Here is a 72,089-nt window from a genome sequence, read left to right on the forward strand (position 1 = left end):
TAAAATATGAACTTTAATTCATAAATGAGAAATTGTGTGTGGAAAGGGCTGAGTGCATAATTTTCTCCTATCAGTAGTGTGTCAGGTAAATCAGAGATGTTCAAAATGTGCCCACAACAGACAGTGAGGCTTGACTGAAGCAGTGCCTGAATGGAAGATACTTCCTCCTGAAACAGCTACTGGCATTAAAGCTGCCCTTTGCATTTATGTCAGACAACAGGCTGAATAGAACTGGTAATGGGCTACAAAATATATGTGTTTTTCTTTCATGATTCCATTTCTATGCATACTGTGCTGTTTTCTGGTTGGTTGGATTTTTTTTTGTTTGCTTGTTTGTTTTCTTTCAGGATATTTTCAAGCAAGTGCTCAGTTTTTTTCTGTTGACATGTGATACATCCACCAGTATGGGAAAACTCATTGACACTTGCCAAAAATTTAATTTTAAGCACTCATTTGTTTAACAGAGTGACATAGTTTTATTTTAAAACGTATCTGTTTTTGTTTAGGTAAGCATAGCAAACTTGGTGGTAGGGAAGTAATGCTCATTACTGCTATTATTATTGTTAGTTAAGCCAAAACTTTTGAGTATGAGTTGATGAAAATAAGAAAAAGACACGTAGCATGTCTTCATCACATGACTGAGATTTTTTTAAAAGTCATACTTGGAAATTGTGTGTTTCCTTGTGTTGACTACATTGGTGCATTTTAAAATGATGGGGTTTTTACCTTTGTTATTGACTTAATCTCAGAAGTCAGTTCCATGAGTGTGAGTAAAACGTGTGTGTGTGTGAACTCTAAATACAGCTTCTTGGGGTGAGGAGACTTTTCTAATGTCTGTAGACATTTCTCCATCTTGTTGTGGGGATTTGTGAGCCCCCTGCCTTGGAGAGTGGTAAATCCCCTTGGAGGGATGCCACTATAATTTATGGTCCATCCCTGTTGATGGTGCCTATACTACAGTTCTACCCTTCCCATCTACCATTGACCCCACACTGCAGCATCTTCCAACTACCCAAATCTGTCTACCTGAGAGTAGAGGGCCTGGTGTGGGAGGTGCTGAGGGGAAGGATCCTACAAATCTGTCTGCTGACGTGGTGGGGGCCCTGATCCTGCCCACATGAGGAGCAGGGGTCCTGCAGGAGCAAAGCACTGGGACTGAGAGAGCCCCTTGCTCTGCTTGCCTTGTTTTCCTGCGGGATATAGAACTTGGTACCTGTGGAATGCAGAGATGCAGGCACACAGTTTCCCCACCGTGCTGAGGAGAGAAAGAGGATGCCTGTGGGTTAGGATCAGCAGGGGTTTTATAACTGCAATTTTTGACTCTGTGGATTTATAAATTGTAGCATGTTTTTTGGAAGTTTTATATGTTCTAAAGCTTTTGTCCAAAGCAATTATATGATTTATTAAAAATTTTTGAAATGAAGGGAATCTCATATAGCAAGGATAAAACAGGAGAGGTTCATTGTCAGAAGTCATTAATAAGATCCAGGAGGAAGAGACTGTCAGGAAAAGGAAATTCTCTGGCACAGCAGAATGGCAGGTAATTAATAATTGCTGCAATTATACTACATAATAACTAGAGTACATTCTGACTGTTCATCATTGGCTTGCCAGGCTTCATTACTCACAGGTTCTTTCTGGTAAAAAAGCCAAACCAGCAAGCAAATCTCATCATGTTTTGGTGTGACTTCAGCTCTTCATGAAATTTAGAAGGTGATGTTTGATATTGAGTCAGAACTGGTCTGCATTTAATTTAGGGGAAAAAGTCCTTCCAAAGGCTTTGACATAGCTGGACAGGGCTGTCACCAGAACCTGGCAAGATATCCTATGTAAAAGAATTGTGGTAAAAAAGTCTGTAGAGATTTAAAAATTAGAACTCTGTGTTGTGTTAAATATGGGAAGCTGAAGTTGTGAGCAAAATTAGTGCTATTTAGGTAGCAATCTCTGATAGCCATTAAAACTGTCTGTTGACAATGACCTATTAATTTTCACCCATAAAAAACAGACAAATGCTTTTCGAATGCAGTGATCCAATGGTATGGGTGAGAGCTGGTCAATCAGCTGGCTTTGGCAGAGCCCAGTGAAAAAATGCCTGAAGACTTCCTACCTAGGTTGGAAGATGTCTTGAAGAAATGACAGTGCTTCTTGACCAGGGAAAGATCAACTGTATTATGGCAGCCTCAGCGACATGGACTAGGAATCTGCTCTTAGGAGAGTAGATGCTTATAAGAGGAATGTGCAGCTCTAGCAAATTAAATATTTTGGAATAATTTATTTGACTGACTGAGAATATCCACTGAGTCCTGAATTGTGTGCCTTTTATTCTGCTGTGTGTAGCTACTGGAGCATTGACAAAGAGGCCATTTTCAGTGGCAGTCACATTTGAGCCAAGGCTGTGCAAGTGTGTGATGCTGTTGTGATGTGTGCTGTGTTCAGGCAACTGAGCCCTGGTGACACAGGGTAGGAAATATTTCCTCAACTATTGTTTAACGGATTATCTTTGTAAAAAAGCCTTGATGATAAAAGATGGCTAGAGAAATGTAGCATGTCTAGTGGACATGCTCAAAAAGTATTTTAGACTGTGAGACTAGTATAAAATTTTAGTTCATGGCACACAAAGCAATGATGCAAATATTGTTCACCAACACGTGTTGGAAAGGAAGAAGAGACGCAGAAACCACAGGTGAAGGATGAACTTCAGAGGAGGATGCAAAGCCTTGAGCAGAACTGGTAGTCTTTCTCAGAACTGGTTCTGGAGGTGTGCAGATGTGAGGAAAGCCAGTGGTACTCCAGGCTCTTAGGCGGGGGTTTCAGGAGTGATGCTATTTTGTAAATGATTATAAACCTGTCGATAAACCCAGAGCTTTTGGTTGTGAGGAGCTCTCTTGCCATGAGCTTGGCAAGGCGAAACGTACAGGGCCATTGGAAAGTAACTGGTCATTGCTGAAGGGGATTCCAAAATTAGACCAATGTGGTGTCATAAACATGACAAAGCAGATGAAGACTCCAAGACTTTCACCAAAACAGAGCTGACTCAGTGAGGGTATCAAATACTCCCCCTGACTCTCTCACTGAGCAGCAGAAGGCAGAGGAATTGAGCATCTCCTCATTCCAAAACAGCATGTAGCCAGCACCACTGAATAGGCTTCTGGCATCCTCAAATTCATCGTGGTGCTTCTGGAAGTGCTATTAACTTATGAACATGTGGAAGGAGACAGTTTTCTTCAGAGAGCAAGGATTTCTGCCAGCTCCTCTGTGCTTTAAGAGGAAGGAGAATCACAACTACCCTGTTGGTGTAGCAACAAGAAGAGGTGCAATGATGGCATTTGGTGCATGGAAAACTTACATATACTATTTAAGAAGGCATGGAATTTGTGTGGCATTTGTCTCAGACAGCCAGACATCCTGCTTTCCTAAATTATCCATTTGACCCAAGAAAGTAGTACTAGGGTTTCTGTTGTGGTGGTTTGAAATGGGGAGATTAAATGTAGCACGTTCTTGGTTGTTTACCAAGAGAGAGGGATGAGACATCTGAGAGATTGTGTGGATGCTGAGCCCATTCCAGGAGTGGAGAAACTAAACAGGACAGTGCAAGCTGAACAGCATGGGAATTGGGTAAAAAAAAGGAGGTATGCCTTTAAGATGATGAGAAACAAAGGTCATCTTTGGATGGTCTCCCAGATGCCTAGCTTGTGACAACACTAATAAGCAAGACAGAAAATATTAAAACACCTGTCTCCTTCCCTCTACATGCAGCACGTTGTGATCAGCTTGTGAACTGTGAGGTGGAAACTTCCAGCAAAGAGCAGAAGCAAAGTGATGTAGAGGCAGACAGATGAAGAGAGCAATCATGTCTTGCTGCTGTTTAGCAGAGACCCTGTGAACCGAGAGCTGAGAACTCCATTTCTATTTCCCTCCATTCTTAACAGGAGCTTTAACTGCACTAGAAATTTGTCATGTTTGCCATTAATTTTTTTGACATTAAGAAGGAATTTTCATTATTTTTTCTGGTAAAAAATTCCACAATAATTCCCTCCCCCATCACCTTTTTAGCATTGCAGGCAGACCTGTGTTTTGATGATGATTACATCCAGAACATTTATGCTGCTTTAATAAATGGTTTAAAATCCTGCTTAAAATGTTTTCCTCTGCTTAATCTGTAATTTTTCAAAATAGTTTAAAAGGCCTTAGGGATTTCATTGCCCATCTTGTCTTTTTAGGCTTAAGGCCCAGGTATTTTTTGATAGATTGCCTGTCTAACTGCAGATGTACTTTGAAACAGTTTTGTTTGGAGAGGTGCTGCATACCTACACCCTGTAATCTCCCAATGTGCACCTGCAGCTGACCCCACCTACTGCTTCTTATAGTTTTGCTAGTTTGAGGAAAATATAGACTGTCTATAGTTGTAAAGTTGTGTTTTTACCTGACCCTGAATTATTATTTCTGTTTGTTGCAGAGGGCTTAAGCCCTTTTAAGCCCAAACCCCCATTGAGGCTGCAATAAATCTTGAAGAGATGCTTCAGTGTATTCATGTGTTGTAGCTGTGCTGTCATGTGCTGATATGAGAATGGAAGTCCTGCTTACACCACAAAACTGACATAAAGATAAAGAATATTTTAATGGTAGAAAATAGCATTTCACAGCAGCTTGACAATAAGAAATATCTGTAAGTAGAAAAGTTAGAGTCCCTAAAAACTACACTTGTTTAGTGTACCCTCTTAAACAGTCATGCCACAAAAAGGAAGAAACAATAGCTGTTAAATGAGAAAATATATGCATGGATTTGAAAAACTTCCAATCAGAGTGTTGAGCTTGGATGTACCTGGGATCATTTCCAAGCCATACCCATCTACCCCTGGATGCTGTTTTCTGCAGAGACCTTTGGTTCAAACCATACACTGAGCAGTCCCAGCATGGGCTGCCTCTGTGCCCATTTTTTGTTAGCTTGTTAGCTAATGAACCACTGTCCTCTCCTTGTCCAGCTCAGATCCTCGCTGCTGCTGCTCTCCTGCAGCCAGGCTGGCTCTTTTGGTCCGGGGTGTGCCTGGACAGCTGCTGATCTCACAACAGTGCTGGATGTGGGGCTTGTCTTTTTCTGGATATTGTCTGGAGAAGATCAGCACCAGGAAGCTCTGCTTTCTGCCTCCACTCCTACTTTACTAAAGGAAGAGGCTTTGTGGCAGAGACTGTAAAGGCAGGATTTAGGATGTGCACAGCCTGTACCTTTTACATTGCATTTCATGGCTTAGCACAAGGTAAGGAGGTGTGCAATCTGCTCAGATGTTTATAGATGTCAGACCAGGCATACTCTGCTCTTCCATAGTAAACTGAACTTGTGTCTTTTATTCTCAGAACTACCCCAAACTCAGCTGTAAGTTAAGATATAGTTGTGGACCCCCTGAACAGGTACCACTAGGACTGAGCCTGATTCCTGATGGAAGTGGCTACCTTGGGTGTCAGAAGAGCTGTAATCTTTGAGTTATTGATCTGTTAGGAAAAAGTTGAAAAATGGTTTGAGAAGAAAACTTTGAAAAAAACATGGCTGGCAGCTGAATTCCTGGTACAATGGCACATAGCTTTACTTTCCATATGTGAGTTCTCCTAGCAGTAGCAGTAATGGCAATAATAATAGCAATAATAATAGCAATAATAATAGCAACAATAATAATAATAATAATAATAATCATAATAATAATAACCACCATCACAAAAAACATGTTTTTTTTATAAACTTAAATGTTTGAGGAAGTATTAAACATCTAAACCTGACCTCTTCCAAGTTGCTCTCCAGTTCTTTGACAAGCAGCACCAGCAAGAACCTGTTATGCTCCAGCCCAGTGGTGTTTCCAGATGGTGTAACACAGTCAAGAAGTGGTCCACTGCAAGGAGCTTGTACCCAACAGGTTGGATTAATTACTTTCAGTCAGCACCACAGTTGAAGCTTATTCTTCAAAATGTATATCCACAAAAATTAATTAAAAAAATATTTGAGAATTTTGTACTATCTTTAACACATACCATATGCTGATGTTCCTGTCTGAAAGTTTTATTATAAATCAGCTGGGACAGGAATTTTCACAGCTCTTTTCATTAACTTGAATACTGAAATGAGCAGTGAATGAATAATACTCAAAATTTCAAGCTGATGGTTTTGATTACAAAAACTCATCCCATAACTATATTTCTGAATATCTCTCAAAATCTTCTGCTGGTTGCTTCTGAATATGCATGGAATGGAGATTGTAATTGTGCTGCAACGTTGTAAAACTGTTCAATTTGTGTGCCTTTGAAATCTTGTACATCTCTATCTTCTGCAACAAAAAAGGAAATCAGAACATAAAATTAGCTTTTTTCCATCAAAATAGCTAGTACTCTTTTAAACAAGAGATGGAATATGATGGCAAATGATAGAGCTATCTGAAATTGCCTGTATTTGCTCTTCTATTATGTGCTTGTGGTAATTGAAATTAGGTAGAGGTTGAATACCAGCAGGTGTCTTAATTTCAATTCATTTTTTTTTTAAATAAGAAATGAATACTAAAAAATATGTACACATATGCTGCTAGGAAGACATTTGATACACTTGATACAACTGTTACCTTTTGGAAGTTGTGAAACATTTTTGGCTGCTAATTGTCCCCATTTCATGTATGTGAATAACAGCAGAGATTTAAGAAGTGGAAGTGTTTTGCTACAACAAAATGTGCTTTATATGTTAATGTGAATTCCAGAAGGTTTTTGCAGTTTGAATATAGTGCTTGCTGGGCAACTGCTGTTACTGAAATGAGCTGCAATAACAAGAGCTTAATAGTTAGCTTTGGTACAGGGAGACTCACAGGAGCCAGAAACTTCCATAGAGCACAAGTCAAAGGGGCAACTTTTCAGATTTTTTCCTAAATATAGCTCTTTCTGGCAATCCCAGAAGTTAAACAAGCATTGGATGTTGTCATTAGAGTCTCTGGAGTGAGATTGGAGGTATGTGAGAGACTCCACCTTGAGCTCCCATGGAGGTCAGGGCCAGAGAGCAGAGGTGAGGGGTAGGTGAGGTGGGGGTTGCACCCACATGGAATTGAGTAACGCAGAATTTGGATAACTCTGTGACAGTCTAAGTTTATACAATCCTAAGGCATGGGGTCAGAGAGGTAAAAGAAAGTAAGAATTATGTCAATATAGGATTTATCTAGATTCCTTTCAGACTCTTGATTTTGGCTGTGCACGGCAAGGATGTGCAGCCCCTCCTGTCTCATGCTGTGATTTAGAGCTGTATTTTTGCCTCTTGGTGGCGGTGAGGATTTTGACATGGGCAAGTTTTCCAGATAATTAATTTTTAAATTTTCCCTCTTTGTCTCTGTTTGAAAAAATAAATCTCTCTTGCTTAAAACCCATTTGGATATTAAAACAGCTGGATTTTTATTTTCCCTCATCAAATAGCCTGTGCCCTACAAATGCAACTTTAGCTTATCATGGGCTGCCTGTGTATTGAGATAAGCTTGACAAGAGTATGGATGAAAAGAACAGGGAAGAATGTCTCATAATTTTATGAATGGTTTGCTTTGATGTTTCAGAAAGAAACCAGGTTTGCTACATAGAACACTTAAAAAAAGAAGCCAAAAGCTTAGGTGGTAACTGGTGAAGTCAACCTCTTTTCCTCCTTCTCCCATCAAACATCCTCTACTGACCTGGCTGGGATTCTTCCTGAGATGGTGGTTTGCAAGCCTTCTCTGAATTGGACCTGTTTCCCCTCTCTGAGCTTGTTCTTCCTACTGGGAATAGGAAATTGGGTGGAATGTTTCCAGAAGCTTTGGGGTAACAGCATGTTGTCTAGTGCCATGAAGAATACAGTAACTCAATAAAGGTTAATATTTGCCATCAATTAAAAAGAAAAAATATTTTCTTCCATTTTTCTCTTCTCATTGTACCTCAGCTCTCACCCATCATGAGAGACACTATGGGTAGCTTCTGAGAACAGCCTGGGAAGAACAGTATTGCTTTAATGCTCCCATTGCCCTTCTGTTCCCTGCTGCAAGGTTTAGCAGCTGAAGATATTTGCCAGTAGCAATAATATTAGGTGCAAAAACTGCTCTACTGTGTTTAATGGTGATGAACAGGAATTAACTCTGCCCTAATGTATTTGTCCAAAGAAGAAAAATTAAGAGAAGAGTCATAAGGGACCTTGTATTTCCATCATCAGCTCTGAGACACTGTGTACCCACCACAGTGCTATGAATACTCCCACAAGCTTAGCATGGGTTTCCCTGCTGGAATGTGACAGGTGATAGTCCTCTCTTCCACTGGCAGCACTGCCAATGTAGCTGCACTCTGGTGCAGTGGCTGTTCCCTCTTACACAGAAACATGCTTGTCCCTTTCCACTGGCACAGGGTCTGTGCATGCTTTCCATGGAGAAGCTATTTATTCTCCTTTCCCAGAGCTGTTGTTGGTGGTGCCTTGGTGTCATTTCCATGGTGATTTAATTTTGGTGATGGCTCCTCCTCAGGTGCCTTGCCAAGGCTTTGCTTAGAGCTGGCTTTAGGCCACCTTTGATGGCACCCATCCCTTGCAGAGTTAAGTTGCCTGCATTGAGAAGGGAGAGCTACTGGGAAAGGTTTAGCACATTGGTGGTTTCATAAGGGGTACCTTAGAAAGGCACAGATCCTCCTTGCATGGGCATCTGTGAGAAGTGCAGAGGGGGAAGCAAGAATGTCTGTTGTGGTAGAGTCCTGGCTCCTTGAGAGAGCTGTTGACTCACCTGCCTGACTTACCTTCCCTTGGTGTCAGCAGCTACACTGGCTGTCCTGAGAGAGACCGAGGACAAAGGCCCTGGTCCATTCTGATCTCCTCAAGAAGTCTGCTGCCTGTTCTTGCCTACACCAGAAACCAGCCCTGCTGGATGCACTTTGTTGGTGTTCTGGCATTTGGTGCAGCCCCTTCCTGGCAGCCATTCCTAATAATTTCCCTGGATCCAGCTCCTCATTCATGAAGTGTGATACCCATCACAGACCAACAGCTGTGGCCAGGTAGGAAGCCCCTCCTGGGAGAAGGCATGGACAGTTCTGGGTTTTTGCCTACCATGAAAGAGCTTCTTCATAATGAAGAATTATGTAAGTGGGTGAGATTTTGCTCTCTTGGAGGCCAAGTCAGAACTTCATGCATCTGTCAGCCTCAGAACACTAAAGAACTTTTGCAGCCCCCCTCTCTCCTGCATCTTCTGCAGGCTTGATCTTTACCCTTTGATCTCCGGATCTACAGCCCTGGAAAAACAACAGTTTCATTGGGCTGGGGCAGAGCCCTCACATCTTCCAGGCTGTAAATCTGACTATTGTGTTTGAGCATTGCCTGTGATGCTTCTTATCGAGATTATTGTTCCACCCTTTCCTGTTTGGTTTCTTTCACAATTCCTTTTGAATGGGCTCCCTGGTAAAAATCCCATCATAAACAAACACATAGAGCTTTGCACAATGCAAAATAACATTGATTTCCCAGTTTTCCTCCCCAGCGGTATAAAAAATGCACCCCAAATATAAAATGAAAGAATCCCAAAGGGATGGAAATCATCCAAGAAAGTCATACCCTCGAGTGGCAAACCACCACTGATGCAGCTGAGACCCACCCCCATCCAGTTTCCAGCTTTCCCAGAGTTTTCATAAGTGGGAGAAGGCAGTGGTGTGTGCCCACAGAGCCCCCCCATCCCCTTCCTAGCAGCAGCCCCCACTCCAACCCTCAGCAAGGTCTCATGTTGATTCAGTGTCCTCTAGTGGCAAACCTGCGACACACACACACACACACGAGAGAGGTGGGACGTGGGGACCCTCTGCCCGGCTTCAGCAGAATCAGAAGGATGCGGCCTTGACGTAAATATCTTGGGGAAGAGGGGTTTAATGCACGCGTCATGGAAGCCAGGGATGCGATGTGTGGCAAAGTGCTAGCCAAGAAAGTCCTAGTGTTACTGCCATCTGCTCCTGTCCTTGGAGTTAGACACTCCAAAAAAGGCTTCTGGAGAGTGCTGTCAGTAAAACACTTCAAGATATTCTTACAGGTGAACTAACTACCCAAAAACTTTCGGGTTCTTCACTATGAATGATTGAGATAGTTTCTTAAGGTAGAGTTTGCAGCTTCACATAGAGTGGCTAAGCTGTAACAGTGAGCCCCCAGCTTCCCTGCAGCTGGCCAGTTTTGTGGTGCAGCAGTAGCAGCAGTGCTCAGGGGGCTATCTGAATGAACCCAAAATCTCTTCTCTGTATTTCTGCACACTCTGTCTCCATATTTTTAGCATGCTGGCATAAATTCTTCTCGTCACTTCTCGCCTTTAATTACTTAAAGTATCATAACAAAACTGCATTTAAAGTGCTTTCATTGATCTCCAAAATTTTATTGCAATTTCCTGCTCTTTGTTTTTCCCCAACATCTATTCCCATCCTACCAAATTCTTCTGATCTCTGTTGTTGGAAGCTATTTCCTGATCTATGATTTAGTGATTTCAAATCCCTCCAGACTCTGGGTATGTTTTCTGTCTGGAGATGGACTCTGGCTAAGCTCATTTCTAGTGGTGACATGAAGGCATGACTTGTTATTTTGGCATGCAGCACAAGTCGATAGAGAAATCAGATCAAATGGATCTCTGCATTAGACAAGCTTCCTGGAAAAGATGATGCACTTTTAGTTGTTATCACCACAAGCTCACAATTAAAAATATGTCATGACACTACCACTGAGGAATAATGAATCAGCTTCTCAGATAATGGAGTGTTTATCCATACCAGAACACAACATTTTTAGTGGCTGTAAAATGCCCCAGAATATCTTTGTGTGCTGTAAAACCATGTATCAATCCTTTGGCCATAATCATTCTCCCACAAATGAGAAATGGAGCACTGTAGTGTTTTCCTTAAACAGATGTAGAAAAGATTTTTTTTCTTCCCCATCTCCTTTCTTTTTTTCTGTCCCTGAAGGGCAAAGAAAACTCTATAAAATGTCTGAGGCTTTTCAGATGGCACTGGCTGGCTGGTTTTGTTCACTGTGTTGGGACAAATCAAGACTGCAAAATGACCTTATTTCTACTTCTGTTTGCACAATGCTTTGCATCAGACAAGCTGGCTTGAACATGTCCAACATACTTTTTCTTTAATAATCCACATTGTTTGGATAAAATGCAGAGACAGTTTTTGGAGGTTGTACAGGAGCCCAGACCTTCTTCTAGCCTTACTAAGTGTTGAGCACCTACTGAGTCACCCAGGACATCCTCACTCTCTGCTCTCAGTGAGATTCCCTTGCAAGGTAAGGGAAACAGACTTAAGGACTTCAAAATTGAAGGCTGCTCTTGGGATCAGTCTAGAAGGGAATCAGCAGCTGCTGTCCACTGTGAGAAGCCCAGAACCTGACTCTTTACCTTGGTGAGGTAGAGCTCATGCTAGAAGGTGTCAGTGATGTTGTTTTAGGGCCCCACTGGAGGTATTTTGCCTCAGATGCTCCTAGCTGCTGCTGTACACAGAAGCCCAGGAGAGCTGGGAGCAGCTGCCTCTGTGCTAACTGAACTGGGCTGCTCCTCTGTGTCTGTGGAAATAATGATCCCTGTAACTCTTGTCAATCTTTTTTGCTTTTTCCCAAACATGTTCTTTAGACCTCTCTATAGCTTCCTGCTCTTTAACCTAACTAATGTCTGGGCAAGAGGCAAGACTTTTCGTGTCTGGCTGGAGACATGGCCAAATAGCCAAATAGGCCAGAGGAAGAAGGCTTGATTTGAAACCTTTCCACTGGTGAAGATTTGAACTCTTCTCTCTCTAGATGCTGATTTTTCATGCAACTCTTAAAAACATTTATTTTTTGAGGACTGTGAGGTCGTGCCAGATTGCATTAAAACAAGCCAAAAATTGGTCCAGAAAACTGCAGGGAGAGCTGCTGGAGAGAGAAAGAGAAATTACATAATCTTCATTTCCATGGGAACCTGGGCTAGCAGAAAGATTTTTATCCTATCAATCCAATCTGAGTAGTGAAAATATATAACAGATAATGTGATTTGTGGAACTGCAGGCTGTGCCTTTATGCCCTCATGCATCTCCACCATCTACTCCTTGTTACCAATCAATCTTACCCTCTTCCTTGTGCCAGCAATGTGGTCCCCATGATCTTGCAGAGACCAGCAGAGTAGCAGTTCTCTGGCCAGCTCTCACTCCCACTCACTTTGTGCATGGTGGAGTAGGTGGAAGCTCAACAGGGATGTGAAGAAATGTGTTTTGTGACTGGACTGTCTAGATCCTACTTTTATGTGCCCAAATTCTTTTGTTGTTGGAGCAGAGTTCAAAAGCTGTCAAGGAGCTTTCAAAATGGATCCGTTATAAAAGATTCTCAGTGAATTGAGGCACCCTCACATGAATAGCACTGATGAACCATGGTTTTAATTTGACCTTTTGCCTCAGACTACCTAAAAAATTTGCATTTATGTTCTGAAGATTTATTATGAATGACAACTTAATAGTCCTGTATGGTTTTATCTTTCCAAGCACCTCTTTTTTTAAAACCTGTATCCTAGAGGAGATGAATCAGAATTTGAAGTCTCAGAAGAAATGGAAAGTTTCCATGCTGTTCTACTACTGTGGTGCCACCTTTCTTCTTAGAGAGACAAGGTGATGTAGTGGTAGTGCATATGCTTTCTTTTGAATAGGGATTTGACAAAAGTTCCCCCAGTTAGCTATTCAGTAAACCAGGGGATAAATGTCAGGCCTCATCATGTAACCAGTTAAAAACCAGAAGGATCTGACTTGATAACACATAGATCTGTCTTGACTCATGGTTTTAAACTATTTATCTTTGTAAGCTGGTGGAAGAGAGAGTGAAGAAAATCAGACATTAATCTTGCACATAATGGTTTTTCTAGTTTAATAAAAATGTTGTGTAACTCACTAGTCTGATGGACCAAACTCAGCTACCCAACACAATTTTACATCATATTAAATACTGCATATGCATGTGGAAAGAGTAATTTGGGTTGGAAATGATTTTTAGTCACTCAGAAAATCAGATGTCATTGTGGACAGCTCAGTGAAAACATCTGGTACAGAGGATCAAAGGCAAATGCTATTTTGGTTTGGAGTAAAGTGCTATTGAAAGTAATATGATAACATAATGTTTAAATCAATAGTGTTTGGTAGGTTGTGTTCAGTTTCAAATGTAAAGGTACAGCCAAAGAAGCACATTGGAAAGAACTAGATTTTCAGAGGTGGTGGTGCTGAAGAGAAGATGCTTGGCCAACAAGGTGGCTAGGCTCTCCTCCTGGTACTGTTGTTGGATTGTGGGACACTTAAATTAAGACACTTTTATTTACTTATTTGCCATGAGGCAGGCAGTTGGAACTGCTTAGTTATGACAGTAGTAGAGACTCCAGCACCAGAAATCTTTACCCCAGGGCTTGATCTTTTATCACCACAAGAATTCAGGGAGCCCTCTAGCCTGTGCTGACATGAGGAGAGGGTACATAGCAATCCTTAGCCTTAAAATGTATCTGGATTAAATAAGGAGAACATGAGTGACAGTTTAGAGATGACAAAAAAAAATAAATCTAGAAACTCATCTGAAGTAGAGGAAGAAGCATGCCAATTAATTTCTCACTGAGCAAGATTCATGAACTGTAATAAACCCAGCAAAAAAGCTGTGTTCCTAATTCATCCACATTTATGTAGCCTGATTATCCAGGTTTAAAATCACCAGCTATGAAATATTTTGCCCATGTCTGAAAACTTTTTGCTGTCCTAGAAAGAAATATGTCTCATGTGTCAAAACAATACCTGTTTTCTTTCTTTTGACCAGTCTACAAAGAATAAGATGGGTCTGAAATAATCCACATTAGGTTTTTTTTTCTCCAGATTTCTGGTTTCAAGATAGTTTTAACCATGAGGGAATCTGTATATGCACTAGAACAGCAAACATTTTGATAAATTAGTTGTCTTAACAGGGACTGATGAATTTTATCATGATCTAGTGGAGAAATGCAAGGCATAATCAATCTAAGATGGATGGGGTTTACAGAGGAGAGCAGGAGAATTCCAAGTTAAATCCATTGGGGAAATGTCATTATTAAACTTCAGCTGATTGATTTACAGAATCATAGAGTTGTTAAGGTTGTAAAAGATCTCTAAGATCATCAGGGAAGAAGTTCTGTGTCTAGTGAAGTGAAATCATATGTAGAATTACAAGATGCAGGAATTTATGCTGCAACAAAGCAAGTCCATGGGGAACTGGGGGCTGTAGTGGAGTGCAAAGCAAACAGCAGCCAGCCACATGCAGAGCCAGAGCAGAGAGCATGGGGACACACTGCCCTTCCGCTGTGCTTACTGAGCAGCACCAGTGAGCATTGAGGTAAGCTGCTTACTTATCCTCCCATCCTCTGGACTTGCTCTATTAAACTTATTCTGCTATTTTAAAGTGGTTCTGGAGCATATAAACAGTATCTGGAATAGCAAATGCAGACAAAATAAGGTGGGCAAAAGAGAAACTCGAAGCGTTTAGAAAACAGGCCCTATGAAAAAGGACAATATGCATTTATTTGGGTTGAATATTCTGTTTAAGGCAGCTGAGAAAAAAAAAAATCAAACATGGAGAGTGGCTATTTTAGTGAACTATGCTGAATATTTAGCTTGGCTAACACATGCCTCAGAATTTCTTGCTGCAAAACTTGCTTCATATTTGATGTCATGTGGCTGCCTAGTACACGTGTTCCAGAATGGCCTACCACCTTGAAATAAGACTTTGGAAGTAGGACAGCTCTGATGCTGTTGGTGTGACCACTGGATTTGCTCCCAGAGAACCACAATGGGGTTCTGGGTTTCAGACTTTGGGTGGAGGATGATCAGGGCACATCCTGTGGTCCTTGGCAGAATGTGGTATCTAGTACCTGTGCAAGAAAATAAAAAAGGAGATTTCATAGTGTTGTTCCATATTATTGCATCAGAAAATGGAGACCCTTTGACAAGGGATTCCTTCCAAGGCTGTTTTGGCAAACAGAGGCCAAGTGGGCTAACTTCTTAATCTTCAAAAGCTCTTCTTAGGCTCCTTTGTGCAGTGAAGTTTAGTAATTCACAGGAAGGACATGTAAAATGTTAACTACATGCTGTTTGAAGACTGTTCAACAATAGCCAATCTGAAGCAGCCAATCTTTCATCGTCTGGGAGCCAGAAACCAGAAAAAAGTGGTAATAGAGGGCAAAAATCTGCAAAAATCCTGCACTTAGAGCAATCTTACTGGCTATAGTTACCCAGGGGCAGAACTACAGAAAAGCCATCTAGGATTATCCTCCCCATGACTGTTCCATGGTACCCTGCAGCACTCATAAGGCTGAAGCTTGGCTTCATGAACACACACTGCTAACCAACCCCCAGGGGCTGCAGCCTCACCTCAAGCCCTGGGACTCTACATCTTTACTTTCAAGTAAACAAACAGGAAATAAGGAAACTTATTTTAGCAGTTCCCAACTGCTTTAAGCCATGGTTTCCAGTGTTCTCCAGCCTTAAAGAATTATCTCCATCTGTCCAGCCAAATATAAGTTCAGCGGGGAACAGCTCAGATGGTTTTTTGCAAGTTTGAAGGGTGTTATTGCCTCAGATTATGCCTTTTGAGAAGTAAAAAATGGTCAAACCAGGCAGGTTAGTCATAGGTGGTACCATGAAGAGGATGCACAATATTTTTCCAGTCACACTGGGATGTGCCATCTGAGGAACGTGACTGAACAAGTTCCACATGTGGGTAAGAGTTACCAAAAAACCCAAAAGCATTAAGATTGGAAAAGATCTCTTAGATCATTGAGTCAAACATGTTGCAATGGTTGAATTTACAACTTTATTACCCACAGTGAGCAAGCCATGTAAGACCAGTGCCACAAATCCAGTGAGGTATTATCAGGCCTTTTAAAAGCAGTTGCTGCCACATTTAGGTTATCTCATAAATCCGGTTGAAATTTCCCCCCATTTGGCAAATGCCTATTTACAATGAGGAATGATGGATCTCTGTGTTCAGCAGCAAGACATACAGGTCTGAAAAATCAGATGTGAAAGTCTGAAGAGACTGGAACTTTCATTTACTTTGCTCAAATTTGGTCTCAGTTTCAGAATGGAAAGTGTTAAGACAGTAGTGACCACTCGAGCTGAAAGGACAGCCTTCACCTGGGAACATCTCCTCTGCCACAATTTTCTGGCTTAAAGGACAAGCAGGTCACCCTTCAGCTGTGTGAAGTATCATTGATCTTGGTTTTTGGGCTACAGGCTGAACTGCAGCCTCAAGTTGCAGATAAAGCCATCACCATGGTACATAGCCTAGTGGAGCCCAAGCCAGCCGGGACCTTTTAGCACAGCAGCAGTACAAATGTTAATAATAAATCAGTGAATGGTTGAGGGATTTGCCCTAAAAGGAAATCTCCCAGCTCTATTCTTTCCAGTTATGTTGTTTCTGGGAGGTTGCTGTGCTGTTTTCCTACAAAAAAAAGGGCCCTTTTTTCTCCTCAATGTGAGATGCCAAGTCTTGAGGTCCCACTGCTCTGAATAATTAAGAACAGAAAGTCCTTTCCTACAATGTGACTTAGGCCTTGTGATCTGCTATGATGTTCTGATTTCTGATTCTGACTTTAAATGACCAGATTTTGAATTCAGTATGAGGCTGAATAAGTAGTTACTCATACATGCAACCTGATTTCATCAAATGGAGCTAGCTGAGCATGACTGCTTAGCTGCTGGCATAAAGAGCTCATGACCTGCCTGCAGTGACGATATGGTCATTTTTAGCAACAGTACATTTTCCTTCCTTTTCAGATTTAGGGCAAGTATGTTCCTGGACACAGGAAAGAAACACAGTATCCTAGGTTCCATGTGAAAGAGAGGAACTGACTAACAACAAAAAGTGGGGGAAGAGTCCTCAGCTGAGCATGTCAAACCCATGAATCAAGTTGTGTTTTTGCCTTTCGGTGGTTTTTTTAGCCAGCATGCTAATCCCATGATTCAAGTGGGTCTTAGGAGGCAGGAAAGGGCAGTCTGACCTCTTGTAGCCCCCGAGGGACACTACTGTGATTTTTCCAAAGCAGCAGGTGTTTATCCCAGAGGACTGGCAAAACGCAAATCCCGGATTAGAGCTTCCATCCTCAAGCAACTACCTATTGAACTGGTAAAAGCTTTGCTTCGATAAGAGCTGGATGCAAACCAAAGATGGTCTGAGGGTCTGACCACAGATGTCTTACCTATAATTCTTCCTGTTCTCAGTTGAAAAAATTGTTTTCGTGGCTGTTTTCGTGCCTGCAATTCTGCTGTAGCATAGTTCTGTGTTTCAGCCCAGAAATGGTAACTTTTACTAGCGGCTGAAATACCTCATCTGTTACCTCATTGGTTAAAGAGGTGTTAGATAATGATACTCAGTCACTTAAAGAGCAATTCAGGACACTTTGGATTTCATATGAAGTTAGATTTGTAGACGTTAAGCCTGTTGAACAAACTTACATTCATTGCCTTAATTTGATTACAGAAGTAAGTTAAGAACAATCAGAAAGTATGGAAGGTAACATAAGCATTGTGCTGAACCCTGAGAGAGGCTGGGAGGCAACCTGACAGAGGCAAAACTAGTAACAGAGGTATCTGGGAATTACTTGGTATAAATCTCCCCTATTATCAAATTTCCCTGTGGCCTCCACAACCAGTAGAAATCTCTCTATCTATAGAAAGCTTATGGACAGCTGCCAGTAGATGATGCCTAGAAATCAGGAATGAGACAGCTGGTGCTTGACCTTGCTTTACTTGATCCTGATTTGTAAAAAAAGCTGGAAATCTCAGGGCTCCCATGACTCCAGTGGGAACCACCCTTTCCAGCCCTGTGGAACAGCCTTCTCAAGAAGATCTATAAGCCACAAGTGAAATTTTCCATGTCCCCTGGAGACTTCCCCCAGCTAGCCGTTGAATCATACCCCCAAAGGGGGTTTCAAAGATGTTCATTTGCTGTGATTGATATTTTTTCCAAAACTGTCACCTAGAATAGACCATGTAATTGCAGCCTGAGAAAATCTAACAACTATGCAACAGACCCAGAAAATTACCCAGCAAAATTTAAAAACTCTTAGGATATTGCCTGAGTGGCACAAGGATTTTCAGAGTTGCATTGATAATTAAAATAAACCTGGCTCATTGGCTAAAATTTGAAGGAAAAAGAGTGAGTTATATAAGAACTCCCCAAAGCTTTAATCCAGAGATAAGAACAAAACAAAACAAAAAAATTCTACCCCTGTTTTGTCTTCTTTGCCCTCTGCTGTTATGGCTTGTCCCTCAACCTAGCAAAAGTAGCTCAGAAAAATTTAACACTTCACACTAATTTCCATTATTCTGGGGTCTCCCAGTAGAGGGAAGTATTGTTTCATTTCCTTTGGCTTTGAAAGGCTTTGCCAGGGGAAATAAAGCAAAAGTACAGAGAGATCAATAAAATACAAAGAAGGAGATGGAAATGATCACTTAGACCTTAGTCTTGTAGGTACACACCCTCTTGCATAAGCAGGAACTCAAAATAAATGAATGCATAAAAGCTGCAGGATTGAGCTCTACATCATTTAATATGCATGTGAAGGACACAGAAACTGTACCAAACAAAAGTCCTGCAATAGAAGCTAAAAATGCAAATTAATTTTTTTTCCTGATATAATCAGTCCTTTCCTGGATGATAGTCTGTAGCCTCAGCTTTTGCATGTTTCCTTACTGCTGTTATGTCTGTCAGCTCTAATTATCCAGGGGAAAATGAGGTTGAAATATCTGAGTCATACAGATACCATGGCTTCCCAAAGCAGCTCCACAAAAAGCCAGCTTGAATTTCTGCATGATGCTGCCGGGTGAAATCATTCAGGGAGGGTTTCCCAATTATTGTGTGCTGTCCTGTGGGTACTGGAAACTAACTGAGGTGGGATCATGGCCATTGCTCCTGGAGCAGGAAGGAGGAGGGGAGTCAGGCATGGAGCCTGCCCAGTGTACCAGCTCCTGGTGCTGTGCTCTGGAGCTGTGGAAGTGATGCTTCCAGCTGGCTCAGTGGGAACAGAGCTGTGCCCAAACAAAATAAAACTGATTTGGGTGCCTCAACCATACTAGAAATATTAGGATATTATAAACCCTGACAGGCATCCTTAATTATTCACACACTTCTCAGCTGATTTTCCCCTGTGCTAATTAACTCTCCTGCAGACCAAGATAGACAGGGACAATTCAGAGAGCATGTGCTTGAGGCAGAATTGACATAGTTATCTTAGTCTGGGTTGAAAGTAAATTTGCCCATATGGACATGATCTATGTGGTATTGCATGGAGCCACACTGCCTGAGTAGAGACAGCTTTGTTCTTTCTGTCCTGTGAGGTGTTATCTGCAGAGAGATTAAATTGCTGGCTGGTGAGGGAGAGCAGACAGAACAGATCGTGTTGCAGAGCCTTTCTGCTCCTCAGCATGACCATACCTTACATGGCTTCCCCTTTTCAGGTATCAGTGTGAGCTCCAGCACCATGAGCTGCAGCACTGGCCTGGTGCCCTGGGTATTCATCAAGGGCTGAACTGCTCAGGGATCCCTTCTTCTGCTGCCCCGTCTGCATGCTCTCAGGAGCCCCTCCAAACTTACCCTAGATGCACCTCATGGAAAGTCTTAGAGGTAATGGAGTGGATCCTTTTTCCTATGGAACAAATGAGATGATCCTGCTATGGTTTTGTATAATTTCTCCCAACATTTTAGGTTCTGTGATGTACTTAGCCTCGGTTCCTTACCAGTTCAATGTTGTTTGCAAAACTTCTTTTTCTGGCCAAGACAGTGCTGCCATTTTCCCAGTAAAGGCAAAGACAGAATTTTTGTGCACTTGAATATGATTGCTTCAAGTACTGTTACCTTTCTTACTACTTGTGGCAGCAGTAATTAAAATTTTAATGACTGAAAATTTGTACTTATGGACCACCCCAATTATGTTTTTTTCCTACCTATAAATACCATCAAAAGTTGTTCTTCCTTCTTTCCTTTTTCTTGAAATCAATGACATAAAATATGTCTTCCCCCTATAGAGGGAAGACAGATGCACCTTCTCTCTCCCAGTTCAAAAGTACTTTAGCCTAGGGACTGGCCTGGCATTTTCATCAGCTATAATTGGGAAAACCCTTTTTTTCCCCCATCTAGAATCTATTGTGGAAAATTTGTCATTTTAAAGTCAGATTCATTTCTGCTCCCCCACTTCTGCTGACTGCCTAATACGTCAACAGTCATGTGAAATTATTCTGCATGTAACAGCTCATGGTGGCTTCCTCAAAACATGAGTCAAAGAGTTGGACAGACAGCACACCACTACTCTCTGCATGGTGGCATAGAGCAATAGTGACTGTGTATGATCTGTCTCCATACTCAGCTCTTATTCAATACTTTTGAGGGTGATGTTTTAAGAGACACGAGTGGGTATGGCAGAAAATCCTCATCAGCTTGTTAGTGGTAGTTGTGAGGATTAGTATGTCATTCTTTGCAGGAGCTCAAGAAACTGTTATACTCTTTACACAGGCATGAACAGTAGAGAAACAGCAATATAGATAAAATACACATTTTTCTTGTGCAAATTGTGGGTTACTGAGTGCAGAGCTATTTAACATTGCCAGAAACGTCAGAGACATTTTCTTTCCTCATACAGAATATCAAATGCAAGCAGAAGCAGTTTTGTTGGTTTACGATAGACAGATTAACTCAGAGAACTGGGATCAGTTGATTAGTTTGAGCATCAATTTTACTCATAACCTGTAAGTTAAAGGATATCAGATGGCTGCCTTCAGTGATCCTACATATGATGATAGATGAGCATGTGTTCACTGGAGACAGGACTTCAGCACTTTGAAATAACACTTGTCTTCTGCCATATTACTGCCATTTCCTTCACTGGAAATGCTGTCCCATGGCAGAGCCACTGGAAGGGATGTGTGAGTGCTCATCCAGGGTTTCAGAACATGATCTGCCTGCTGGGTTCAAGTTGCTCTGGCGAGCTCTGGAGAGGATGCCTGGTCACTGCTGGGTGCAGCACTGGGGCAGGTGATCCCGATGTCAAACAAGCAGCTGTGTCTGCCGTCACTAGGTTCACTTCTCTCCCTTCTGGAAAGTCTGACTATTAGAAGTTTATAAGTTTTTGCTAATGCTGAAAACTCTTGTCAGAGATATGTGGCTGCATGCTTTCTCCAGGCAGAAGTGTCGTCAGAATTATCCACAGGCACCAGTCAGGGCAAGTGTCTAGCTGTTTCTGATTCCTTTGACTAAAGGCTGTTGCTGGGTCTAGCATGGAAACATGCCAGTGAGCAATGCCAATTAGGAAAGGGCATTTAACACAAAGAAAGAGATCTAATCAGTGTCCAGTAAACAAAGACATCTTGCCTTGTGTCAACAATGTGTTGGGCACATGGCTACAGCTTCCTCCAATTGTGTGACCTCCATGATATGCAACTTTGTCCAACAATGTTTAGAATAGCCACCCACATAAGCTGGTCTGAAAAATGGCATTGTTTTAGGCTGAGACTCATCAGTGTGATGACAGATGCTGTAAAAGAAAAGGCAAAATACAATTCCTTCTATTGCATAAATTTTAGGATTCTTTTGAATCATTCTTGTTTTTTTTGCTGTTGGGTTTCACCCTGCCTTCCTTCTTTCTGCCTATCAAATGTAAGGATGTAACCATAGACAGATATGACAGAGGGCAACTGTTAAATGTTTTCTTAAAGATGGGACAAAATTTCATCTATTACTACTACTACTACTACCACAGCTTTACACATTTTGTTTCTGACTGGGATTTACCTCGTCAAGCTTAAAATCTATAAGAATTTTGTATGTAATTTAGCAGAATGCTTTCTAAGGACAAGTATGTTAATATTATCGGTAGATCAATGGAAAATAAATCCAAAAGTACAATTTCATATTCAACTCAAGTATCTGTGTGCAGGGTAAATGTAAATATAAGGTGATTTCAACCCACATGTTAGAAATACTGCACATTTGGTTCAGTAAGTCACATGCTCGGCATATCAGATCTTGTGTTCATGCTTTCAATGAAAATCAGAAAACAGTGACACCCCAGAAGAAAGTCAGGGGATTTTGCTGTAATTGATATTTTATACAGAGGTGACAGACTCTATGAATAAACCACATGCTTAGTGTATGCATAATTGTTTTCCATTATAAATTAATACATGGGGATCCTTAAAACAGAAGCAGGAAAATTATTTCAGGAATAAGCAGAATATATTCCTTCCTCTTTTGGTTGCCCCTTGTCTTTGGGTGCATGTGAATTTTTCTGCTTCTTTTATTGGAGCAACTTCATGCCAGCCATTGATAGATATATGTCACATCAAGTCTGCATACTTTAGCAGAGATTATCTAACTCTTCAAGACAAACATTTAACTCCATATTTCCTAACTGATGTGCATTGTAATAGGAAGATGATGTATTGTGATTATGAATACTTTTGTTTTCCTTAGTTCTGGAGGGTTTCAGTCAGAAGTTGGATTTCTCACAAACTATTTCCCATCACTTGTTTCAGCCCCAAGTGACCAGTAATTCCTTCAATATATGGTGTGTTGACCGCCTCCATCTCATGGGATTGTGTCTGCTCTCTCACTGGCAAGCTGAAACTTTTCATGAAGACTTTAATAAATCCCTTGGGGGTTGGACCTTTCTGCAAATATATATCTGTGTAAGTGTTGCCATAGCAATGTGTGTTTGTCTATTATTATCTGTCACAGCTTGCAAGTCTCCCCAAAGCAGCAGCAATCATTCTGATGAATTCATTTGCACATCGGTGCTTTTCAGGTCATCTCCTTGCATGAGAATTATCATGAACAAAGCATTTATGTGTTCAGGAATGAGAAAAGTGAAACACAGGGGTGATACTTAATCAGATGTTGTAGAAAAGTTAATATTTCCCTACTTCCTCACCTTCTGCACTCCAACTGAAGGAGAGAGGTTTTATATCTCTGTTCTGAAGTGGGCAAAAAAGTTGCCTTTATTACTGGCTGCTGATTAAAGAACAGAAAATGCTGTGCCTGGCCCCATGGTGCCAGAAGACAATGCTCAGAAAGCCTTGCAGGTCCTCTGCTCCTGGGATTTACAGTTTATTGCTAGTACCCATACATTGGCTTAGCTCATATTATTCAGTGATGGTGAGGCATATGGTTAATAGAAACATGGAATTGAAAAGAAACTTCCTTTGTCAGGGAAGTAGTCCAGCTTGACTGTAGGAGACACTTCTAATTCTTATTCTAGTGATTTGCTTCATGGTATTTGCAGTGGAAACAAATCAAAATATACTATCAGGCTGTACTAAGTATTGCAAAAAGCTTTTTCACATGTGCACACAGCTGTGAAGTCTTTTTCTGATTTGGCATTGAATCTGGAAGATGCAGGATCCAGTTAAGTTAAAGGATATCAGACTTCCCCCTGCTGCATAAATAACCTACCCCTGGTCGTGGCTGTGCTTCAGAGTGAGGTGGTGTTAACTGCATGCTCCCAGTTTCTGAAGTTAAGGGTCGATGCCTTTTGCTGCTGGTGGCACAGTTTCTATGGGAGAGAAATGGTTTCAGTCCCATCCAGAGAATAATGGTGATATACATACATTTTTATTTTACTGAAATACTGAACTTGTCCTTGTCTTTCTTTTGTACCTGAAGCCAGATAGAATACTCCCATTTAAGCAAAATACATGTTCATGTCTTTGGCCGTGTATATGACTGTGTGTAGGAAAATGAGTCATCCCAGACGAGGTTGCCTGAGTCAGCCTGCTGGGAGTATGCTAGTCTGAATGCAATTCAATGTACTTCACATAGCACTATGAGGTCTTGGGCATTGGAGACAATTTCAGGGAAACTTGTCTTCTGAGTAATCTTATCTTTGATTTCCCAATAGCTTCTAAGAGCACAGCTGCTTTAATTGCCAACTGTTTCAGCCACAAATTGTGCGAAAGTTTGCCCAGCTTGCTATAGGGAGGTTAGGAAGAGTATTCAATGTATTGCAGACTCCTGATTGGCAATAGCAGGAACAGACACATTTCCTGCAACAGCCTGGGGTTTGGCATCCAATTTTCTGGAGAAAATAATGAAGAAATAATTTTCTGTTCAGCTTATATCTGCCCAGTCACTTACCAGTGTAAAAGCAGGGGTAATTCATATGTTTGTTTTCTTTGAGGCTGGGTTGTAAAAAGGGCTAATTGCCTTTTTGCAGAAAGTTTATAAGAAGAACTTTAGAGTGCAAAAGAATTATTCAGAGCAAAAAGGGTGAATAAAGACTGCTCAGGCACCATCAGAAGATTTATATCAGTTCATTGCAAGTTCTAGATAGATGTAAGTTATATCACTCTGTAGCTGAAGGAGGGAAACAGGTGGCTCCTAACCCCTGAATCAGGGCTTTGAGAACGTAAGTAGGGCACCTATTTCTGTCCACTAGTGATATATTAGGCTGAAGTGCCTCTGAATGCTGAGGAGGTGTTACAAGCCAAGGGGAGACCATCAAGTGAAACAGTAAATAAGGTGAGGTATATGAAAAGGTGCCTGCCTCAGCAGCTGCTTTTTCCTGGGGAAGTTCAAGAATGTTTTGTGCCAAAGCATTTAACTTTGCTTAGGATAGACCTAGACAAAGGTGGGGAATCAAAGAAGAAATGTCAATCCTTATATGAGCACTTGTATTAACTCGTGCATGTGGAGTTTGGTAGGTTAGTCTGACTCTGTGGAAACTGGCTCATTTGCTTGAGCTGCTTGTGAAAAAGCTAAACTCAGCCATCTTTAAAAGAAAGGGTGGGAAGAGCTGGATTGTCTGAGGCAGAAGAGACAAAGGTTTCACATAGGTCAGAGAGTGAAAAGGAGGGTGATGCTGATGGCACACAGTCTTTGCTTCCTGCTATCTGCAAGCTTCCCCCTGAGAGGAGGTACAGATCCTCCTTTTGGGAATAAACAGGTAATAATTTATGTGTAGGCAATCTGGTACTGAGGATAGGATAACTTTCCCAAGCCTCAAAATAAATGAGCCAGAAGAGGTGCGTGCTACATGTAAAGCTGAATGAATGCTGTGGACACTTTCCATTTGAGTGTGTGGAACTGTGAAACATCCACTTCAAAGTGTCCTGGAGAGCTGCAGCCAAGGAAGCATCCTTTCATGTTTAGTTTTGCTTCTGCTGGGAGATAAACACCTTCTGTTTCACTGTTAGTAACAGCATAAGGTCGTCTTCCCATTTTATGTAGCAAAATTAGGACATCATCTTGATTTCCAGTTATTTATCATTATGTGATGCTTTGGGTTTGGAACTTGGTTCAAGTGGTGGGCAAGGGGATTAGGCTCCGCAGGACATAACTCCTGTCAGTGCTAGTGCTCTGCCAATGAAGGCAGAAGCTCTGCAGCACTGTGAATGCCCCCAGCACTTCTTTGTCCAGAGCGAACTGAGGTATCTGTGATGTGTCCTGCATAGCTGGAAACAATATCCCTTACGCACTGTAAAGGTTGTAAGCCAGTTAGCAAATCCAGTTTTTTTCTTTGACTTAATTAAATGTTAGAAATGAACAGCTGGAGTCAATGTTGTTGGCTTCAAACACTAGTTTAACACTATCTAATCCAGGGGTGGGATAGGAGGCTACCTGAGACCCATTTCAGCTTCATATATCTCATACTCTTAAGAAAACAGTTTTTATCACCCAGATTCAGTACAAGATTTTAAGATTAAATTAACTAAAACTATGCCTTTTCTTTTCCCCCAGGGTGGTACTAGAAAACACAGTATGCCATGGAAATATTGAGAGTCTTGCCATTACAGCACCAAGGCTGAGCTCCACAGAAGGAAGCTCTGCCCTGAACTTACCCTGGACCCACAGCCAAAGCACTGGAGCTGTCCCTGCTGGGTGTGAGTGGGTTGGCACTTGCCCTTTGCCAGGAGAGGTGGGGGCCAAGAACTTCAAGCTCCCCTGGAGCCCACAGCACTTTGCCAGGCAGATTAATGGAAAACAGATGAGGCTCTGCCAGAATTTTGTTGCAATTGCACAATTTCAGTAAAACTTCCATTGAAATTTGAAGTCAAATGAATGGAAATATTCCATCTATAGCACCACTTAGACCTCTTAGTGAGTAATTGCTGATTAGTTTCATTTACTATTATGTCAGCCATTGAGAACCAACAGGGTTTAATGAAAATGAACGACAGACCCAGCTGCTCTGACTTACCTAGGCCTGCTGCCCTTATTTAAGATAGATGTTATTGAATGGAGTTTTTGATTATTTATGGACTAGAGATGGTTTTGCCCTCCAATGGATGTTCCATTTTCTGCCCCTTACTAAATCCAGAGCTGAAATATTAATTACTTCTGTTTTTGTTTTTTTCCTATATCACTTCTGGCATTCTTGATGCATACATTTAATGACACACATCTATGGCCACTAAAATTGCTAATATTTTCATTGATTTATTTTTGTCCTTGAAGACATAACCTTTTACTTTTCTTTAACTCCCCTCATTCATTTACTACAACTGTAATTGTTAAATTAAAACAGCCTCCTGATACAAGAAAATTATACATCAAGCATCATCAAGACACAGCAGAGCTGATGCTCTAGGGAATGAAGGCTGCCTAACTAGAAGGGAAGCAGAAATCAGGGGAGAGGTTTGTGGAATAGGTGCTGTGTATATGTCTGGGGCTGCAGTGCCTCCCTCTTTAGCGGGCAGGTTGCAAATGCTGGCTGGCTGTGGGCATGGTTCTCACATGAGCTCATTGATGTTGGAGCTGTGTGTAGCTCAGTATATTTTGGGCTATGAGTATACATCAGACAAGTATGTAACAGCGGGAAAACCTGCAGCTGCAATGATGGGAAGTATTTATACACAGTGGCACCATGTGGTGTGCTCCCCTATTCTATAGTCAGTGATATATATACTCCCATACTATATTTAGTTGCTCTACCCTGTGTCCCAGCTAATCCAAAGAATGAGGGCATTCAATATCTCACAGATTACCCCACTTTTAACACCAGCCATTCACCATACCCGATGACATCAATGCAGAGCCATGAATAGACAGAAAACAGGGAATGCCAAAGGCTATTGTATGAAGGAGCTGCCATCTTGCTCATCTGTGAATACATGGATACACAAATTTCTCTCTTAAAAGGGAATGAAGTTTTAGCAATACCTGTGTTAAGGCTGCCATCCTGACTCTGCTTGGTTTTCAAACTAAAATTCTTCTTCTGCTAGAACTAAAGAAGGTGAAGAATAATCTGCAGTCTTCAAAAAATCATTTATTATACATTAATGGATGGTCGAATAATAAAAATCCTCACCAAGACTGTTGTCAGCATTAAAAATGAATAAAAAACTCCAACATCCAACATTCGCAGCAGTGCTAATAGTTAGTGAGCAATACTGTCTTTAATCCCAGAGTTTGCAGCACCTGCATATCACTGTGACCAATATATTTTAACTCAAAAACTTGACATTTTACAGCCCCTCTACCTCTGTCTTTTTTTGCCATAAAAAGGCAGTGACTTATGCCATTGTTCCATAGTTCTGTTACTTTTCTTGAGGTCATCTATATATTTTCAGTGGAGTACAGGAATTCCTAAGTCTCTACACTCAGCTGTAATCACAATATGTGTTTTTACACTGAAGTAAAGATGCAGTTACAATTTCATATAACTCTCAGTAATGATAACAGGAAGAGAGGTATGGTGGTGTTTTACTATTAATTCTAGTCCATGCTGAAGGTTTCTTCAGTAATAAAGCAACATTTTTTTTGTATTAGTCTGCTTAAAATAGAGAAAAATATTATCGACACTGTTTTCTTTAAAAATTACAAAGCCAGACTTAACGTTCATGAGGAATTGTTATCCCGTATGTTAAGGACACAGTACTCAAGTGGGCAGATAATACTGCTCAGAAAGGTAGCATTTGACATGGAATATATATTTGATATTTCTTTCCAGCTAATCTGTAAGTGTACAAAAGATATACACATATAGACACACAAACAGAATTTGTGTGAAGGCAAGGTGAGAGCAGAGACAACTTTAGAGTGCTTCACAGCCTTCTGAATTCACAGGTGTGTACTCAACAGATTTCTAAGTCAGAAAATGAAAACTCCAATTACATGAGCTTGGATTTGTGTAAGTGTGGCAAACCCAACAGTTCCACCTTCCCACTCATTCTCTCTGCTGAGAGGAGTCAGCAAGATCTCTCTGGCTGATTTTCCTTGGTGTATGCAGAGAACATATGTAGTGAGTACTCCACAACACAGCCCAATTCATGATTTGACTGCTGATTAAGCATGAATATAACATGGAACGAAGCCCTTTTTTTCCTGTCTTGCACAGCTGTGTAGTATGATACACTTGAGATTGCCAGTAATGCTGTTAGCCTTGCATAACTTAACTAGACAGGATGTTGTTGAATGCTGATGAATGCATACAGCTATTGAGCATCTAATTCAAATTTGTGGTGTATAATGATAACACAAAACTTTAAGACATGCATTAAAAATTCTCAAGACAAAAACATCTCGAGATTTATTATAATGTAAGTAATAAACATATGAATGTGTTTTTACACAGGTAGATGTTAGGGCTTGCTACAGGTTTATTTCAACCACTGGTGAATAAAAATGAACCTTTTACAAACCCACCAATTCAATATGTTTCCTTCAAAACAATAAGTGTGTGGCTACGAAAACAGAGTGACACATTAAAAAAAAAATCAAAAATCATGTACCACAGGGTAACATTTTTATGACGAGAGGAAAACAAAAAATTATGTACATAAATACATATATTTTTATATATAGCAAATTACAGTTTCCTGCACTGAACATTTATCAAATACACAAGTACTGAACAATACTGGATAGGGTGCTTTGTCACACCTTGTGGTCTCCTTAAATTCTTGTGAAAGTGGAAGACAAGTTTTTATGGAGGATACAACTTGTTCAGTGATGTAAGCTCTCACAATAATTAAAAATTAAAGAACAAAAAAACCCCTACAGCAGAAATGACTGATATTTCCAGCACAGGCATCTTTAAAAACAAAATGAAAATACTCCACTGTTCTTCAAGCATGTGCTCCAACAGAGAATCAGAGAGCTTTATTCTGTACAACAGCTGGGTGACGAATCTGGGCAACAAATCTAACACTCATCTTTGTCCACTGGCTTGCCAAAGCCACTGTTTTTCTGATAGGCAGGTCAGTCAATCAGGCAGGGAGGAATCACCTTCCAGATCCCCTCCAGAAACCATACCCTTTCTCTTGGACCTGGGCAGCCACTCCCATGATCTTCAGATGGAAAACAAGGCACTGGCTGGTTTCTGGCCATTACCTTTCCAAGGCTCTAGGAACTGCGGTTACATCATGGGAGATTTTGAAGGGGGTGACACCAAGCTATTTTTGAGGATTATGTACAAAGTTATTTTGGTTTTGAAAACAGAATGGATTCACACCACACTTTTCATTTCACCTGGCCAGAAATGCTAAGCTCAGATTCCTAATGCATAAATAACTATCCTTATTGACAAGGATGTTGTAGACTCCATTGGGTTCTTGTGACCTTACCAGAAACTGTCTTCAAAGTACTGCAGTTACTAGCTAGGAATAACAATCCCATTTAGATGTTCTTCAGAGCACACAATACAAATATTTATATTATAAAAGGCAGTGGGTTGTCTTCACAGGTTAATGATGTCTTGAACTTGGGGGATTGTAAATCCAGTCCATTACAATAAGAGTCATACTCACAATCATGAAGATTATGCCAGCTATGAGGAAAATAAGAGCCTGCAATTGGAAAATGAAATTCAATTAATAAAGCAAGTGACTGAGCAGGTGGTAGCTCACTGATTGCCCCACTGGATTTACATTAGTGTAATCCTCATGGCCTGAGTTTGGCTTATTCTGTGTGACTAAAGCCCAAGTAATGTTGTACAGGGATAAAAGAATCAAAGTTCATTCTGTGTGAATTTCAGTTCAAGAGAGATGGACCTTACACAGCTAGATCTGAAAACAACCTACTTTGGTACTGTGAACAATAATAAAAAATATAACAAAAAACCAATTTTGTTTTTTTATCTTTAAAAAATGACCAATTTTCAGTCCATGAACATAGTCTCTGACATTAAGAACAACTTCAGAGTTAATCTGCTTAATCCTTATTAGACAAACAGGTAAGCCCATATCTCTTATCTGACAGTATTTCTGTATACATTCAAGTGATTCAGATGCTTGTAGTCACCCTTTGCTTTAGTGGAGCTTTAGTTTGCCATAATCTGTCCATACTTAATAATCCTCTGTCTTGTGAAACAAAGATGAATATTGTATGTGATTTCAGTGCAGTGTGAATTTCTAGATGTGCCTAAAACATCAACATGAAGAGTCAACAAAGACACATGAAAAAATATTCATAGTCTCTCTACTCTAACAGCTACAAAAGACACTATAGAAATAATTTCATCATAATACATTTCTTTTACACTCAAAGTATGTATCAGTTAACTCACATAACTTTTGTGAGTGTATATATATATATATATATAGATGTATATATACCCATCTGCTTACATTATGTGAAATATATATATATATTTCATCAATAACTTTACTAATTACATTTTCAAAGAACATTTCCTCCATGATAGTTAAATGTGCAGACAGTTATTGATGTTTGGGATGAAAGGTATTGCAGTGGCAGTCCAGCATGACATACGGACACATGCTGTGCATAAATGATAGACTGTCATATATGTATCGTATAGGTGTGTGGACCTATCTCAGAGAAGAACTCACTATCACTGATTTATCTCTGCAGTACCACTTCCTTCTTAACCTTGACCTCAAATCTTCCTGTTAATCCACAGCTGGTCTTCTAGCATGAACCAACAGCTTCTTATAGACTGTCTTGGCTCTATTTATGCAAATGCAGGTGTTAATTGGAGTTTAGATTGGATTAAGTAAGTCCCTTTCTATAGAGGTTTAAGACACTTTTTATCCTAAACACGTAGGATATTGTCAGGAGCAGTAGGGCACTAAAGGCTTTGTCTTGAGAAGCCTTAGATGAATCCTACTGCCCAAATTGTATTTTGAGTGAGACACTACCATTTAGGAGCAAGTGCCAAATGTTGCAAGTCAAAGGTCTGAGTAATAGTGAAGAGCAGAGGTCACTCTCCACACCCTCCCACCCTTCCTTTTGCAACTGCCCCCAGTCCTCTTACCCCAATCTTCTGGGGAGACCTCAGGGGTTCCTTCTTAACAATTCGCAGGTAGAAGGCACCAGGAAGGATGAAAATCAACATTGTAGCAGAAGAGGCTCCTGGAAGAGAGAGCAGAGCTGAGTGCTGCACCATTTGACAGAAAAGCAGAGTGGTGCACCTGCAAGAGAGAGCCTGTGAGGAGGCAGTTTCCATTCTGAGACCAGCTGTACAAAGGGCTCTCTGTGTAGACAGCATTCATGGAGAGCTGTCCAAACACTTATTTGGGTGCTTGGAGCCCGAAAAGACACTTGTTCCTGGGAGGGTTTTTTCCAAGTGGTGTGGCTGCCTGTGGTGGAGATGTCTGCACGTCCATGCTTGGTGAAGCAAGGACAAATAGACATTCCCAGGGTGGGATGACTCTGGAAAGCAGGTATTGAAAAGAGAGTGGATGATCTGTGCCTAAAAAGTGCCTACTCCTCTCTGCTCAGCAGAATCTAGCATGAAGCCCTGGGTACAAAAGGCAGGGAGGAGCACACCAGCTGCAGAACCCCCATGGAGGGAAAGATGCCTTTCTCAAGGGCATCTGCATCCCTGAGTCCTCAAGCACTTCAGAGCATGGAGGCTCTTCATGGACCTCTTTGGTCAGTGGCCAAAACTGACCAAAAGAAAGTAGTAGGGAGAGAACTGTTAATGTCAGAAGAAATGTGTCACTTTTCTTCTTTTTATAGCACAATAGTTTGGAAGTCAACACATTTTTTCATGCTATAGGTGCTTGAAAACCGAAGGTGATTTTCCTCTCCTCCACATATATTTAATTCCCTTTTTGTCAAAATGGGAATTCCTTACCAGTTTTTATATAGGGTTATTGAATTCCTTGTGCCTCATGCAAAATAACAACAAAGCTAAGTAGCCTGTAGCTTTGTCTGTCAGCTGTTTGGAAATCCCCTATAACTTCAATCTATGTTCATATTACTCTACTGTAACACCCAAGCAGAGATTGACCTTCAGTCCATAAATGTAAATATGTTGTAGAAAGGATAAAAGCGCGATAACAAGCCAACAAAAAGTATTTATGAAACCTACCGATAAATCCAAAAATGTCTTTAATAGTTGGGACAAAAATTACAAGCAGATTATTAAAAGCCAAAATTACTGCTGCAATCAGGAAATGTCTTATCCAGCTGAACGGCCTTTTCGGAAACAGCAACGCACTAATAGATGAACGGATCTGCAAGATGAGAAACAGCAGGGAAAGTAAAACAACAATTTATCTTTGCTGTCACTTAAAAAAAATGATCTATATTAGTTACTTCTGCTGTGAGAAGTTCTGACTGAAAATATGTGTTTTCAGTCTTTGATTCCCATAATGTAATCTCACTCTGATGTAGGTTTTTGAGAACTAGGTTCACAGTTTAATGCAGAAACACAAATATTTGCAGTGTAGGAGAAAGTCAAGTAAATAGGGTGTAAAATCAGGGACATGAAATCTGTTCAACTGAAAGATGCTTATATCAGCAAAAAAAATCCTCAAAGAACCCTCACTATAAGTACTAATCAGCAGGCAAAAAGAAGAGTATGTGTGAAATATGAATTGCTGTATTCCTGAACCTGACGAAAAGCCCACAAGAATTCTGTCATCTACTTTTCTGAGACATAGAGGAAGCTGTTTTGATTAATCATTAAATATATACATATACATATCTGAAAATAAAAGCATATTTTTCAATGCAACTTGGAAATTATAATCCTAAAACCTTTTGCAGAAGATCCTTTTTTGCTTCACTCACTTTCTCACACACCATGGATTTTTTTTTGCTTTTACAGCATAAAAGATGGTAAGTAGAAAAAAGGTCAAAAGCAAATCCATTTGGTGACTGGAGATAATGTTATTCTCAAGTACCACAATTAACTTAAAAGTTGATATTTAGAAACTGAAAAAAATATTTTTACACTCAAAAAAGCTCCAAATGCACTTCTGTTTGGTTATTTTAAGATAATATAAAACTGCCTCTGTGTGAGTTTGGCAGTTGAATAAATATATGGGGTTCTCTCAGTGTAGTAAACACCAAGAGTTTTGTTTTTCATGTTTTTCAGGTTGACATAAACTAATATTAGGAAGAGGGAGGCAGACTGAAAATATTTTGTCCAGTTTTTGAGTTGGTGTAAAACAGGTTTACTACAGAAAAAAACTTCTGCCTGCATTCCTGTGAATTTACTGTCAGCATATTGTGCATTATTCCTTTTCATGACACGGTCCTTAAAAAGAAGGTATCAAACTGAAGTTTTACAGTGACTTATGGTATGTAGATCTATACTTAATTTATTTTTTTTGGCAATGCAATTACTTTTTTTTAAAAAAATAAAAGACTGACTACTTTAAGAAAATACAAATGGGATGATTCATAAAAAAAAATAAATAGTTGATACGATTATACTGCTTATTTGAAGTAATAAGACCTGCTGAGCTGGTTGTCCTGATAGAATGTGTAAAGCTCTTTGATATTCTGGTTTCCAAGCAAATCGTATTTTCTCAGGAGTTCTTCTGATGGAACAATCAGTGCTGTGGTATGTAACTTCTAACTATTCAAATATAAAAGTGATTATACAGAAATCTAAAAACTCAAAATGCTACACCTGACAGACAGGCTTTTGCAATGCCATTAGCTTGTTTTCCCATGAAGACTGATCAATTTGTTAAGATTAATTTAAACATTTAGCCACTGGTTTGAACACGTTGTTTAACTTGATGTGTACTTGGTGTTTAAGCTTGACATTTAAGGCAGGGCACTGGAGCTCTCAGACTTGAGGGACTGACTACTCTGGGTGCTTTATACCTGAACTTTTAAATTTTTTATTTAGTAGACAACATTGAACAGTGATCACTGTTCTTAGGCATTTGTCAGCTGGCCTGGAAGCAGTACCTACGCAGAGCGTGTGCTGCATCCAGGACAAGGGAGCAGCAGGACCCCTGGGTTACTCAGATGGGAGTGCTTGGTGTGATGCAGTTTGCTGGGAGCCCTCCAGCAGCACGATGCTGGGCTTGTACATGCTGTACCAGTGACACACCAGCCTCCCAAAAGCAAGTGATGAGGATCAGCTATTTTCTCCTCTGCTGCATGGCAGCTCAGGGAAGACATGAGGCACAGTCTTACATATTCAGAAGCCTGGAGTTCTGCTCACTAGGGGAGATTGATCCCTGAGGAGGATCGGTCCCTCTGCAGAGCAATTTCTTTAGCTGTGCCTTTCTGTCTCTGCTACTGTGGTTCTTATGTTTTTTCCCAGTGAAGAGCACACAGAAGCTCCAAGTTTTGCTCAGATGACTGACTATTCAGCTCTTTCATGTCTTTTTTTCTGGCATTTAGTTTCCTCAGCTGTCCATAGACTCAAGCCTGTAAGGTGAGCACTCTGTCCCTGTACTTTGGCAGCCCAGTATGGGAGTCCTGCACAATGTGGGGCCTGAGTTCCATGTGCTTGTCCTAAGTTTGGATGCTATAGTAGGTGCCTTGTCTGTATTAGGAAATCTCATAAGTGGTTCCAGTATATCTCCAAGACTTTGGAATACTTAGCACTGCTCTGATAAATATAGTACAGAAAGAGCCAGAGAGAGACAGAGAAGTCATTCCTGATTTATTTATAAAGACTGATTTATTTCAGTCTTTCAAATTTTGCAACCCTAACTGCCTTAGGCCCATGCTCTGGTGAAACTGCATATGAGAGGAAAAAAAAAACCAAACCTCTCTAAATGAAAAGCTTGGGCTTACTTTTTTTCAGTGTTAAAATCTGTCTGTGCTGATCCCATTCAGTCACTGTATATGGGTTAGCCCTGATTTCAGCTCTGTTACTTACAGGGAAAAGGACAAGGGGCACGGTCAGGGTTACAGCCACCAGCACTGCCAGGCGCACTGACAGCAGAAGGGTGTCGAAGGTGTACACTTTAGTGTATGTATGAAGTAGCTCATCTTCAACTTCCCCTACGAAAAGGAAACAGAAAGGAGTTAAATCACTTAAGTGCTGCCTTGCACATTTAGAAGGATCTTTATACTGTAGCCAGAAAAGAGATAAGATTAACTTTATCCCAGCTGCTGTCATAAAATACATTAGATACAAGTTATGGGCTAGACATGAAAGAGGAATTTTCCCACTGTGACTGATACAAGTCCATCATTCAGAGATGATGAGAGTAATACAGCTCTAAGGTGATGCTTTGTACTCTAGTATCTTTGAGATGACTTTGAGAAAGTCATTAAGTGGATGTAGAACCTGAAGTAAAAATAATTTCCGAGACATGAAACAACTCACTGTACTGGTAACAGCTCCTTTTTACCTCTCCCAGATGTCCCAGCTCTCAAACAGAGCCCTCTTGCCCCAGTGATAGGGAGCAGATTGTGCTGTATCATTCATTTCTCTGCTGTATGGAGGAACTAACAAGGTAAAAAGAGGTGGCGTTTGCACAAAATGGTGTGCTAATAGAGGGACTACTCTGTTTGCCTATCAGTTAGTTTAGCTCATCCAGATTTTTTTTACACTAGAATGATTTGCACCTGTTTTTCAGCATAGATGAAACTGAACTAGTGGCGTCAGAGACAGATTGGATAGCACTTAATAGTGTCATGTAAAATTGTTTAGTGCTAGAGTATTTTTAGTACCCTCGGCCTTTGCCAAGAGTCAAGTTTTCAGCAGCTTCTTGTCCGAGTTCACAAAGTCAAGGAAACAAAACTAGTCCCCCTAGTAGGTGCCTCTGAATCTCTCACAGGTGAGGAACTCGTGGCCTGACAGTTGGATAAGTCCCACAGTTCATTCAGAATGTTACACACTGTATTATAATTGAATGTTACTTAATCTAGGATTCAGCCCCCAGAAAATGCATTAATACTTGAGTCTTTGTGATAGAACCAGATTGCCTGGAGTAAAAAGTGAGGGAAAAGTCTTCTGAGAACAGGGTTTTGACCTACCATAGAAGGTGAGGTATCCGAAGAGGGCAGCCAGAAGATACATGATAAGCATGCCAGTGATGGAGATATTTGAGACATTCTGCATCCGCTTTCGGGAGCGACTGAAGTACAAAAGAAAGAGAATGACAGTCCTATAAAGCCTCTATTTGTACAAGAAGTGCTCTGATGTGTCTTAGCTCTCTGACATTCCCTTGCTGGATAGTAAGTTCGTAGCAAATGTGTTGGTTACATAGAGCTCATGATACTTTACATCTCTGTGCAGAGTAGCACAGATTTATAAAATGTGTTCAAACTGTATTTCTAGTGCTTTCTCTGTGGCAACATAAAAATGTGCCACATTATTTTGTATATCATTATTTATTAAATGTCAATCTCAAGTGGTATATATCAGACTAAAAAAATGAAGGGACTAGAATTACAGGTCTGTTAATAATGATAGACAAGAGTTTTCAGCCATCTCTTTATGAACATACCCTTATATCTACATAGGGCTGTTCTGCAGGCTCAAGAACCCCTTGCAGATCACATTCTTTCTTCATAAATCCTTTGGTTAAAGAAAATCTTCATCTTATAGGACCTGCAAGCATTTTCCCAAGTCATACGAGAATTTTTATTGCTTCTGAGGTTAAACCTACTGAAATTGAAGGTAATGGTTCTTAGCCTCCTTGAGTTTTGCAACACACCCTCCTGTAATGCAGTTTTTGCTGTTCAACAAAATGCCTTCTATTAGCCCTTCCCAGCTATCAACTCTGTGCTGCTTTAAGCAAGTGTATTTGATTTTTGATGTTTGTAAAGCAAAACAGGCTGAGTGAGGAGACTAAGACACCCAAACCAATGGCATCCCAAGAAACTTTAAGAGTAAGCAGCAACTGACACAGAACACATTCAGGTAATATTAGAAACCACAATTAGCTGTTTTTAGTGCAACCAAGTTCCCCAGTGTACTTCAGATCATTTGAAGGGCTGTCCAGATTCTTCCTTTACTAAGTAATATTGATCAGAGGACAGTGGTTCTCTGTCACCGATATCTGACTAGAAGATCAAAGCACAGCTAAAATCTGCTTACTGTGGAAAACAATAAATCATTATCATGTGGGTGTTTACACACCAGCAATCAAGGGACAACATGTAGAAAGTGATCTTTATCAATGGTTAACTGGAAGTATCGGACAAAATTTAAGAACCTTACTCTTTGAGTTCACTGTATATTGGTAGCACCTCAGGGTGGCATACGAATGCAAATGCCAGGATGGGTATTGCATAGGCAGTCTGTAAAATAAAGCTCCCATTAGTAAGAATGGTCAGGGCTGCACCTCTGACTTTTGGCAGGCAGCAGTTAGCTGTGGTAAGAAGACAAATTCTACAGAATCTCCCTTACCCGTGAGTTGAACACAAAGTATTTTGGCTGGCACTTGTCACTATTGTCGCTGTGCGCTTCGTACTCTACACCGCTTTTCGGGGAGGTATCTTTTGGCTCCTCAAGGCTTGGGAAGTGCCCAGCTGTGTTATCCATCATGAAATTCACACCAGAGCTGAGTGACCCATTTGATAACATGACCAGGTGCATTGGCACTGTGCTATTGGTGGTGGTCCAGTTTTCAACCCCGTGGTCCATGATGGGAAGAGGACAAGGTATTTGGGATTTCTTGAAGATCACCTACAAAAAAAGTAGACAATGTTATCAGAAGAGTGTCACTATAGGAGGTTCCACACCTGTGGTATTCCAACAGCAGCATAAAAAGACACTGAGAAAGAGAGGAAGCTACCAATTCTGCTTCTTCTGCAAATATTTGTTGTTACTCTACCTCTGGTGTTTTCTTGCTTTATTTTTTATTCTCAGGTGTGTTTTAAACTGATTTTTTTTTTTATTCTGACTTCATTCAGAAATAGGATGTTGATTTGATTCACTTGCAGGGGCTATTCTAACATCCATATTAAATTGTCATAGTATGAAGTATAAAAGTGTTTAAGGTTTACAGAGTCTGTATTTGGCTGGAGACAATACCCAAACAGTCACCTACCACACTGACAAAGAAAACCATACACGTCAGCGAAAACCCACTCGTATAACCAAGATAACCTGTGCAGCAAGAAAAACAGAACAAAACAGAACAAAATGGTTCAGTTACATATAAATGCACAATCCTAACAGGAGTAAGAAATGAGCTTAAGCAGGGCATTAAGCTTACCTAAGCTTTTGAGGAGGGAGAGGGGAAGAATAATCACGACTGTTACAAGTATGACGAGGTAGTTCCCATTAAGGTACCATTCTCTAAAGAGGAAGAATAAAAATGAAAACAATCATCATTGACATCAAAGTGAAAATTTATCATCTTAGGTTCAGGCTGGGAAAAGGCACCTACCCAGAATTCTCCTCAAGTTTCATAAATGCTCTGATGACTTCAGGAAGTTCATATTTAATAATAAAGAGGTAGCTTGACATTGCTGGAAAAAAAAACCAAAGAAAACAAACACCTTCAGAGACAAATTGAGTTCCAAAAAAGAGAAAAGTTTTTGCTAAAGTAGATAAATGAGTTTTTTTTTTTAAATAACAGTGTAACTAACTAACTAACTAAATCCTTTGTATTGCTACGAGCATGACATCTAGCATTCTGCATTAGAATACAATACAGTTACCACTGAATTTATAGCATACTTAAATCACTCTTTAATTTTCCTTTTGCTTTTTTGTTATATATGCGGGTTTTTTTCAATGGATGCTATCCATACCCATTCTGTAATAACTTTACTTGTTACTACCTCAGGATCTCCTTAGCTACCTTATCCTTCCTACTTTTAATTTCCTTCTTCCAGTATCTTTCTGATATATAGAGAAATCAACTAGCTGTCAAGTTCCCTGATGTAAGAGTCGACTTCTCATTTAAAATGTGCTGCCAGAAATAATGCTTTTTTCATTTGTTTTACCTTTGTTACAGAGAGGTCTCTGGAGACCTATGGATCAATCCAGACAAGAGCTAGAGGAACAGCTATTCCTCTTTAATAGAGAAGCATACTTCATTTCTGAATTCAACAGATTTTATATCCAGGCTTGAGAAAGGGAAGGAATGCCATAGAATAACACCTTTTATGAACAAAATTAAAAAGTCTTTTGCAGTACAGAGATGTGAACTACCTCTGTTTGTGTAGCAAAGTTGCTATAACAGGACAGAATTCATCTATTGATGGAGATTGGCATATTTAATTTAAATTTCAGTTGCCTCTTAGGTACCAAAATACCTTAAGGAATCTGTAAAAAAATTACACTCCCTTTTGCTTTCTGACCTGGTGTTCCTCAGCTTCCTAAAAGGCTTCTTCCAGGATAGTAAAGGAAAAAAGCTTTGTTGAATGACTGTACAGTCTATCTCTACTGTTTATATTGGTAAGTCTCCTGTTCTGTGAGGATGGAGGTTACTTGACAGATATTTCACAGGAAGTTTCTTTGTGGATGAGTACATTCAAAAATTACATTCAAAAATTACTTTAAGCACACATTATAGGAATAACACAACCCAACTGTTATTTGAAGGAGAGAATTCAGATGAAAAATGAACTACTGAAGAGCATTTTATGGAGAAGTCAGAACCCTGTGCTGCTCCTTTTAGGTCAAACTAATCTTTTCTAAGTTGAAGCAGATGCTTTAGCTAGATGCTAGGAACAGTCTGAGCCATACTCAATTAAGAGAATGGCCAGTTGCTTGAGGACAGTCAGTCAGTCCACTTTAGCCATCATTGAAGCCTCTTCACTGGCCATGGAGAGATCCCAGGCAGCTGTCTTTCATCATACACAGAAGTGTCAGGTAGCTGAAAAAAGTGAGATGAATTCCTCATATCCTTCATCTTTACAATACAATGTATACTGTGTCTGGCTCATCTTTGATGCCATTTAACCAGACAGAGGAGAGAAAGAAATCACTTGTGTTCTGTAGGAAGAGCATTGGAATCTGGAAAACTCTCATCTCTTACCTCCAATATTCTGCATTGTGACTGAAATGAAAACACCACACTTCCCAGGCCAGCCAAATGCTTTTGCTCCCAGTTTTTCATATATTAACGATCCTGAAAAAAAACCCAAACAAAACCAAAACCAAAAAAGAAACGTGGGCCTCTACATTGGACATATTTGATAAATTGTATCAATTGTATTCCAAAGTAAAATACATGCATGCAATACAGACTCTCTTTCAATCACAGCCTCCTACCTCCTTCTTTAGATATCTTCAGTAAAAGGTGGACCGAGTAGAGTGACAATATTGCTACGCTGAGCAGCAAAACTCTGCAAGGCAAAGCAGAAATCAGAATCCTAAGCAGGACATTAGAGACACTCGGTGGATTTGAACATACGCTTGTTCGTTGTCATGAAGTTCAAGTAGTAAATAGTTTTTAGCAAGTTTATTCTTTGGTCTCCCAGTGCTAAATGCAGAGCTAAGTGCCAGCTGTAGCTTACTTGTGAGTACAGTTGCACTTTATACACTCTAAAAGTTCCTGAAGGCTTGTTTAAGTCCAGTAAGAGCCAGTTCTATGCTAGTCCACAAGGACAGAATCTTATATCTTAACAAGACATGATTCCACTAAAGTAAGCAAATTTCTATGCAAGAATCTTGTCTTTGGACTCTCACCTGCCCACTGACCTCTCATTTCCAAATCTGTCTTTAATCAGAACTGTCAAAAAAACCCCACAAATATGAAGCCCCAAAACCAAATTGTGACTGGGACAACTTCCATGCTACCTCTTGTCTGGCTACTATATTTGACTTCTGCCATATCACTGTGCAGGTTAGTTGCCTGCTGTGTAAGTACATTAGAAATCTTGCATAATGTTAAAGCACAACACTGAAAAGCCTGCTCTTGGAGCACTGGTAGCTCGTAGTCCTGGTCTTCTTGAACGTACCACTACCTGATTTCAGTAATTCTGATTACTGCCATGTTCCTTCCACACAACAGGTGCCTCCTATGTGATTTCAGCTATCTCCCTCTTGTAAACTGCTTGTGAAAAATGTATCTTTGTATGACATTTTCAGGGCACAGCACTGTGGGCAGCACATCTTATTACCATAACCATCTTATCATCAGCCTGCCCAGGTGCTGGTGAGGAAGAGAATGCAATGATAACATGACAGAGATAGAAAATATGGATGCACTTTATCCCATGGCTGAGCAGAAGGTTGTGCCTGCACAGTCCACTCCACTGAGCACGTGGTTTGGTAGATATAGGAGACACTGACAGCCAAGTTTGTAAATGATTACGGTCTAGGAGCAGAGGGGCTGGGAGATTACCACCAGACCATCAATTTCCTCTGAAGTTTTCCCATTCAAGAGAGACAGTGTTACCACCTTCGTATGGGCAGGGCTGTCTCCTTTTGTGGGCTCATGCAATACAGTAAGGGGGGATCATGTCTGAGGTGACAGTGCATCCTGCTGAGGTGGCACCCTCCCTGATCAGGGGTGCCCATACAGCTGCTGGTCAGAGACATGACCTCCGTGTCCTGACACATGAGGTGGGATAAACCAAAGTCCTCCTGGTTGCACTTGCTAAATCATGCTGGGCAGCAGAAGTGTTCCTGTGGTGCAGGTTCTGTGCCACTGTAAACCTCCCTTGTGGGAAGGATGCAATAGGAACTTTTGGGGAACTTCTGAGTTTTATGAGCCTTCTATTTGCCTTTACCCTGTAGAACACCTTCCAGCATGAAAGCACTTGGGCAACATGAGAACAGTAAATTACAAAAAAATAGACGATGCTGCCAGCATAATCTAAATTAGAATTCATTTCCAATAGTTTCCATTTAGTAGACGGGATATTTCTGTCCCACTAACACTAACATCATGATATGTGAAAACAGAGGAACTTCAGACAAGTAGATAACTGCTGTGGCGGTAACAATATTATCTACACACAAGTCTGTACTTTTAAATAAAACTTTCTTCCAGAAGAGAGAATGTTCTCATGCAGGAAGTATGGAAATAGCATAGTAAAGAAAGTGAGGTACCTTTTTTTTTTTGCTTTAGCATTACTCCCTACTTTAGCACTGCCAACAGAGCTGATGTTATTAGACTTGTATGAGAATTTTTAGCCACCAGTCTGTATAAGCAGAGTTTCAAAATAAAGATATTATAAAGGTAATATTTTTCCTGTTAGTGAGGCTTAACATATCACAGTTTTCTTTCCAGTGATTATTTATGAATATAGCAGTTAGTACAAGTTCTCAGAGAAAGTTGCAGGAGAAAAAAATCCTACATTTTTTTGACGCTGAAAATTTTGTCAATTTAAGAACTGGCTTCCATTTTTTGCTCTGCAAATACTATATCTAAACCAGTTGAGTGCAGGTGTTATGAAGCGTTTATACAGAACAGCATTTGAATCTACAATTAACTTTCAGTTAAAAATTACTTTGGCAAAACAGGAGATGTTTCTTAGCAACTGGAAGCCACATGTAACATTTCAAATGCTGTTGCTGTCATATTTACACAGTCCTCACACGCAAGAAACTCTATAAAAACATGCTAGATTTCAGTAATGTCAAAAGATGGCTTATTGTCACGCAGTAATATCATGGTTTATTCCAGTCTCATGGGAGGTTAAATGAAGGCTTCAGTTAAAATCAGTTAATAAAAACACTCCCCAAATTTATTTTTGATACAGTTTGTATCATTAAGAGGAGCTGGATGTTAGCCATCAATTGAAAAACTTCCCATGGCTCTATGTTACTGTCTCTTGAAACCCATTCTGTGTGGGTACTTTCTGTCAGTCACAGACCAATGCTGTCCTTTGTGCACATTGGGTACAGACAGACTTGAAGCAACAGCTTTAATCTGTGAATGCCTTTGCACTCAAAGCATGTTGCCATTTCAGATTATATCGAATACTCTTCTTCCATTTCTACATAGTGGTTAGATAATTGGGGTGATGCAAACATATTTATGTGTGGTTTAATTCTCTTGATGGATTTCCATAATCAACTGGCAAGATCAACCTTGTTTTAGGACCAGCATGCTGTTCTTCTGTTTTTTGATTGCACAGTATCAATTCACAGTTGTATTACTAACACAAAAGATGTCTAAAATATTAAAAAATAAAAGGATTTTCAGCAGTGGATGGTTCCTTGTGGTAAAGCTGGAGTGCTTTCATTACAGAGGATCTTACAAGAATCTTCAGCTAACAAATCAAGCTTAACATTCCTCTCTAACCATAAAAACTTCAGCTCCAGCCCCTTGCTTATATTCTATTTGCTTCTTTTTTTATGTACTTACATGAAAAGGATAATTCCTGTGTTGGCCATGGCATAGGAGAGCCCTAAGATGCCGCTGCCCATAATGGCATTGCTGAGGTTGAACGAGGACATTCCAAAGGAAGTTCTGCCACTGTGCTGTTGGGCACAAGAACAGAAAATGGCAATTCATTTGTGTTTCACTGAGCATGGCTGGCTTATTATCCTCATTGCTGTATTCCCTGTACTGCTCCCTTGATCCCTAGAGGTGCAGCTTTTTCAAGGTTCCCAAGCCCAGAGGCGCTTGCCACCAGAGTATCTTAACCCCCAAAGAGAGCTGTGCTGGTAGTGTTTGCCTCTTCCCACTCCTTCATTCTCAGTGAGGAGAAGGTTTACATTCCTGAGAGGTGACTGAGGTGACACAGTTACACTGGCTGTATGTACACTGTATGTACTGTATGTACACTGGCCAGCCTCTATGGAAATTCATGCTGTTATCAAATAGACTTCTCAGTTATTGATTTTTAAATTAAAAAAAAAAAAATAAAAAGAAATGAATACAACAGATTATTGAATTTGTCTCCAAGTAGATTGTGCTTTTTTCTTTGGGGAACTAAAAATGTGTCTGGGGGGGGAAAGAAAGGAGAGCTGTGTGGCTAGGACAGGAAGCAGAAGAATGGAAGAGGACAAAACCTAGGAGAGAGGAGATGGTGTGTGAGTTACAACTGACACCAAGTGGAAAAGAAAATGAAACATGGCTCTTAGTTTTAGTTTACAATCACAAATAATATTTTTGATTTTTCCTTGATAAAATCTACAACACAACTGATAAAATAATGCCTTTCATTTCATCAAATTCACTAAAAATTGAGTAACATTAAATCCTCAGCAGAAAGAGATCCACATGCACGCCCCAGGAACTGGTGCCACGCTTTTGCTTGCATGTGGAGTTGTCTAGAGAGTTGGTGGTATGCTGACCATGCAATGCTCAGCATCATAAAGCCAAAACAATAATGCCCTTTCTTTAAAGAAATGCAGCTGTATGTAGATTAATTTCTGATGCTGGAACATCATCACTGATGCTGGAAACTACAAATTCAAGCTTGTATGCACTAAGGCACAGATCTACCCGGCTGTAAGAACAGCAAAGTCCTTCTGAGCCCAATGTCCTGTCAGGAAAATGGGTGCAATCCCACTCTGTCTACCCATCTCAGCTGAGATTACATGGAGGTGTTACTGAAGTTAAAGTGTGCCCTGAGAAATTTTTCTGATCACTTGTGAAGGAAAGACTCAGTTTTACTTGTAAGACAGCAGAAGGGGTTTGCTGCACTAACTGTTAGAAAATGTGTTTATTCTTTGAAAGCCAAGATTATGCTGGCCAAGCTCCAGAGTAATTTTACTTACTGACACTTTTAGAAAAAATTCAGGTCAATCAGATCTACTTTGGAATCAATCATCATTCATTCATTCATTCATTCATTCACTCATTCATTCATTCATTCATTCATAACAAGTAAAACTTACATATTCTTCATTATAGTCTTCCAATTTCTTTTTATCCAGATAGCCATTTGTAAGGAACTTCTGACTTTCTGCATCATCACTAGCAAAGGGACTGAACACAAAGAAAAATAAGAAAACATTAGATAAAGCTCATGACACATTTTATTTGATTAGTGCCTTTTGTCATCAGTGGAAACTTTCCTTTGACATTGCTATGAATATTTAAAAATCCTTCAGAAAAAAGCTCTGTTCTCCTGCAAAGTTCTCATCTCCAATGGCACATTTAGTAGATCTTTGCTTTGATTTGAAATTTAGTTTTAGGCCCAGTAATCTTCAAATTCCATTTGTTTGCAGATGTTGGAAAGCAGATCCGTACTGCCAGTAACACGTTAAAACTGAATACATACTTCATGTCTGGGGAACAAAGGGCCTTGCCGTGTTGGAGATACGTGCTGCAAGGTGCAGGAAGCTGAGAGCTAGAGACTGATGGCTGGTTTTGAGACATCTTTTTCCAGCCACACAGGTGTTAGTGTTACAGTGGGTTCTGTTGGTTGTCCCTGCTGCCCTCCATACCTTGCCCCGGGGAGCATTCCCCCTCATGCTCAGGCTGAACTGCTCTGAGAGTGCATTAATTTACACATGCACTATCCCACTGGAGTAGCTGGAAATTGCCAAGGGGTGCTCTGTGCTGGGAGCCTGCAGGTGCCTGTCCAGGTGGTGGCAGGCAAGGGGGGACCTGGGCTGCCTTGCTGTTCCAGGCACACTGTCCTCCAGAGCGCAGAGCAGGGACGGTCAGGCTCTGGGAAAACTTCCCAGATGCCGTTAGTGAAGATAGTTTATTGATTCCTGTTTTCTAGCCTTAGAGAAGACTAAATGCTTACCTGCTAATTGCAGCCTTTTCCGAATCAGCCGGCCCTGTGTAGTTGTCTTCGAGGCTTTCCCCACTGTTGCTCTGGTCATCAGGTTGGATGTTGACTTTTTGCAGCTCCATGCGGTCCATTAGGATGGTCAGCGCTTTCCAGCACACACACTCGCTTCTTCAGGGTAAACAGCACTGTGCCGTCTGCTTGCAGGTCCTCTCTATCATGCAGGCACTGCCAGAACACTCTGTTCTGCAAACAAAACACAACAGAACTCATTAGAGTTTTCTTCAAATTAGATAAACCAGTGTGAATTGTTTGGCTTGTGTTTGATCTTTGTAGTAGCATTAAGAGGGGAAACTGTTGTGGACTGGGAAAATTCTGGGCAAGCATAAAAGTCTCTTTATATGCCAGCACTTGGTTCCCCTGTCTCCCGTCAAATGGTAAAGGGTGCAGAGGCCAACAGATGCACAGTGGATATCCAGCATCTGGAAAAAATACAAAGCCAGCAGAAAATAATTTCCTGAACTGCTGCTTTTGAGTTCTAAGAGAGGGTGATGCAGAAATGCTTTCTGATAAAAACAAGAGTATAGCTGGCTTTCACATTTATTGTAAGACTAATGTTATCACAGATTTAAAAGTTTTGTAGGTTTGTCCCTTTCACTGGGATCTGACAGAGATGAGCATCTCTGTATGATCATTTTTTGATAACTAGGAGGTGCAATTCTGGAGGGCCAGTTGCTGTTTTTAAGTGTTTAATTGTTACTTGTCCCATCACTGGAAGCTCTGTCTCACACATGATTATTATGTAAATATTAGACTGATTATCTTTATCTCATGAGAAAAATTCTTGGCTTTTAAAAATCTTATGAATAAATGCTCAACTCTTTATTTCATGTATGGGCCAAATGAAACTGTATGACCCAAATCTGCAAAGAGAGCTTCACCTCTGGGATTTCAGCAGCTGTGTGCCACAGACTCATATGTAAATACACATGTGAATTCATTTATTATCATTTTCAAGAGGAAAACACTATGCAAAAAAATGTTGCAGTTCTACAATTCTTCTTTTTTCCCAAAGATATTCCTTGATGTATTCTATATTTCCATTCCACAGCTGAGGGGACACCAGTGAAGGGAGTGAGCAGAGAGCACATGCTTAGGGCCAGAGTTACAGTTTCCTGGCCATTTACCTACTGTCTTGAAATCAGGCACACTGGACAGATTCAAGACCATTTTCATAAATATGACATGCCAAATGCAGCTCGGTGCTCCATAATAAAAATATCAGAAAACACTGCAACAAATAATTTCTAAGTCTTGCAACACTAAATCTGTAATTATTTAATAGCCTTTCTCCTGGGTTTGCTTTTGTGGGTGTACAGGTCCAGCTCAATGACCAGACCTTCATTATCCCCTGGTAGTGATCATATGCTACCCTTAAGAACATCTACAAACATATCTGTAGTGGCAAGATGTCAGAGTGCATGCGTTTAAAATGCAAATATAAACTTTAAATACCAGTCCTGGAGGTTAAAATTGACTCCAGGCCAGAAATTAATGTGAAATTCCTTGCTTCTTACTAAAAGCATTCACCCAGACCAGATAACTGAAAAGGAGAAGCAATATCACAGTGCATTAAGAAGTTCCCTACCAGAGAGAGCGGCTGGCTTTAATTCTTTCTACTGCCTCACAGAGTGTTTGTGTGTGTGAGGGGATGAGTGACTCAGGGCAGAGCTGCTGGCACTCACATTCCAGCGCCTGGGGGACCCTGTCCACTCAGGATATGAATAACTCCATGAGATAAAAACCCAATAACACTCCCTCCTCACCCCTCCACCCCCAACAGAGCCCTAACAACTGTGGTTTCATTCACAGAACCATCTTCAAATGCAGACACTGCCCTGTCTGAGAAAGAGAGTTTTTCCAATTCTTGATGCTTATTTTTAATCTGTGGTGTCGAAGTCAGGCAAACAATTCTATCTGTGCTTATCCCTGTTCTGGTAAAGAGTAAAACCTCCCCTGTGTGCACTGCCTAACTGTTTTTGGAGAAATATATTTTCCAGAAGTGGCAGTCCAAAAAATACAGATCTTCAAAGAGATGGGAAATGGAGGAAAAGTAAACAAAATGTTGCCAGGAGTTAAGCCGCACAAAGATTAAGCTGAGGATGAAAGCTTGTGCAGCACAGCAAACAATTTGGAAAAATGGACTGAAAATACATGTTACAGCATAAGAATTATCTGGACATTGCCCTGTCAAACATTTACAGAAGTCATCCGATTTATGGACATCACCCCAAGAGGTTGTGGAATTACTGCATAAAACAGTGATTTTCTGTTTTATTTTATTGTTTTCAATCTGTGAATTCCTAAAAGTCTTCTGGTGACAGTACAAAGCCTTAGGTGGCATAATTAAGTCTGTCGAGAAGCTGCTTTCTTGCAGCTGTAACTTTTTAGGGAGAGGTTGGTAGAACTCCAGAGGTTTGCAAACCATAAGCAGAAAGCCATTGGCATAAACATGGGGAGAATGAGACCCATAAATGAGGCTTGCTATTAGATTTGAATCCTGCAAACACTAATAAACTGTGATTATGACCAACGGTGCCTTTGAACTTTGGTAGAACTTGGCAGAGCTAGTCCTTGGTGGCAATCCATATCTTCAGGTTCCTAGTGCTGCAGATACTGAGGTGTTTGGGAGCTGTACAGGCACTGGTAGCATGTTCTCCCCACAGGTAACATAGAAGAGGCAGAGCTGTCACTTCTTCACCTGAGGGGGACACGGTGTGACCCCGTACTTCTGGAGTCATTACAAGATATTTCAATAAAGGGGGATGCACGGGCATTGGGCGCTCAGTTTCACCCTCCAGGGGTTTGTGCTGCTCCTGGGGGCACGGCCAGGAACCAGGACAGGGATGGCATGAAAGCACAGCTACCAAGGTTGGGCAGGCCTGGGTCCTGCCAGAAGCTTTGCCTGTAATATTGGAGGAGAAACACCAAAGTTCATCTGCTTCAGCTTCCCTGGGATTTAATGCTTTCTGCTTCAGAGTTATGATTTTGATACCTAAACATAGAAGAGAAACCTCTTGGATTTCCAGCTTTCCTCACACTTGCCTTCAATAAAGTGATGGTTTTGCTGCCTCTTGTAGCATTTGGATGAACAGAAAAGATTTTTCCTGAAGTATAGTATTAAAATGGAAATATCCATTGAAAAAAAAAATTCACCTATTATTAGAGGACAGTTATTTATCTCTATAAAACTATTTTTCCTCTTCAAGTATAGGCTACTGCTCTGCATAATTTATTAAGTAATAGTTTTCAGCAATGATTCGGAAAATGATGAAATTTTTGGCATCTGATTTCACAATGTTATTGATTTCTGTCCAGTCTGCAGTTAGAACATTAGGCGAATGGACAACCACTGGACAAATAATGCCGGGTCATAGATATGACTAACACTTTCATGGGTTTTGCAATATCAATATTTGTAATCTCTGCCATGGTATCCAATTTAGCAGATTTTGCCAGATCCTTTGTCTTCATGACAGTGACTTTATAAAATTATTATCTATGTGGCTATTTCAAAATGAAATAAATGTTTCAGCTGTGAAATAAACAAATAAAATGCAAAGCCCACTTTCCCACATTAATTTGTTTAAAGAAATATTAGCCAAGTAACTCAAGAGACTGGAAAAAAAATTATTAGAAGATAGCCAAGGGCTGCAAAGGGAAGCAATCATTCATTTCTTAATTGACTGGGCAATTTTGAATACTTTTGCTGCTTCCATGGTTGCTTAGGTTTTGATTTTCTGTACAAAAGAGAAGACTACATTTCATTCCTGAAGAAATATCAGAGATATTTGCCAGCACAAATTACCATGTCAGTAAATCTTAAGGAGCCCATCCTTCATATTGTACTTACATTTACAGATTAATTAAATTTATAATTCCCAGTTTCTGAAGATGTGGCTAGTGTCTGAAATACATTGATAAAATTTTATAAAGAAAAGAAGTCTACCTCTGAGCTGAGCAGGTTCCTTTCCTCACTTGTTAGCCAGGTTATATCTTTTAGGAATTCCACCTGCAAGAAAAAGTTTACTCATATGCAACCTAGAGCAGTTGAACAGTGATTTAAAGACAAATGGGAGTGTATGGGATGAACCAATCAACAGCTGCTACACCCAACAACTCCCTTTGACAAACTTGCGTCAGCTCTTTTAAAAAAAAAAGGGGAAAAAAGTAGAAAGGTAAATCAGTTTATTGGAGCACACTGAGGGCAAACATCTCAGTTACCAGAGCTATTTGCTCTCTGAGCTTAGCCCTATTTCAAAATGCTTATCCTCAGAATGCTTCACCCAGGCTTGATCACACTTTCATTTGACAGTCTGGATTTTTGAATAATGCACATGCATTAAACTTGCAGTAGCACAATAACAATGAGCCTGGAAAATAAGTTCTGGGAGAAATACCTATTTGCTCCCACATTGATTTTATCTCTGTGACAACAGAGCTACATCTTGCAATGCCTCTCTGGACATGGTCCGAACTATGTGCTTTCAAAGGGGCTGTTTGACCTGTGCCTTAGTTTCCCAGTTGAAATATTTAATGTAATTTCAGCTGAGGAGATATATGTCCAGTGACAAATGTTATTCAGTGAATGGCAATATAGGCCTTTGCAGAAGTATTTTATTGTCTATGATGTGCCTGTTATACTGCAGAATTTACAGTAGAATTTTATCCAATTAAAACACACACAATTAAAACCCACAGTTAACTCTCGGCTCTCCCACCCATGTAGGCTTTGTGATTAAAGCCCTGAGACTGGCCTGACTGTGAAGGCAGGAGGGCAAGTGAGGGGATGTAATTTCTAATTCTTAGAGTTTCCTGTGGAGCACTCAGACTGCTTTAGCTCAGGCTGGGTGACAACCTGTGGGAACTCAACCCTGCTCCACTGTGACCAGGCCTTCTGCTTGCTTGCTGCCAGCACCGGCTGTGATGTGCTGGTTTCAGAGTTCCTCCCCCACCTAAAAAAAAAGAAATCTGAGTTCCAATATAGACTCAGACAAATAGTTTAACAAAATAAGCTCTGTCTCCCTCAGTTCTACATTCCCATGAGAAGACAACTGATTGTAAGGCCAGCCATGCCATACAATGCCAAAAGTAGTGCAATCCAAAGATTAAGAGGTGCAAGGTTTGGAGCCAGAGGCCCTATCTTGATTTAAACCTAGTACATAGCTGGAAAAATGAACAAATTTTTGGTCCTAGACTGGTTGAATGGACTTTGAGTCTGAAAGCTCCCTGTGTTTTCCATTTCATCAGTTGATCTAATGAGGGAAACAGGCTTTCCCTCTAAGGCATACGATCAAGAATAGGTGTCTTCAATGCATTAAGGCTGTTCTCAGCAGAAGTTTGGCAACAAGTTATCCTATGCCATTGCTAGGGTAAGGGAGCAGAGCTGCTGGGGGAGCTGGGGGAGGCAGCTGAGCTCTGCTTGAGCCTGTTTGCTTTTGCACACTTGACAGGGCTGCGGGTATGGGCAGCCTCCTTGCTGCACTGTTGCTCATGTGGCTGTTTCATGTAACAATAGGGGAGAGAAAAACATTTCTTTAAACAAAGGAAAATAAGACTGCAAACCATAAAGAAAACAGCGGGGAGATTTGGGGACAGATGTACTAACAAATCAGCAACAGCTGTGAAAATTACTTATGATGCATTTTTTGAACCTGATTAAATAAATAATAATCAAGATTAGAGGTAATTTCCTTTCAAATACCACAAATATCCATGTCTATCTGTGATTCCCACTGAGTCTAAGCAGTGTGGCACAATTCTATCTGTAGCCACATCATGGTAGCTGTGTGGATCTTTCCTCGGTGCATGGGGAATGGAGTCATCAGGGTTGATGGTGCTCAGCAGTGTCCCTGTCCCTGACGCCTCAAAGATGCCAGGCAAGGTGTGCAGGCAGGTGGAGCTGGAAGAAGCCATTTACATGCCTGTAGGTAATTTTTTCTGCAGAGAAGAGCCAGCTAACACAGTTTTTTTAACACAGTTTTTTTTACTCTGCCAGTTCTATCTTCCTATCCCTAACTAGAAAAGCACTGCTTAATTTTCATCAGAAAAGACTTCATTCAGCAGAGCACAAATGTCAGTGTCCAGTCTTGACACTGAAGGGAGGCACATGTTAACTCAAAACCCTTTCTGTTTTGTCTTCAGCTTGGCTGTGTTTGATTTCACTATTTGTAAAGAAAACTTTGTATTTTCTAGTATTGCTTGAGGTCATGCAAGAGTTCAAAGAAAAAAAAATACATTTTCTTTTTGTTTTCTGACAAAGAACAGGATTAAATTCTTGATTAGAATGTTGGAAACAGTGAACAAAAGAAAGGACAACATTGTGATATCCACCCTTTCCTCTTGTAGCTGGATCTAGCTTTCTGTGTGACATGTCTCTGCCACAGTCATGCAGTCAGAGTACCTCCACTTACATTCAAAAAAAGGGCCAAGTGTACTCTTGGCTTTTCCACCAAAAGCTACTAAATAAAGCTCTTCTTTGTTAATTTGTGGGATCACACTACAAGCTCTGTTAGTCACCTAAGTGCCTATGGAGCACCCAGAATCTCTCCAGGGAGTGCTTGCCCAACCCAGACCTCTGTTTACCCTTTCTCTGAGGAAACCAGATTAACTGCAGTTAAAATTATGATAGTTGGTAGATGTTATATTTTACTCTTCTGGTGCCTTTTGGCTACCTTACGTCTCATAGAAAAAAAGTCCTGTTGCAGTAATACCTGTCATTGGGTGACAAGAGAAATTTCCAGGCACAGCAGATCTGAGGCCACATTTCCTGAACAGAGAAAGCAGGAACAATATTCTGTAGCTATAAGTGTGTATTTCCAGAGTCTTCTAGAGTTAGAAGGGTGTTTCCAGAGCAGAGGGTTTTGGCAGAACCTAGAGCTGGCGATGGTAGCAGTGCCATTAAAAAAGGCTCAGAGGTCCTTTGTCCCCCAGGCACAACCTCCCACATTAGCCACACAACCATGTTCCATTTTCTGATTCCATTTTCTGAACACTATAATGCTCTTTAGGGAGCAAAATCTCTCAACCATTGCTCAGAGTCCTTGTTTGAGCCAAAGAGTAATCACAGTTGGTCTGCTTGTGTAAACTGGAGGTGCTGGCCTAGAGCTTGATACTTGAGATGGATCTCCCAAACATGGGGATCACTGCTGGGGGAAGTCCAGCATGTTCTTCTGCCCCAGCTTTTGTCCCCTATGCAGCTGGTGGTCAGCCTCCAGGATCTGGACATGGGCAACACTGGTCAGGGCTGTGCTGCTGCCCTTGTGGCTGCTTACATGGCTGTGTCTGGGGCCTAGGCTGACAAAATGACTTTACAGCAAGAAGTAGGATTGTATTGAACATGATGTAGATGTTATTACCAAAATACTAAGGACATTTTTTCCCCCTGTATTTTGGCCTTGTTTTTATGGAGCTTGAGGTCATGTTAAATGTTTCATTAACATTTTCCTATTTTGTAGTAATTGCCGCTCTCTGACTCATGCTAGTTTCCTCTTGACACAAGAGCCTTTATCTGTCTGTGTTTGCTTCTTGCTCAAATACTATCTTCTGAAGTTGAAGATTTTATTGTAGCTCTGTGTTTAGTTTTCACTCTGTTTTCATTGTCATTGGCACTGAGACAGTGTGCAGGGCAAACTGAAGTGTATTTTGCAATATTGTTGTGGCTGTCTGCTCTACACTAATACACTACAAGTAAAAGTAATTCCGGTGATGATAAAACAGCTGTATTCAAATCACCTGACCCTACATATCCATGTATACACAGGTACAAACCCCACCTTAAAAGGGTTAGGAAGCTTTTTGCAGGATTCAGTATTATTTGACTCTTGATATGTTTTACCCTTAGAAGCACCCATTAAGGATTAGTGTTTTTTTTCTCAGTTTTTTAAAGTTTGAGCCTAAGAGGGCCAGTGATACCTTCTGCATCTCAAGCACATGACTTCTCTCTTAGATCCTGCAGATTCAAGGTGCTGCATGATTTCACCTGGACAGGAACATTTCAATTTTTCAAAATTGAAAAGTTTGGCAAACGGATGTTTGTTTAAGCTGGGAGAAGATAAAGGGAGGCACAAGAGCAAGCTACAGCTACTTGAAGGGTAATTACAAAGATTGCAGAGGAAGACTCTTCTCAGTTGGGTCAGGAAGCCCAGATGTGGGGCAGAAGCCACCAGAGTGTGGGAAGTTCAGACTGGACACGAGGAGAATGGGAGTGAAAATTTGGAACAGGTTGTTGAGGGAGCAGAGGCTGCAGAGCCACTGTCCTTGAATGTTTCTGAGGCTTTTCAAGGCAAAGTCATGTGTGAGATGACCTGGGGTTCGTGTCGGCTGCTCCTTGTGGAGGAAGCTGGACCAGCTGCACTCCACAAGTCTCTTACAACCAGTGTATGGGTGAGTCTGTGAGACTGCTTAGTGCCACAGACACAAAGGTATTAAAGATGCTCTCAAAAATACTGATGGCAGGAATGCAATTAGGTGAGACATGGCCAGACATTAGGCAAACAACACTCCATGTGCCAGAAACAAGTTATAAAAAGGGCTTACTGAGGAATTCAATAGTCCATTGACTTGAAGAGATTTGCTGAAGAAAGTGGGCAGGTTTTGGCTTAAGTAGTTTTTTGTCTTCACACATACGCTGCAAATACATTACTACCCACAAAAGAACTCAAAGTGCTCTTTTAAAATATTAATATTCACATATTTTGCAAAACAAAACAGAGGATAGGTGGTAAATGTATTAAGTTATGTGTAGCAAAGTAGCTGGCATGTTCTGAAAAATATTGCAACATCCCATGTTTCCTTTCCAAAACCAGAATTTCTTCTTATCCCCAAGTTTATTTCAGTCTCTCTGCAATAATGATCTTCACAGGGCAAGCATGAAAAGCTACATTTGCAATTGGCTTCAGTGAACTAAGAGGAGAAGAAGAATATTAAATAAAGTTCATGTGATTAATTTTATGAAATAGAATTCCTAATAACAAACACAAGTTTCAGTCATGACTATAATTTACTATATATTAACTGCTTTTCTACTGTACTTCTTGACTTAGTGTGCTTATAATATTAAGTATGACTACAGACAGCAAAGGATATTTCCTTGGTGACATTACTACCTCTTCCTGTTGCAATTATTCCTGCCACTGCAAAGTGTATTTGTTGCTGCCCAATATTTTTAAGTAAAAAGGAATACTGGAGGCTCATTACACCTTAGAAAAGGCAATTCACTGCAATGACTAAGAATGGTAGCAGTTTACCTCACTGTCTGTATAATCTCAATAGAGGGAGAGAGGAATATCTCTGAAAATTACTTAAACCCCCTAGAAGGGGCTTATGGCCACTAGCTAGATTCTTTAATGCACTTCAAACAGCTGCTTAAAGGTTTGCACTATGAGGCTAGGCTTTGGGAAGGGTATAAGGTATTACTCATACTATTTTGAAGAAGAACTTGCCACAAAATTTTCTTTTTGTCTTCTTTCTATTTTAATGATGTCAGGAACAGAGGAAAAAACATCCTCTAGATTTTTACCCCATGCCTTCTCTTGTTCTATGTCTTCACCTATAAAAGTTTACTTCAGTGGTGCCATTTCTCCCCTCCATTATTTTCAGAATACATTTGGGAACATCTTGCACTGTCAGGGCAATTATTCCTGGCTTCATACATTGCCTGAGCAAAGGCAGGGGCTACCTGAATATTTTCACAAGCCCATGTCTATTGCTTGCTCTGAGAGTGTCCATGTGTGCTAGAAAGAACATATTGTCCATGGTCTACATGGAATGAAGCTGAGCAAACAAAGCTGCATGGAAAAGAATGATGAATTCACTAAGTAGTATATTGGTGTTGCTACAGAGTATAAAACTATGATTTTATGTGTTTTTAAATATAACAGCTGAGTAATATTGAGATATTATATCCCTTTTTGTACTGATGTCTATAAGAAGTCTTATTGCAATTTATCCAGTCTCTTTTCACCCCACCTTTTACTAAAGATAGACAACTGCATTTTCAGCTGAAATGACCCAGAGCACCTGGGGCTTCTCACAGCTGCTGTCATGTTCTGCCCAAATGAGAGCAAGTGATTCAGGCTCTCAGATGCACCACTGGTTTGATACCTGTGACTGGGGCAGTGAGAGCTGCTGAGACTCAGGAGCTCTAGGAGCATCATATTAGGCATGGCTTTGGAACACCTTCTTTTTTATGATTTGGAAAACATGCAGGTCCAGAAAGAAAGGGAGCTAAACTCAGTTTAATATTTTGATTTCCAGCCTTATTTTAGGAGGCTAATTTTTGCAGCAGCTGCAATGACTTGCTAAATCCTAAACAATTCATCAGAACTGGCCCAGCTCAGATCCAACCTGCCAGAACATTTCATGTGGGTGGTTTCTACCTCCACTGCCACCTCTCATGGAGGCCATTCAGCTCCAATGAGTAAGGAAAGGTTTCCAGGAGGATTACAATCTAGGCTAGCCTGCTTACAGCTCCCTCTTTTCTGGGGCCCAGTGCCTGTCCCATTGCATGACCAGTGTGTCCACTATAGCCTGTATCTGCAGTTAGCTAATGTGAGATAAACACACTCCCAGTCACACAGACTGAGAAGAGCTCATTGTTCATTGTTTAATAGGGAACACATGGAAGATATACATTCGTTGTTGTTCACATTTAGTGAGCTAGAGGAGCCTGTATTTGTTTAGTAGTGTACAGTTCTCAAATGCCTCTGTATGTGCCAACATGATGTGCTGGGATGGAAGGCCTGGCCATCATGACTCCTAACCCCATGGTCACAGAGTGAAGGCCTGGAAGACTTCTCATGAAACCATCTGGATTGTATTAGCTGGAGTTCAGCCAGCAGGTCAAAAGTGTGGAAGAGATTATACTCCTCCATCAGGCAACTTTGAGTTTTTCTCCCCCAAGGAGGAGTACAAGACGCTGGTGGAGTGGAAGGCATACAAGGTAAGGTTGAAGGAGTTAGTCTGCAGAAAAAAACATAAGTATATATGCTGTCTACAGCAATCTAATGGGAATATGAGAAGAGAGACAGGTTCTCCTTGGAAGCAGAGAGGCATACATTTTATAAAGCTTGTAAAGAAAGCTACTGATAACTAAGTTGCACTAGTAATACTACTGTTCTGTTTACAAGAGTAACAAGATGTTAAGGTAAACTCGATGCAATTAAAACCAGCCTGAAACAACAATCAGATTCCTCTTTCACTAGCAGACTTTGTTGGAGACCAATATTGCTATTTGTGCTGTCTGAACAGTATATAATTCTTTGGACCAGTTAACAACATTTCTCAGACCCTGAAAGCAGAGTCAGATCTTTAGAAATAGTCACAATGAGATATTAAAAAGGTTGATCTTCATACAAGGGCAAAAGCAAGCCTTTGGAGACACATGGGTGTTGTCACCTTACAACAATTTCCCATTTATTAAAATCAATGAAAGAGAGGTGAGACCAACACATTTCTGGCCCAGCAGAGTCTGAGCCCATTAAACTCCTCTGACAGTGAGAGGGATAAGGTGTACTCCCAGAATACTCCCCGGGGGTCCTGCAGTTCGTGCAGGGAAAAAAACGTAATTCCTGGTTCTGCTGCAGGCTTTTCCTTCTTTTTGAACACACCTCTAAGGCAACATTCACAGAGAGCTTAGGCACCAGAGCAGCAGCCAGCGCTCACACCCCAGTGTGCTAGGCACTGACATTTTCCTCAGGGAGAGAGTGTCTTGTCTGGCATGGCCACTGCCTGGGCAGGGCTGAGCAGCTCTGCACCTCTAAAGTCAATGTTTCTTCACTGTTCAATCTGCCCAATCTGTTCAAGCATACTCCTACTGGTGTAGGATGTGACAGCCTAACAAAGCTTCAGTTCTCCTCTGTTGCACTCCTAAGGGTTCCATGGGTTGGACTGACTTTGAGCATGGGCAGTGCCAGTACATGTCTGTCCAAAACATACCTTTCACATAAACTCACAACAGCTCAGAGTCAGGTGTTGCAATGTCCTTGGTGACTTGAATCCATTCTCTGATCCACAGTCCTCAGTCTGCAGAACTGGGAATGTAGTACGTCTCTGTTTCATTTGGACATCATAGGGATAAGTACATTCAAAGCTAAGCAGCAGAGGAGCATGCAAAGTCCTCAGGAAAAGCTGTCTGCCATTTATCAGCTATTTAATGGTGTAAAAAAGGCACAGGAAACAAAAGGCAATGCAAAAAGGTTAAAAATGTATGCTATGTGACACATTCTTGTTTCTACAGTTTTTTCTTTTGAAACTTCATAGCTAGAAAAACTTTACCTCTATCAGTTCCACATAGTTCTATTGATATTATACCACACCCCATGGTAGTGACTTTCTATAATGCTTTATAGTTTGTAAAAAAAAAATTAAATCATCAGATGACTTATAACTATGATTCATATTATTGTTATTGCTCATTATTATCATTTGTCATGTGAGACAATGCCTGGCTATGCACTTTTCCTCTTTTGAAAGAGAAATCTGGCTCAGCTCTGAAGGCTCCAAATTCTGTTTATTATACTAGCTGAAACATGTTTATTACACTGTCATGTTTTTATATCCCTCCTGCCACCTTGTGCAAAACATACTTTTGCACTGACCAAATTGTGAAAATTCTGCAAGGCTCTGCTCTCTCTGATCAAGCCACTGATCCACCGAGTTTAGCAGCCTCATGTGGTGGTAGCCTGTATCTGACCCAGAAGTGTCCTCCCCCTCTCAGTACCACACCTAATCCTGAGAGGCCTTTCATGGGGAAGAGCTTTCATGACTTCCAGTCCTAAGATTTCCTGAGTTTTAAGCTCTATTCATTACTCAAAAAATGTGAATTAGAAAGAGTCATGTACTACCTGCCTGTATGGTTGTTATGGCATAATAGCGTTTGATTGAGAGGAAAAGCCATGGGAGACATATATGCAATAGCTAAAAATAACAGTGGTAAAGCAACAGTAATGACAACCCTATTTTCATGTTGCAGCTGTAGTGAGTTTCTGCATAACTTGGACCAAGAGGCTTTTAAGGCATTTTGACTGAAGCCTTTTGAACCCCTGAGCTATGCTGACTCCACAGCTTGATGGCAAGAAATGTCAAATCACATTCTGAACACAAATTACAGTCAAAGAAAGCCATCTTATGAGAACTCACTCACTGTTCACTCCTTGAATTTATACCACTTCTGAAAGACTAGCAAGTTCTATCTTTGGACATCTAGAAATGTGATTGTTCCCTCCTGATTTCTACCATTGGATCTAATAAGTTACATTACCACCCCCTCAAAAACTTACATCATCAGGTTTGTCTGTGACTCAATAACCAAAGGGATATTGCTAGAAACATGCAAAAGGTTCATGGTTGCATGAGAACCTCCCAAACACTTTTCTTGGCTTTGCAATGATGTCAATATTTATTGTCACTGTCACAGAGGCAGAAAGATTACACAGATACAGCCAGGATACTGCACCTGCAGTTTTTATAGGGTTTCATGCAGCACTCTCCTTCTGGCTTTGAATTTAAGAGATACTGCATCAGAAATTCTGTCAGTGAGATGAATTTTTCATTCAGCCCAGGCACTATTGTGAGAGGAAGGGAACCAGTGGCTGATGTATCTGTGTTCCTGTTTCTTGCTCCACAGATCCTAGCTGGATTTGAGCCTCTTTGGAGTGATGCTAATTCTCTAGTGCCATAACTCCCTTAGGTCTACATAAGCAAATGCTGATGCTAAAAGAGGCAGTGCCAACTTCCTGCTGACCCAATCAGTGTTTTCACTCTCTTTGCTTTCCCAGTGACTGCAAATAGTCATATATACATATGGGAGGAGGGGAAAGAAAGAGTTGGTTTTAACCCAAGCACTGTCCTGTTCCCACTCACTGTGTGGCTGCATGAACATCTGGCAGATGGGAAGGAGAGACATGCAAATGGAATTAAGCAGGCAGAGGACTGGAAGGTAAGCCAGGACTGGTTATTACAGTTTAAATGAGTTCTGGAACTAGCAAGAAAATTACAGCACTTGTACAATGTCCCCTCATGGCTAAACAAGAGTGGAAGGAAGGTGTGCAAAAGCACAAGGCAGACATCCCTGGTCCATTATATCTGGATTGGAAAGATTAGATGAAACAAATTTTCTGACTCAGAAAATGCCATCAGACCTGTTCAAGCTAGGCTAAATGTACCTAAAGAAGCCCTTACTTACAAAGAGCTTCACACTATCTGTGGTGACATCCAAAATCAAGTACTGGTAGTTTCTAATAAAACATAGCCTAGTCAAGATGCTCTTTTAAATCAAAGCCATTGCCTCCTCTTTTTTTTTTTTTACATGAAAATTGCTTGCCTCATAAAAAATTTTTATGTTTCAGAAAATTATATTGAGAATAATGTTTCCTAATAATGACACTTATAATGGCGTTCTTAAAACAATTAAATCAATTTGTTCAATAAAATTCTTCAACTGAACTGCAATATTTTGACACTATGACTGATTGAGTTTACTGCCTTTGCAATTAATGAAAGATTGGTTCCTTTAGCAATTACACTCTGATTAGTCCACAGCAAGATATTTTCCATTACTCATCCCTCCACTGCTATCAAAAGGCCTTAACTTCAGGCTTTTAGTTCTCTTTAATCCTAAATTAACAGAGTTTATCGAAGTCCTTGCTCACTAGAACTCTTGGAGAATATTTGATTTTGTGTTTTACTTGTGCTAAAACTTCATCAAAATAAGAGAAAAACAAGTAGTAGCTAAACACTAAGGCACAGGCACCTAATGTTTTTGGTTTAATTAAAAAAATACTAGTTGTGGCTGTTCAAGAGCAAGTAAGAGTTAATGCTAAAAACCTGTGATAAAAAAAATAACTGTTTATTACAAAACAGCATAAAGAATCTTTTCATAGCCCAAGTAATCAAGCTTCTGTCAAAGTGAGATAATTGTCAATCAAACTTTCAATTCAAACACAGCTGCTGAAAATCAGACACAAGAAGCCAGACACTGCACTCCACTTTGAGCACTCACTCAGAAATGAGTACAGAGGCTTGGCAGTAGCTGAGACCTTGTAATCCTGAACAGTTGTAGAAGAACTCAAAAAAAATCTCTAAACTGGAGAGTTTTGTCTTTCTGAAGTTGAAAACAAATGTATTTACCTTGCTGGTCAAAATGGTACTTAATGAGAAAAATCTCTTCATATATTAGCTTTTTTTTATTAAATGAAAACCCCCAAAGTACTAAAGGTGGCTTTTGACTTCCAGTACAGAATTAATATTTTTTAAAATCAAATTCTATTAGTAAGTAAAATTTTTCCTGGTTCAACAGATTGAATGAACATGGCAGGGAAGATTGTGAGCCCAGTGTAATGAGCAGGCACCATTCCTGCAAAGACTGATCATTCTTTACTCTGTTCTTCTCTGTTGAAAATAATCAGAAATTAAATATATCGGTGTTGATAAAACAGAGATGCATTATGTATTTATTTTGTCACCATTAGTTTCCATTTAGTTTTTTTCCCATCAAATGTTAAAATTTGTTTAACATGGTATAAGTTTTGTTGCTTACTCTGCTTGACTCTGTTAAGTAGGGTTTGAAGTAAAATCTGGAAAACAACAATTCTCACAGGAAATTAATGTTCTACTTATAGGTGCTGCATACTCATATGCCTCTATTGTTCATTATACTATTTTGCAAGTGTGCACAAATATCGACTAGTAATTTCATAAATCTGAAAACCACAATTCCCAGGTGATGACCATGACCCCAGAAAAAGCCTAGAGAAAACAACCTCTTTACGAGACATACCTTGCAATAGATGTTTGTTTAACTGGAAATCCACAAGAGCAGCTGCCCAGTGCAACGGTACATATTTGCTTCTGAATCCTTTCTCAAAGACACTATTTAAACATGCTGATGAACTGAGCTGGATTTTCCCCCACCTCCATTCCAGTAAAATAAGGAGACTCAGAAGATAAAATTTGTTTTGTTATTGCAAGTAGTGCTGTGTGGTAAGTGAGAAATTTACTTTCTATAGTCCTATGTAATTATGAGGGTGGGAAATGTCCATTTCCTGTACAGATGCAATGTCTGTGAGTACTGCTCAGTGATATTTCTATTTGAAAATGAATATACTTCTATTTCTAGAAGGGTTTGTGTGTAGAGCTTCTTCTTGTCCATATTTGGCTTGATGCTAAAGATCTGCTGCTCTAGCTTCACCACTCTGGCAAGAGGAAACAAGTATTCCTTGTGTTGAGACTGTAATTCCAAGCTATACAATGTGTTTCAGTCTGGTTCTGATTTATGTTAAGCTGTAAACAACTGAGATTTATAATGTGGGTTTTATGATGTGTGCAGCTGGACTAGCTATCACTAAGTTTCATGCAGTATCCTGAATAGGAAGACTGATAACAGAGATTTTTCAAATGCCCCAGATCTGGGCTAAGTTTGATGCTTTCACCTAGAGGGGAAAATTTGTGCCTCCTGAGCCAGTTATATTTTACACTTTTTTTCTGGACTAGGTTTTAGCCTTTCCTCTGTCATTTTCTGGATGGGAATCCCTTCACCCAGTGAATAACTTTAATTGGCAGAAGAAATTTCTAAAGTGCTCCTTCTCTCTTAGAACTGTTTCTGCAGCCATTCTACCTCCAAAGCCAAAGGAATTGGGAATGACCATAGCTGAGGTGGTGTCACTCTTCTCCTCCACCGCTGGCCAATGATGCAAATTATCAGAAAGGACGTGACTCAGTGTCCTTTCTACTCCTGTGGGCAGCACTTATGCATGTGACAAACTTCATTCTTGCATGGAGAAAGCTCTGATCTGAGGGTACACTAAGTGACACAAAAATAAACTTTCTCAGAGTAGGAATGATATTTTCCATAGTAAAACAGAAACAAAAAGGTACAAGATGAGTCATGCTTTTAAGGTGTGTGAAGTCCTGTGACACCTGTTTCAAACAAAACTAAAAATGTCTATCAGCCACTTTTTTGTTTGCTCTGTGTTTCACTTGCTTTGGAGTTTGTAGACAATAAATCATAAAGTAGAAACATGGGCTGAATCCTGAGATATTTATTCAGACTGAAGTCTTGTTACTGGCAAAGGTCTGTCTGAGTAGCTTTGTCATCCCCTAATTTTTTCACTGTAAAAAAATTAAATAAAAAAGAAATATAGTAAAAAATCATATTCCTGCAGCATCCAGCAATTTTGCTTCTCTCAGTTTAAATAATCAGAACATCACCCACTTATCTGCTTTGAAAGAAGAAGGGTAAAACCATGCTTTCTAACAAGACTTGTGGTGAGCTTGAGGAGCACAGGTTTACTCCTTAAATGTCAATCTTTGGTTTCATGGTGGAGTTTTCTGGTTCTGACTAACTTACCCCATCTTTTCTCATCCCCTGCAAAGACTTTAACAGGAATTTCTGAAAAATTACTTTTAAATTTTCAGATGCAATTTCTGTATAAATTAAAAAAGAGAAAATGAGATGTATTAGGGACCACAAGTACTTTGTAAATGAACATTATTTTTAGATTTCTAGGAAGCAAGGTGTTATACCTTTTGTTGCAATGTTTTTAAATTTTCTATTTACTTTGAAGAAAACTTTGTCTTGAAGAGAAATGATAGTTTAGTGTGGGTAGTGCATAGAGAAGCTGTCCATGGTGGCTATGAAATCCAAATTGAATCATCAAGACCAGATGGTAATCTTGACTATTACTACTACTATTTTTAAGACCTATCAGTTGTAGTGATGTGAGAGATGTTTTAAGATGTAATTTTCAGTTCTGATGAGAAGAAAAGTGTGACAATAATTTTCTCTCCTTTTCACAATGGTTTTATGAAAATCAGTTAGTGTTTCTAGAACTTTTTGATTAGCTAATATGCTGCATGAACATGAATCTTTTAATTGGATACCTGAAATTTTCTGTCATAAGAATAAAGAATGTAGCATCCAGAAATTTTAGCCACCAATGACTTCCACAAAGAAGTTCTGGACTTACAACTAAGCAAAAGCAATGAATATGTATTGATAACTTTAAAACAATTTATTGTGACTCAGCAAATTGATACGTACAACAAATGCTATGATGATGGTAAAAATTTTTAACCATGGACCAAGATTTTTTTTAATCTCTTCCATGTATTCTTGAATGTATTCTAAAGGTAATGGACATCAGGAAGCCAGAGGTGTCAACTCTTTCAACATGTACACATACTGATGGCCTGAGGGATGGTGGGAGGTTGCTCTGGTGAAACCATGCTGTTTTCACTTGCTTTTCTCCAGAGAGCTCAGATTCTGTTTTCTAGGATCTATTTATTTGAAAAACTCATTTATGTCTTATCATACATGTGCTGGACAGAGCTACCAGGCTTTACTCTGCTGATATTTCATGAGTATTCACCCTTTGGGATGTGAAAATTTTCCAATAAAGATCCTTAAATGAAGAACTTATTTCATTCATTCCAGTCCTCCTTTGCCGCAATTCTTTTATGCACAAGTGAAGGAAAGAGAAATAGAAAGAAACAACACTGACTTATTGTCTTAGAAGGATTTCTTTGTACATAAATTAATACAAATGGAGATAATTGGTATGGAAAATATGAATACAGCATCCCAATAGAAGTAAAAAAAGCTTAATTACTCGTCTTCTTAGTGATAATTCTTTTGAAATGTGGGTAGGCTGGTACCTTAGTTCAACTCATAGGCACATACCACAAGGAAAGTAAAATTCACTATGTTCTACTATTCCTTTGTTTATGTTATTGGACAGTATCTTCTAAAATTTTTACTGTTGCTGCTTTTGATCCTAATACTGCAGTGTCAGATATAGGCTTGTCTTTGGAAGGAAGGCCTTACAGAAGAAGATGGAAAGGACATTTCTCATCTTCTAGTGCTGTAATATTTGATTTTATAGAGCTTGAGGTCTATCCTATGCAGGAACTGAGCAACAAGTTGGGCAGTAACATCCAAATACCATAACATTTAGAACTTGGAGCAACTCCCCAATACACCATCAACATTATTTCAATGATATCTGTGACTCCATTTAACATGAAGGGCCCTAATTTAAGCTGTGTAAAAGACCCAGCTACTATGGTTTATGCCAGGGCAATATCTTATATCTATCACACCTCTCTCTTTCTGACTGTTGGACTAAATTCTCAAAAAATAACCTTCCCTTCTTATTACCAGCTAACGATTCACATTTATGATCTGAGTTTCTCCATCCAACCATGCTCTTCCTGACTTTTGAGGAAGATGTGTCTGTTCAGCCACACTGTTTATCCACTTCAGAAATGACCATCCACTCTTACTGCCTGACATGAAGCACAAAAGAAGGTATTTCATTTAAAAGTACAGCTTTTACAAGGTCAACATGAAAACACACATGTAAGTCCCAGGATAATAATCAGACCTTACGGACAATTTGGATAAACTTATTTTCTTTTTTATGGTAAATTTTGACTTTTCCACCCAGGTCCTTAAAACCTACAGCTTGATAAACTAAGCATGATGGCTTAAACACATATGTATTTAGAAATATTTTTGTAACAATTTTGCTTCAAAAATTCTATTATCTGTTGTAAGAAATTTTGTCAAAATATAGATATTTCCCACAAAAGTTTGTTAGAAATGCCCATGAAAGGAAAACATTTAATCAGGTAAACCTAAAATTGTATACAAGAATTCTCCTGTCATACACAGGGTAGCTCATGGAGAGAAATATTCTAAAAAACTTACTCTTTTTCAAAGCAAATGATTAGGACAGTAAGTAGGTGCAAAAAAATAAAGGCATTCAATTATTTCTAACTAAGCAATCATTTCTTAAATGTTAGGCTGGGAAGTCACTCAAATAGTTGCTCAAAAAGAATGCACTGGAGTCTACAGATTAGTTAAATTGAATAATTTATTGCAAGAACTAAGGACCTGGTTCTCCTTTGTACAGAAGTGTCTTTATGTGACTCTGGCAGTACTGATGGGCTGTAAAACAAGTGCTGCAATTAATGCCTGACTGAATGATCACTGGTACTGACTGGAACAGTGAAATGAAACTAACCCCCAAATTTTCCTAAAGATTTTTCTAAATGAGAAATCCCATAACTGATATCAAAATTACTAACTACTAAAGAATAGAAAAAATGCATTGATTTTTTAAATTTGATTTTTATGACTGAAGACTTCAGAAAGGTATTGATGCTGTGCTAAAAATACACTGGAAGAGCACAAAGGGCTTCTGTGATTTCATTTAGGAATAGCTTCTTTGTTTTTTGGCCAAGTCATAACAGGAAAACAAGTATTTTTCGTGGAAATGCTGACATAACTTTACTAATAGCACCTTTAACAGAGAATGTTACAATGTGTATTTACTCAGGTACAGGATTAAATAAGAGATGTGAACTCACCATAGCAACCCCTGCATCACATTGCAGATATGCTGCTTCTAAGATACGGCAAATGTTTCTGAAGAAATACACATGAATATGAGGTAAACATCTATCAATTCCAAATTGTGTTTCAAAAACACTTTGCTATACAGTATAACAAAAAAGCAGCACAACTTGATGCTCTCTAAGTTACTGTATTACTGGATGGTATTTTCATTGTGTTACAACTTTTGGCTCAGAATCTAAGTTTAGATAACTCCCCAATTCACTAAAGCAAAAATAGTGACAAACACACTATTGAGCTCCTTGTAAATATCGCTGTGAATCCTTACACTCCTTAGGAATCCAGGAAACTCACTTGTCTGATTTGAACCACCTCCTGATGATGTTCTGAGATCTTGCAATAATACTAATGTTCACCATTAGGTATTCAGCAGAATTTTGTGAATATAGTTAAAGTTGAAAGTAGGTTTTCTTCTAAACAGTATTTTTTCCCACTTTTAGACACTTTATTGTTTCCTCTTCATTATCCCTCTGCATCTTGAATTTCATCAGTGAATGTATGTCTCTTCAATTTATCTTTATTCAGGTTGGCTTTTCTTGTTTTGCATAAAAAAAATCTGTCATTATATTTACAAACTTACTGCTTGTTGTTTTTGGGTTTTTTTTTTCCCTTAAGTGTTTTCACTTTCACCTTCAAACCAGTTAGGTCATGCCTAAGGTGAGAACCTGATGATATCCAGTGGGGTGCTATACCTCCTGAAATTAAGTTTTTGCTGCTGTATCTTTATTATACTTTACCCCACAATTCATGGCAGAATTTACTCCTGCACGGAGAACTAAGTCATCATATTGCTTTGGATTTTTTCTTGATATTAAGCAATCCTATTGTCTCTTCCCAGATTTCACTTGTAGAGGAAATCTTCACTTCTCACACTGCCTGAGATGACTGATAAAGAAGACAGCAAGTATTCTGGACTGACACATGTAGTTGTCTCCATACATTCTTTCATCACTTTCAAGGTTTTGTCTCTGTGGCACAGAAATGCAGGAACCCTAAATAAATTTTGAATAGTTTTAGTAGCAGACGTTTAATTAAAACCTCAAAGCTTTTTATTGGCCTCATTGCCAATCTGCATATTTACATTTTATCAGAAAGAAAAGGTTTTTTATTCTTACAATCTAACAAGTTTGTTCATTGAAGATGTTAAAAAATCTGTTTAAAGAGTCTACTGACAAAACGCGTTCCCTTACATACAACTTATTTTCACTTCAACACCACTTTTCCATTGGTTTGCTGTATTTTTTCGCAGGGGGTTATTTATACTTGGGGTAAGGGGTGATGGTCCCTGGTGTTTCTGTGCACTGGGGACATGCCCTGTTCCCAGGTAATCCTGGTTATGATGGGGTTCACGGGCTCACCTTTCCCATGAGCTGGGTTCCAAGTCTTTCTTGGTGAAACTCCTGCCCTGGCTCTGTGTTTCCTGGGATGGTGCCTTGATTCTGGTGGGAGCTGAGGCTGACTGCCCCAGAGCCTGGGAGAACTGTTTGGTTATACACTCATCAGGACTGCTGGCCTCCTCCCAGACGAGCTGTGCAAGGAGCTGTACTTAATCTCAGGTTTTTATTCCTTCACCATGGCTACCTAGTGGTGCAAAACGTGCAGCTGCTGAGGTGAGAAGGGGTGGTTCAGCCAGCATGAGTGATACAAAATGCCTGCCTGAGAAGCTGCCTGACAATTTCCACCTTTGCTATCATTCAAAATTCCCTTTAAGCTGCTCACTGTTCTTAGTTTTGACTGTCCCTTTGCTCAGCTTAGGGATAATGTTAATTGTGACTCTGCGCTGGCAGAGATTGTCACAGAGTATTTGAGTTCTTCCTTGGCTTCTTTATGTGTGTAGTCCTCCTAGGGTTTTTTTTTGGCTTGTTTGTGGTTGGTTTTTTGTTTGTTTTTTTGCCTGGCTGATTGATTCAAGATACACCACCACAAGTTTATGAGCTCCTGAAATGGGGAGTTGTTGGTTGTGGTCCTCAGATGACTGAAATGCTAATAATAATACAGCCAAAACATATTTATTATGAAACAATCACATTCTAGATTACTTCTCATGATCAAGGTTTGCACTCTTACTTCAGTTTAACTGATGGAAATAGCCTAGTGACCATGGCATTGAGTTTCTTATATTAGCTTGAGACACTGGTGATTAACTGTCACAAAGATATAACCACAATTACACTTGCTATTGTAAATCCAGATCACTAAAACCCCTCACAAACTGCATCAAAATCAGAAATGTCTGCCTAAATGGCTCTCCAAACCAACATGACCAATGTCTATCATTTTCTGAAACTAGTGACCGTCACCCATGTGATGTGGCCAGCATCACATTCAGCTGCCTTTGAGACCCTGAATTCAACAGAGTTTCTATTTATAACTATTTCTATTTATTGAAAATGGCCTTTGGCACCAGGACAGACCAGAGCCTGGTCTTTGGTCTCTGGACCACTAGGGAGAGCCCTGTCTGTCTCCCACACTCTACCTTTACCCTGAACAAAACAACAGCCACTTATGGAGCTGTGGAAATGGTTAATGACTTCCTGTTGCTGTAGATATTCACTGGGTGAACTCATTCATTAAAAGTAAAATCACATCCCCTTCCCTCATTATCCTTCCCTCACAAAAATGCATTTCATCTTGACTTTTCTCCCACCTGCCTCATTCCTGATGGAAATAATCTATTCCACATATTGCAACCTGGTGTTAAAACTATTATTTTATAGTGCTTCATGTTTAATTTTTCTTAAAACTGAATTTCTTAATTTTTTTAATGGGAAGAAAAATCATCAGCTTTGTAAAAATGAAATGTCAGCGTTGCATGGCTCAGAGAAGTACCATAAATTTTTGCTATTGCTAGTTCCATCTCAGATTTCTGGACAGCATGACTTATTACTTGCTGTAACTGTGTTTTTGCATAGTGCTTTCAACTGAAATATTTCAAAAAGAATGTTTCTTTCTCTTTTGCAGTGAACATTTCTGTTTGACATCATATAGTAATTCCTCATCCATGGTGCTTGAAATAAGCCAGCTTTAAGGATTGATATAATATGTGTCTCGCTGCTGCTCCTCACACCACTCAAGGGAATGGGACACCCTGAGAGCTAAACAGATTTAGAAAACAACTGAAAATAACTAAACTTCTTTCCCAGATTTGTACAAATGGTCTCTTTTTAACACTGAACTCCATAATCAAATTTGCCAATTCACATTTCTTCCCTTATTTACGTTTCTTTAAAATATGCTTGGCTTTTGTTGTGTTGTTTTGTTTATTTTTTCAGGTTTGGGTTTTTTGGCTTTTTTTTGGCCATAGGGTTGGCCTCTTGTTTGTTTGTTTGCAGCTATTTGATTTAAGGGAACAAAGAGATCAAATAATCCTCACGTATTTTTCTTACTGGAAGAAATCTGTGTAAGTTCTTTTATTATCCTTTTCCTTGCCACTGCAAAAAAATTTCCATAGATTATCATTACAGATATATTTTACAATGAAATAATGAGTAACACAACACAAACACATCCATTCTCTTAATTGAACAAGCTACAGCTTTTTGGCTGAAACAAACAATAATATTATTTATAACTCAAATCACATTCCACAAACTATGTTCTCATCTGTAAAGAGACTATAAATGGCATGGTAGGGTTTCATATTGGTTTTTTCTTTTTTTTTTCTCCAATGACTTTCCTGTTGACCCCTCTTTTAATTTACAAATAAAACCTTGACTTTCTTGACTGCCAGCACTGAAAATCCACCCTAGGATCTGAGATCACGCTGTGTTGTTTCTGCTTTATGCCAAAATAGACTCTGGTTCACCTCCTGAGTGCTGAGGTGGCTCTGCAGGGCTGGGAAGAATGTAAAGAAACAACAGTAGTTTTGCCAGTAAAAAGATAAAGTGAATGAATTCTCTCAAAAGGAGGAAGATACCAATTTTCAAGTCAGCTTTATAGAAAACAGCTGTTCTTTGAAACAAATGCTCATAGGAGGGTTGGGGTAGGACATCTCATTGCTTGCTGTTCCTGCACAACCTTTTCCCCTTCGGTCTTTCCAGTTCAGCCTGTAGATCAATCCAGCTGAGGTGTTTGTGGCTGTGGCTGCGTAGCCTTTTCCCCTGTCAGCAGTGCTGGACTCTGGTGTTTCTGCCCTCTTAGAGCTGTTTGTGCCCTGATGCTTGCACTGATGTTGGGATTTTTGTGTGCATTGGGTGGAGGGGTGTCCTGTGGAGGTCCCAAGCTTGTCTCTTTCAAGCCAGGTCCCAACACAGCTCTGCAAACAGTTGGGCTGTCTTGGATATATGCTCACCCTTCTGCTTCTGTATTTCTGGGATATCAGATGAAATCTAGGAAGTCTCCTAATTATTTTTTAAGTTCTGGCCAAGGGTGAACACTCAGCCAGTTTTTTTGCAATTAGTTACAAAACTTTCTAAAATTCTTTTGAAGTCAATCTTCCATATCGTAGTCGACAAATACATGTTCTCAGTAGTAGTCTGATAGGTATAAAATCCTTTTGGACAGAGCACAAAAACTTTGAGATGTTCAGCCTCCATTGGGAAGTCTCTGCAGAGGTTAGGAACCCACTTCACGCAAACACAGACAAACACCCTCTGCTGCCATGAAGCCTATCATGGGAGGACAACTCACCCCTTGCAAGGACAGGAGTTACACAGGGCAGCGAAATGTGGGCAAAGAAGAGGGCACAAGGCCTGACAGCAGACATAAAAAGTGCCAACAAGGACTGCCCCAGTGGTTTCTCAGAAGCTGCAATTACTCCTGTTGCCAGTCAGAAGTACTGAGGCACGTGGTAGGTGAGAAATACTCCCAGGAAAATGATAACAGGTGAGGTCAGGCAAAGAGAGATTGTATCCAAAGGCACCCACAAGGCCCCTTTCCCTGTCTGCAGTGGGTCTTAGCACTGCTGGCAGAACACAGGTTCAGCTGCTCAGTCCCATAATTCACTGTGTTTTATTTCTCATTTATTAAAGAATAGAGAGAAGGTAATGCATAACAGACTGCATTACCTGGAGCTCTTTCAGGCTGTGGACCACAAAATCCCAAATTCCAACTCTGAGAAATAATCAGCTACAGTACTGTTGGTTCTTAGGGACAAGTAAAGTTCATGGTGACCTGCTGACGTCTAGATTGTCAGCTGTCCAGTACTGCCTGCCTCTTCCACTGGCTGTCCCCTGCCACCCCATGCCACCAGCTGTGCTGAGAGCACTGAGCTCATCACGTAGTGATGCCGCAATCCTCCTGGAGAGCCTGATGAGCACTGAGAAGCAAAGCTGAAAAGTTATTTCTACTTTATAACAGGACAGCTTTAACAGGAGAAGAAACACTGAGCCATGGGGAATGTGCACTGGCATTTACAGTTCCTTCTGCAGATACAGCCTGTGTGAAATGTTTATGTCTTCACTGTCTCCTTGGGTTTGATTAAAGAGATATTTAGTGGAACTTTATCTTTTATCTTAAATGTAATTTGGCTCCCTGGATATACACTGACCTGTGGACTAAGAGAAAAGGAAGATAATTACAAAAGCTAATTAAAATATCTTCTACGCAAACCAGAGATTTACACAGAATTTCCTCTAGAAGAAATTGCTTTGTGCTTGGTTTGGCTCAATAAAATTTATTTTAAGTTTTAATTTATTTTAAGTTCTATTTTTGATGTAATTTTTTTAGGCTACATCTGCAAATATGTAGTTGAGTTCTAATTTTAACTGTTGCAACAATCTGAATGTTCACTTTTTTCTGCCCAAGGGGTAAAAACCTAAATGAGGCAGAAAATGCATCTGTTAACTCTGAGCCTCTGTAAATCTTTCCTACCAGACACTGCTGAAAAAGTAGCTCTTTTTAGGAGTAAACCCAAATTCATGAAACCAAAGACATTCACAGTTAAGACATTGACTC

At 40.0% G+C, this 72,089-nt stretch overlaps 1 protein-coding gene and 2 long non-coding RNA genes across 7 annotated transcripts; 2 read left to right on the forward strand and 1 right to left on the reverse strand.

The window, feature by feature from the left end:
* The first annotated feature begins 20,715 nt into the window (after positions 1-20,715).
* Positions 20,716-26,436, forward strand: LOC107204978. Its single transcript, XR_004497509.1, has 2 exons — positions 20,716-22,692; positions 25,739-26,436. It is a non-coding gene; the product is annotated as an uncharacterized LOC107204978 (long non-coding RNA).
* Positions 26,437-27,246: 810 nt separating this feature from the next.
* Positions 27,247-49,834, reverse strand: SLC38A4 (solute carrier family 38 member 4). The gene is made up of 16 exons (XM_015628994.2): positions 49,728-49,834; positions 45,734-45,964; positions 44,874-44,964; positions 43,393-43,508; positions 40,347-40,420; positions 40,111-40,203; positions 38,512-38,593; positions 38,338-38,420; positions 38,170-38,228; positions 37,527-37,805; positions 37,338-37,417; positions 36,149-36,249; positions 35,043-35,167; positions 32,280-32,424; positions 31,218-31,315; positions 27,247-29,787 (listed from the first exon to the last, which is right to left on the reverse strand). The coding sequence occupies exons 2-16, from the start codon at positions 45,850-45,852 to the stop codon at positions 29,686-29,688; spliced, it is 1,647 nt and encodes a 548-aa protein (XP_015484480.1). The 5' UTR covers positions 45,853-45,964; positions 49,728-49,834; the 3' UTR covers positions 27,247-29,685.
* Positions 49,835-61,506: 11,672 nt separating this feature from the next.
* LOC107204677 lies at positions 61,507-71,828 on the forward strand. Of its 5 annotated transcripts, none has more exons than XR_004497562.1 (4): positions 61,510-61,759; positions 64,938-66,231; positions 67,033-67,804; positions 69,156-71,828. It is a non-coding gene; the product is annotated as an uncharacterized LOC107204677 (long non-coding RNA). The 5 variants fall into 5 exon arrangements; XR_004497563.1 differs by having other exon boundaries at positions 61,518-61,759; positions 64,938-65,135; positions 66,118-66,231; positions 67,033-71,824; XR_004497561.1 differs by having other exon boundaries at positions 61,522-61,759; positions 64,938-65,084; positions 66,118-66,231; positions 67,033-71,824.
* The last annotated feature ends 261 nt before the right edge of the window (positions 71,829-72,089 follow it).

Source organism: Parus major, chromosome 1A (assembly GCF_001522545.3).
Source record: "Parus major isolate Abel chromosome 1A, Parus_major1.1, whole genome shotgun sequence".
NCBI classification, from domain to species: domain Eukaryota; kingdom Metazoa; phylum Chordata; class Aves; order Passeriformes; family Paridae; genus Parus; species Parus major.

Coding starts and splice junctions, on each gene's coding strand:
- SLC38A4 (XM_015628994.2), bottom strand. CDS start 45,852: ATGGACCGCATGGAGCTGCAAAAAGTCAACATCCAACCTGATGACCAG. Junction 37,806..38,169: donor TGGTTTTCTTTGTCAGTGTG/GTAGGTGACTGT, acceptor CTTTTTTTGTAG/GTGATCTTCAAGAAATCCCA. Junction 31,316..32,279: donor AGACATTTTTGGATTTATCG/GTAGGTTTCATA, acceptor TCTCTCTTCCAG/GAGCCTCTTCTGCTACAATG.